Here is a 72,089-nt window from a genome sequence, read left to right on the forward strand (position 1 = left end):
GCCAAGGACCACCACTGGCATGAACTTCATGAACTTGAGTTCTACCCCACGACTTCGCATCACTAACATCTGGCATGGGAGCACATGGAACTCCATAACGTCCAGTCATCTGCCTCTAACATCTATCGCCACAGTACCAAACCTTACAGTCACATGCGGCAAAAACAACTTTGTGACGTGACAACACACAAGCATGCTGCACAACTAGATTGTCAAAGACAGTAGTCAAACGCCAAGGTCTCCACTCAATAGATAACAATGATCTAATATCAATCTGAGCACGAGCCATACAGACATTATCTCTAATCTGCCCCCTGTTACGAGTCAAGTGAAGCCTTGACCAACTACCAAATCTAGGGCGAGTATCAGCAATCATGTCTATGTTAGGACAAAGAGTTCGAAAGTACTCATAAAACCAAATCTCTAAAAGTCCTGTGAATCCTGCAATCTGAGGACTTCTACTTCTGAATGTTTGTAAAGCTTTATCTAACGCCGCTATCAATGTGGCATATACTAAGCTACCCATGTCATAATCTCTCATAGCATGCTAATCAGATACATAAGCAAAATATCTCAGTCGTGCTGTAGAATGACCATTGGGAAACATAACATGCCCAATAAAAAATATAAAAAATGCCCTAACATTAGGAGTGTAAAAAAAAACCGTTGACCCATCATTCGGTAGGGTACCCAGTTTTCACCCGCTACCCAAACCCACACCGACCTGAAAATAGACCCGCCCCGCCCCACCACCATTTTTACGCGGTCGGGCTATGGGTGTAGGTTCTATGCTCAAACCCGACCCGTCAAGCTGCTCGACCCGCACCGTGTCAAAAGTCATTGACCTAACCCCGTTGACCCACACAATTTCAAGACTCTAACTCTAATATTTTTGTATTTTGTTTATATTTTCTTTTAACTTTTGTAGGAATTTGGGAGATATGAACACAAACTTATGAGTTCAACATTAATTTCAAATATTCAAGTTTGAACATTGGGCAAATATCAAAAGTTCAAATTCATCTTCCGAATTTTGGAGAAGATGAATCATTTATCTTTGTATTAATTTCGAATTCTTTTAGTTTATATTTTATTGTTTTGTACCATAGATCCTCGCTCCCATCTTCATTTTATCATGCTATGAAAAATAATCAATTTACAAATGGTAAATCACGAGAAAGAAGTTTTAAATTTACAAATATGGTTTTGGGTTCAAGTTAAAGTTTTTTTTTATTTTTGTTTATTTTTTATTGATTGATTCAATTTTTTTCTCTATGTTGTGAATTGGAAATATATTACTTGCAGAATTAGAAAGTTTTTTTTGGGTGAAAATGGGTTAAAATGATAATTTCCAACCGATCCGGATGACCCGCCCAAAACCCGCCCCGTAAGCTGACCTAACAGGTCGGGTGATGGTATTAAGACATGACACTTCAACCCACCCCACCCCACCCCACCCCACCCCGCCCCGTCGGGGACCACTAGATTTGTATCCCCTAAACCCGCCCCATCACTATTTGACCCGCGGCTGACCCGCCCTGTATTACACCCCTACCTAACATATACATCAGCACCCTCACTACCAGGTAGAACAGTCAAAGCTAACTCCACTCGTGTATCAGGATCCAAGAGGGGCTCCATATATGCAGTCTTAATATGAGATAGCTTAATACCAAAAGAATCATAAACATCCGTATCCAAGTGAGGAAAACTCATAAGCATACTATCCATATTCTCATAATTTGTATGAAAAGGTATCGGTTGGCCTATACCGATACTCAACCCAGAAATCATAGTGAAGTATAGTGGTGTGAACCCTAACTCCGCACAAGAGAAATGAAATGTATGTGTTCTACTCCACCATCTTTCTACTAAAGCTATGACCACTGTCTAATCAGCCTTCTCATAATCCACATCAACCAAAAGACCCAAAGGTGCATGTATACAAAATACTATCTCTAATATGTACAAACTCATCCAAACTCTTAATAACTTTCCACCACTCTCTAACACAAAGTAAAGCCAATCTAACTCGGTAGTCAATAACATGCTGATATTATGAAAATAAAAATAATGTGTATAAGAAAAATAATTAATTGGTCCAACTCAACTAATTAATGTATAATATTCAAAATATTTAATCAAAACTAATTAATTACCTGAGTATTAGCCACTGCACTCGACACGTGTTTTGTATCACGTGTAGAAGACATCTGATACTCAAGTACATAGGGATGTCTATCACTCGGCGCGACATCCTCGGGTTATTCTCCCCTACTGTCTTCTCCCCCACCGTATTATACTTCCTCGGGTTCTTCTCCCTCATCACCAATGTCGTTTGTGTACTGCCAATCATCACCCTCGAAAGGTTCAAAAGGATCCATATAAAATTTCAAGAGTTAAGGTAGGTTTTTGTTTTTGTTTTTTTTACTAAGGAGAGGGTTTATAATTGAGAGAAGAGTTGAAAGTGATTGAACCGCGCGACTTTGGTCCTGATTATATAGAAGTAGCACGCGGTGTTCTGAACATTGCGCGGTTTTCTCAAAACCGCGTGGGCCTGGGCCTGTCAATTGGGATTTAGTGGCGCGGTTTTGGAAAAACCGCGTGGGCTATATGGCGTGGTTTATCCAAAACCGCGTAGTTTGATGTCGAAAATTTGATGTTGCTCCTAAAGTTGCTTGGTGTTTTTTTGGTTCAAAATTTTGGTGTTTTTTTGGTAGCTCTCCTAAAGATGCTATAAGGTATGAACAATGATTGTTCATACCAAAACGACAGAAAGGGTAAAATCAGAAAATATTTATTTTAAATCCGGGATATGTCTTTACGGGTTATTTTCACTCGAAAATTGGTTTTCCGGGTTATTTTCACCCGAAAATTGTCTTGAGAGTGATTAAAAAAAAATGTTGGTTGTGAGAGTGATTTTCACCTGAAAATGGGTATTGGGACCAATTTCTTGAATAAAAAATGACCAAAACAAATGCCCGAACTTTGAGGAAATGTTCCGAAAGAGGCAGTGATCAAATAATTGCAAGAATTGTGCGGAAACACAAGTTCAATAGAGTTGCATAGATTGAGTTGATGGAAGTTTTAACCTCCCAAGTTGTAGGAAGGTTCAAAATGTTGTAACAAAGGCACATCACAAGCTTTTGAGAAGTTTACATCCATATATTTTGTTGGGATTTTTTTAGTACAAAATCTTAAAGGGTTAATTAGTATTACCCCCCCTCCCCCCGAGAGATGAGCCAATTAGGTTCAAAATGTTGTAACAAAGGCACATCACAAGCTTTTGAAGTTTACATCCATATATTTTGTTGGGATTTTTTTAGTACAAAATCTTAAAGGGTTAATTAGTATTACCCCTAAAATAAAGGTTACTAGATGGGAAATTAGGATCTCCCCTAAAATAAAGGTTGATTGTGTTCTTTTTTGTATTTGAGAAGAGGGGGGACCCTAATTTCCCATCTACTGGGGAAATCCTAACTAACTCATCTAGGCGGGGAGTAGTTAACCTAGACTTAAATCCTAACTAGAAAATAGAAAACCATAATAACATTATCGATATCTATGAATTTTAGAGAATTAATTGTGTTTAGTTAATGGTTGATACTTGCGTCCATTTGGCAGAAAATTTACTTAGATGTGTGGGTGTGATACTCAAATTAGGAAAAGAAAAAGAGATGATTTTAACTCAAGACTCAGATTTAAGCTATTTAATAAGGCAGTGGAAGTAGACATTTCGTGCTTCTTTTTTAGCATTGCTAGTAGAGGAAGCAATGTTAAAAAAATCAGGGCAGATTCCTTGAGTGGCTTAATCCAGTTCCTTTCACAAAGAACTAGAATTGGCTATACGCGTTATACGTCCATATATATATATATTGAAACCAAGAAATGGGGCCTCACCCTGTTGTTTGTTTTTTTTTTTTTTTTTTAAGAAGAAGAAGTTGTGAATTTTGGTATTTAATTTTTTTTTGCCGCGATATATATTTATTGATATGAAAAATAAATCAAACAAATGAATTAGAGGTCAAGCGCGCTACAAATTGCGCCGCTAGCCCCTTCTGAATGGCAAAACCAATCCTCCTAAGCACATATTTGTGAGAACCAGCTATCATCACATTGTTGTCTAACACTTTCTGCATCCTCCTAAGCAACTCAACCGCATCTGGAGCTAAAAAACCAAATGTATCAAACGCAAACAGGATGAAAGAGTGTTGGTTAGCCATGCACGCTCTTTCATGTTTCTCCACCTTCTCTGTAGTTGCACTACTAGCTGCTTGCCCTACTCCAAAAACTCCATTACATAAACCAACAAAAGGGGATACCCCTGTGACATCCACACATGCATGTTTTCCATCAGACCAGCTATATATCAAGATATCTGTAGGGCGAAGCATCGATCTACCTTTTCTAGGATCAGTGAGGAAATTGACAGGAGCCTCTTTCTTCACTTGTATACCAGCACGCCTATAACCCCTCGTTTTTTTTTTAATATTTTTCTAGTACAGTAAATAATAATAAAGATAATAATAATAAGAATATATCAAATAAAAAAGGATAAAGATTAGTGGAGATAGGAAAGGTAAAGAGATAAACCTTCATCCCTATTTTCGGGGGGTTTTTTTAAAAAAAAAGACACATAGAGGAGTTCACACGGAGAGTTTTTTTTTTTTTTTTAACACAGAAGGAGTTTTACACAGAGAAGAAAAAAGAGAGTTTTACGCATAGAGGAAAAAGGAGGCTTCTTGCTGGAGATCTACTGATAACAGGAGCGTATCACAAGTGAGTAGATATTTTTATCTTTCACTGAACCTAGATTTTTATGTTTAAAAACTTTACTGTCAAATATATAAGGTTTCTGTTCATTCTCTTCAATGCTTATTCTATGTGCTGTCGAATTGGAATACATACTGTCGAGATTATCCAATCGAATATCATCCTATCGAATTGTTAAAAATTGTTTACTATTGAGAAATTTATTTGTTGAAATGTTGAATTGTTTAAATATCATATGGGTTGTTAATTTGTGTCGGTTGGTTGTTGATTGAGCTGGATATGTTGAATTTTGTTTTGGTTGAACTGTTGAAGCTCTGTAAAATTTATTAATGGAGTTGAACTCGATTTTGGGCAAGTGAGGAGAATCGAGTTTTGAGTATATCAAAGTGTTAGGTTTTGTTGGTGATCAAAACCCAACTGTTTTGGTGGTTTGTATGGGTGCTGTTGAAGCTCCCAAGGGTGTTAATGGCGTCGAGATCGAATTTTTGAGGAGTAAGAAAATTGGGTTTTGATTATACAAAAAGGTTGGGCTTTTTATGGGGATCAAAACCGAACCGTTTGGTGGTGTTTGGTGGTCATGTTGTGGTGGTTGATTCGGTGGTGGTGTGAGCTGTTTGAGGAAGAAGAAGGAGACTACGGTAGTGCTCCGGTGATTTCTTTTAGTTGGGGTTGGGTTGAAATAGAATTTGTGGGCTTTACTTTGTTTTTAAGATATAACCTTTTGGGATTGGGCCTATTTTAAGTTAAAAGACTTTTGGGCTTAAATTTTGTTAAGTTAGCTTGGGCCAGGTTATAAAGACTTTTGGACTTAAGTCTTGTTTAGTGGATTAGATCTGTCAAATTTTAGTGGGCCGGTTCTGATCTTGTTTAGTGGGCCGGTTTTGGTTTGTTTGGCCGATTCCTATTTTTTTGTGGGCTGGCTCCTTAATATTTTAAAGTGGGCCGGTTCTAATCTTGTTTAGTGGGCCAGTTCTATTGTTAAGATTTGGATATGTTGGTGTTTGAATGACTTGCCATGATTTAGATGTCTTAGTGCTGGTCTGATTTCGAGCTAAATTTTGATTTAGTTAGAGTTTGAACTAGATTTTTATGAAAACATGAAAAAGTAAGATCTGTAAGTCTTCTTTCTATTCCAATTGGCCTCATTACATTCCGAGGCCTATGGAATTAATTATGGTGTCTGGAAGTTTTACTAGCAGAAAACAGTGCGTCAGAAATCAGTTTCTGCATACTGTGTTCGAACCTAGTTTTCGTACATTTAGAATGATATTGAGTATTTTTGTAAAACATAAAAAAGTAATTTCTGTGTGTTAGCTTTTCAATACAAAAAGACTTGATGTATTTGGATACCTGTGGAAAGGGTTGTGCCATTCGGAAGATAGTCCGTTAGAAATCTAATTTGGTGAAATTAGGATTTTTACCGTTTTCAACCTAATTTTTCTTCTAGATGGGTTGAGGTTGGGACTTCGGGTTCTACATGAAAAAATATGTCTACATACCCTAGTTTCTAAATAATTAAGTTACATGTCATTTGGATGAATGTAGGAAAAACTATAGGATTGACAAGTTGGCTAGAAAACCTACGGTGTTATCATTTATGTGCATGAACCTATTTTGGGAAATATGTCTAGTAATGAACTAAGAGTCTCTTAAACTCTTCTTGGGTGTTTTATATAGTGTTTGTAGCATACTTTTAGACTGTAGTTATATTTGGAACCGACATAGTTCATAAGATCGTTTTTTTTTAGAATCAAAAGTAAAGAAATATCCATTTGTGAGTTTTCGGATTTAAAGGTTCATAGTGTATCTCTAGGTATGAAACTTTACGTATATGATTGTTGGAGTATTTGAAACTTATTATATGTGATTCTATATAGTATAAATTGTTGTTGTTTTTTAAATGTACATACAAGGATGTTGATATTTATTGGTTAAGAGCTACGTAAGGCTTGATTCTAATCTTGAAAGATTGGATTCGTAGACAGCCTTATATACAGGTGCAGCCACTATATTATATATTATATATTAGTTTTGTAATAACTATATGTGTATAATGCTATTATTTAATTGTGTACGTGATTCAACTTCCGTGGTTATCAAAGAGTTATTGATCTCATTTAAAACAGGTTTGCTAATCAAAAAAAAAAAAGTTGTTTGACTAAGAAGATTCAACTTCCGTGGTTATTAAGTCAGTCCGTATTATTGTTTGGATATTTTGTTGAAAATCTAACCAGTTTGAGACTATAAAAGCCGGAGAATGGTTACTTTTTACCAATCCATCACTTCAGCAATTTTTTGTTTTTGTATTCTACGTGTTCACTAGATTAAAATTGGTGAACTAGACAAATTTTGTTTTTGTATTCTGAAATTTGAAAATTTCAATTAGAGGTTTTAATTGGTGAAATACTGAAATTAATAACGATGGGTTTATTTCTCTTCTTCACTTCTTCCCCACAACGAATCTCCACCACTCCAAACCCTTTTTCATTATTTAAGGAAAAAAATTAAAAAATCCCAACAAGCAAATAAAATAATTCTATAGGCAGCAAGTTTAACATATATAGCAAACCAAGGCGAACGAAAATATAAGTTATTTCTATGTGCATTTATCTTTTTCCCATATTCCTTCAAACCCTTTTATCTTTGTATTTTCTCATTTGAATCTATTTTAAATGACTGAAATATAATTGTAAGTCAATAACTTTTTTCTTCTTCTTTTTTCGACATAAGAATTGGAAATTTTGTTTATATCTTTGTCAATTAAGAGATAGATTAGTGGAAGAAAATAAAACCATACATACTTCGCTTACTTAGCTCATCTAATCTGTTTTTAGGTACTTTTTGTTTTCTTTTTGACTTAGTTCGCCTATTTTGGAACAAAATATTTACCTTTAATGATTATCTTTTATACGTTGGAATCAAGAAAATGTATAATATTCTACTAATTTTGAAAACAAGGCAAATGCAAAGTGCGAGCTTAGCTTTGCTCATTCTACTAATTTTCATAGGTTAATTATTTTGCACCTTGAAATCGTTTTTTAAATTGAATCCAATCTAAATGATATTTTTTTTTCTACATCGATTTTTATTTTTATTGAGCTTTGGGTGCTATTTTAAATTGTTAATTTGGCACCATAAGCGTCATCGAATTATTTATCTGTATCTCTAGGGATTAATAGTCTTGAGGCGTGTTGGTGTAGGTTTTTTAAATTAATGAGAGATTCTGGGTAACAGAAATCTAGCTAAGAAATTTGTCATAAATCATTTTGAATTGTTTTAAAAATATATATATAAATTACTTGGGATTTTTCATAGTGTTAGCGTGTTCCAAATATCTTTTAATGAAATTGTACGTTGCCACTTGCCATCAAAATCAAAATATTATGTTGCGTACTTGCGTTAAAGAGTGTAATGAAGTTGGATATTCTCATTGTATATTTGCGTTAAACAGTTGCATAATGTTTCTTACATAAATATATATAGTAGCAGATGAGGTTAGATAGACTAAAGTTTTATGTATATCCGGCTTTTTAATGTAGCATGTTTTGTTTTTATTGTGCTGCACAAAACCATTTTTATAATATTCTTCTTGATGTGCCGAACGCATGACTGTTTCCTCAAAAGTGATGAGCTCTTATAGTTGATTTCCTTTAGTCAATGAAGTTTTCATTTGTTACTGTGCTTCGATAAGCATTATATAATTGTATGATATTAGAGAAACCTAACAGGTCTTAATTCTTTTTATTCTCATTTTCATTTGAATGTAGTCTGGCATGAATGCAAGAGACGAAGGACAAACAACTTGAAGTTATAAGGATCATATTCAAAATCTCATTATGTAAACTTAATAGTCACATTTTGTTGTAAGGTGTATCCCTCAGGTTTTATTTTAATAGTTTTTTTCGGGGTTTTTTTCGGTTTTAGACTAGCTTAAAACTTACTGATTACTTTCGCTGATTTTTGTATGTACAAGCCATTTAGTCAGTTGATTGCAATGGTGCAATTCTACAAGGAACTAATGAGTCAATTGTTAAGGTAACTACGTGAAATTTATCTTTTCAAACACCATGATTAGCACATTAGCTGAAGTATATTAGATTATAAGGCCGCATTTGCATAGCATATTAAAGATTTTTAATCTCTGTATACCACTACCAATGTTTTAACTAAAGTTGGTAGTTTGTTCATTGGTTATTTGGTACGGGTTTTCATATACATATCTTACATGGAATTGAGCACCTTACATCGTTGAATGTTTTGCTTCCTCTCAAAATTTGTTTTCTCTAATTGTTTTATTTGATAATGTTCTAAATTTTTTCTTTTCACTTTTAACTTCATTCCCATCTTATGAAGTTGCAATAGATTGGTTTTAGGTGGCACTACCACATGATTACTTTTGTTGCGTGCATCATGACTAAACATGTTTGGTTAGGTTGCCAAATATTCTTGGAACTAGATATATATTAGCACACGAACTGACAGCTTCGGGTGCTACGAGATACTTATATTCCTTGATATAATCACTTTTGAGCTGGTAGTTTGTAGTATTTATATAAGCTATAATCATAGGTAATACTTTCCATAGAGTATAGATGAAATGGGCAATGTAGAAGTTGATGGGTATGGAGAATGAAAATAGATCAGCCTATCATCACTTGGCTCCACTGAACAAGTGGCTTGTTGCAAGACAACAATCTCATTGATTAATGATTATTGGCATAATCTAAGGCAATACCTCTCTGATGCAACTGTAATTCAATTCATTGATTAAAAGGAATATTTGGAAGTTGAAGTTAAATGAGTAGGTTCGTATAGTCATAGTTCATGAACAGTTTGCAAATGAGGTTTGATTGAGCGTAATGTGTTATGACCCTTGATGACTTTTTGCTCGATTGGTTTAGTTAGTTAGTGCCTTTTTAAAAAAACATTTGGTTATTACTGACGTTGAATTCATTAAATATTAGGCTTGAAGAGCCAAAATTTTATTGCATCGCCTCTCTATATTACAAGTTAATGAACCTCAACTTCTACTATCTTTCTTTATTTACAAAAGTATTTGATATACTGCATGTATATAAAATTATGAGAAAAGAGCATGTTGATGGAAAACCAAGTGATTCCCGATTTAATAATCCTAAAGGTGTTCAACATTGATGATAAAGAGAATGATAGAGTCGCAGACACAACGCTCAACATTGATGATAAAGAGAATGATAGAGTCGCAGACACAACGCTTGATTTTAATATGTCATATATTTCACGAGACAAGTTATTGTTACCTTAGACAATTAGCAAGGATTGAGATTTTAGAATTTATGATTTTTGATATGTTGCTTGCAAGTGTGACAACAAAACTGGAGGGAAATATAATGGTGTTACTGATCTGTTGGGGTTTGTATAATTTCTAAAAGAATTCACTAGAAGGAGGGGATCCAAGCATTCCATTAACTAGGTGATGAATGTAATAAATTATGTTTTTTTTCAATCATGGTTTATGTTATGCTCTATTTTGGTTGGGTTGGCTTTAATTTATTAAGATTTTATGCATTTGAATTGAGTGAATATATATGCTACGAGATGGGCGTATTAGCTTAACCAGACATAATTTGTTTTTACCAATACACATAATAAATTTAATTTGAGTTCTACTGAAGTAGGAGTGAGTTACAAAAAAAAATGTTCTGAACATGTCAATTTCATTAGTTTTCCTATACTGGGTATCGTAAAGTATTAGAGTTTCATATATTGAAATTTTATGGCATTGCTGACATCAGTTATTTGGATAATCAACCTACATAGTGTCTAACTCAACCTACAGTAGTACTACACCGATATTAACTTGACCTATTCGTACATTGTTCAAACACTTTGATCCAAGCTCTATAGGTTTCTTGCTAAGCTAGCTAAGAATTTTGATAGACAAGGAATTTTGATCATGCATTGTTCATGATGGGACTTTCAATAAATTACACAAGGAATAACGTATTTTCCTAAAGGTATTTTTAGTTTCCAAGAGTTCTAAAACTTTTCAATTGAGGTAATTTTTTTTCTCCTTATTGAAGAGTAGTAGTATTTATGTTGTTATGCCGATCGTCACGTAAATTCTAACTTTCCATGCCATTTCCATCATAAAGGTAAATGATTATAATAATTTAGTTTATTCTTCAATTTTCTTTAACCTGCTAAATGCATTTTGTTTCTCGAAGTAATTGTTAAAAAATAAGCTACATATAGAATTTCATACATAGACAATATAATAGACCATGCATAGCATGCCCTATGATGAAGGAAAGCCCGTGGTAATTAAGTTCACTAGCTACAAGACTGCACTGTTGAAATCTCCTTTGGGTGAAAACTTCAAAAGTGTTCCAAAAGTAAACTCCTATGCAAAACCTAAGGATTCGGGCTAAGACAACTTCAAGGGACGTGGTAATTTATGTATAGTGAATCATTAGATATGAAAGGTACAATAGTCGACTTTGGAAAGTAATAAGAAGACTTGGTCTGATTTCATTTCATTCCTTATCCTTAGCTCATTATACAAGTTTGGATTGTAAACATGATTGAAACTCATAGGTCATGGGCAGACAGACTTCCAAGATGAGGCTCTTAGTAACTATTTGTCTTTATGAGTTTTTTGTTTCTTTCTTCGTTCTAAATATTCAATCACTTGATTTTGCTTTCATTCTCATTAGATTCCTCACTACATAGGTTCTGTTGTATCTACTACATGCTTCCATTTGCCATGTACTCCTCTCTCTGGTCATTCACTTGGTTATTTAACATTAATTTTCAGATGAAAGAGGCTTCACTTTACATATTTGAGGAGATTATTATAGTGCCAACCCAGACGTCGTTTTGGCCGCGACACTTTCTACTAATTTATTGAGGTATTTTTTTTTTAATCTTTCATTAAACTTATTCTCTCTCTCTCTCTCTATGCGTGCCTTTGTTTAGTAAGATGTGATAGTTAATGATTTGGACTAATGGTAGCAGTTAATACTAACTCAAACTATAGTTTAAACTATTCCTCTTGCAACGTCAAACATGTGTGGTCAATATATTCAATTCAAGTGATTTCGGAATTTTTGGACAATTTTTGTTTTTGTTCTATTGGCCATGTCATGCCCATATTACAAAATATGTATTCGTTCATTCGGGCTTTTGGTTTCTCTTTTACTCAAAACCCAAAAACTCTACTTCTCTAATTCAGACGACAGATTACCTGATCATATCAAGTATGACTCCTTTACTTTATTTATATTCTTCTTCTTTTGTTCATTTTTACCAATTTTAATAGTGTTATGAACTTTTGTCCGTATGAATAATTTTAGAGTTTTGTTAAATTTTTAAATTTTGTAAAAGTGGATAACTTTCACATAAACTCTTTTGTTGAAACTTCCCAGTTTCAAGTTGATTACCCTGAACACTACCCTATCTTTTGTGTTTCGTTTTTGACTTCTTCCCCTTTTAGCTATGGGTTATGGTTTTCCTAATGATATTTTCGCCTGAAAACAGGCTTCAATCCCACCTGTTACTCCGCATTCATTATGTCAATGATCATATGTGTTTTGAACTTTTGGTAAGCTTTTATGGTTTGTGCACTAATAATTTCGTGTAATTTGATTTTCTCCTAACAACCAGATGCAATGTATTAAGCATTCTATAAAAATTTGGGAAGTTTTCAGTTTAATTTTCAAGTGTTGATTAAGCTAATTGGAAAGGAAGCTATGTAGAATTGTGGGTATATTGATTTAACAGGTAACTTCTCATTACGGAAAACTTGCAGCAGGTTACTTAGTGCTTAGTGTTCATTGCAGTTTGATAATATGTTACTGTTATGAATATATGTATTTGTATTGCTTATGTTAAGAAGACAACACGTGTCAAGAAATTGAGTGAATGACTCAATCTATAAAACAGGTGTGTTGTGCGATCCATATTACCGGGGAAGGTATCGAAAAGGGAGGTGGAAACCACCGCGCCAGTCGTGTATCAGAACCACAGTGAGAGATGCTCAACAGATGGTTAGTTGAATTGGACATTGTTGATACTCAAGTGACATAAAATAAGATCTGTTCCAACTACGCTGATTTATTTATGTTTGGGAAACCTTGAGATGCTTCTTTTCAAACTTCATTTTATGACTCTGAACTGCATTGCGTCTCAAATATGAGACTCTCCAATTGTTCTTCTGTGAAGAAATCTTAAATAGTTATTTATACAAATATGACTCTAAAGGCAACCAGATTTTGCATATATGTACCACATTTACATCCAATATTCTTTGAATTGCCAGCAGGAACCATACACCGAAAGAATAGAACCAGTACACCATAATACAATGTCGCCTCAAACCCAAAAGATGAGAGACTTACCTACCTAGACTTCTTTAGGTATAATCCACTATTTTGCTTCTTACCTATGCGCTATGACACTTAATTATTGTGTTGTCTGAATAATGTATCGCTCTAAGAGAATAACATACGTACAATTTTTTATATGATTACACATTTGGACAAGATAAATGGTATTAGAGCATGGCGAGCGGTACTTTAATTTACAGTTGATTAGCTTGCATGATGACTTTATTCATATATATTCCATGCAAATAATATAATGCGTGTCTTGGAAATTTTAGTATGCAAACTTGAGATTCTTGACTATATTCTTCAATTGTGTGTGTGAAAAATTGGGAAAGAGTTCAATTGGAAGTTGACGTCTTGGTATGCAAATATTGTTGCCTTTCTTTTGCAGGTGTAGAAAATTATTATTGAGTAGTATAGTAACATTGTGAAAATATAAAGTGAAATAATCTGGCCTGGCAATTAGATGCATCATCCATGTGCGGAAGCTTTTGTTAATATTTCCCACCATTTCTTAGGCACACCATGTTGTTACTTTCCGATCACCTCACCTCAAATTTTATACAATCCAGTGTAGTGGGAAGAAGCAAACAAGTGGGTCTAAACTTCTTGGAATTGCAGTTTCTTTTTTCAGGTCCACGCCTCAAATGTTGAAGCCTAGGATAGAGTGCTTGAGCTGGATGGAGATAGGTCTTACGTAGTTGATCATGCCCAATTCATGGAAAACAGGAAGGAGGACTTCGAAGTTTGAACGATCTTATTTCTTTACAGGTTTGATAGCTCTCAGTTGTGTCCATAAATTTGTCTTACAGTTTATTCAGTTACATGCAGTATTAGTTTCGCTACTGCACCTTAACATAAGTATGGAGTTGCCTCACCATGTTGGAATTTGGGAAGTTACTCATATGATTGAAACTCTTTTGATTTCCTCTCAAATCAATACTAGCAAACCGCTTTAAGAACACTTTTGAAATTTGTAAACATGATTTGACTTCATTTAATGAGCCTTTGGGAAGATGATCTCCAAAGTGTTGTTCAAATGGGTTTCTTTCTCTTTTTTTAATAGAAATTTAGTGGTAGCAAACAATAATCGAGGCAGGTTTTATAATGAAGTTGCTTGCCTACCAAATCATTGTGAAAACTATAGTGATTTAATTGGTAAGCAATGCTTCACCTTTACCACATCGATAATTTGTAATTTTTAGCATTAACTAAGATCAATTACTGTAGCATCAAAAGTTCAATCTTGAGTTCTTTGATAGCATCTTCTATGGACATGATACATTTTTAGTGGGCTACCATGACACATAAATGGAAAAAATACTTAACATTATGAAGCTATAGCTACATGCTTCAAAGCCGTAACCAATATTACACATAGGTTTAATTTAATGTACGTAGCCATTGAAGAATCGAAACGTCATTATATCCTCTTACGCCATGGCTGGCAAACCTTTCGAAGCATGTCCTATTTTACCTTTTGTTTGAAGGAATTGTTCTTTTCTATTTTTTGAAGCATCATTTTTCCTGATAATCTTTTCAGCAAGTTTGAAAAAGACTCAAACAGTGCTCAATCTGCTAACCAAAAGGCTAAATGCCTGAATATAGAGGCTTGGAGGTTGTAATCAGATGGCTCCAACTAGTGTGATGACCAAATTCATACTTATCATTATGTGACAGAAGCTCACTGGAAGTCACAACGACACAATTACGGAAGCTGACAAATATCATTGGTCCTTCATAGTATAGGCATTGGTCACTTACAAGTTTTTACAAGAATCCTTCACAATACTACAATATATCTTTGGTGTTGTACTTTTGGTTTTTAGTATTTGTTTGTTTCAATTACTAATTCCTACACTCTTAGAAGTAGGAGATCTACTAATATTCATTGGATTTCATTCTTTTTTTTCGTGTAGTGAAATGTTTGTTGGATCCACTTGTATATTACCTATAGAAAATCCTTACAAACATTCTGTATGAGTATGATCATGAGAGAGGGGATGCGCACTAAGACTAGAAATTTAACAGCTTTATGTATAACCCAAAAACTATTCAGTTATAAAAAAATTTAAATCTTTTACTGCCTAATTTATTTTTCAATTTTCTAAACTGCATAAACGTCACCTGTTTAGAACCAATTAAGCTACTAAGGTATAAAGCTCAGAGGCGGTTCAATATATGGAGCAGTAATGATAAAAAGAATGTGTGAACCAATTAAGCTACTAAGGTATAAAGCTCGGAGGTTCAATATATGGAGCAGTAATGCTAAAAAGAATGTGCAACTTTGGATCGTAATGACCAAAAAGAAAACTATGCAAGGTGACTAGGTATATGTTTGTGTAACACTTTTCACTTGCAGTAAGCATGAAACTGAAATTGATGCTGGTAGCAAATGAGAGCAACATTTATTGAGTCACACTATAAGTTGTCATTGTTCGTTTGTTTGACTTTCAAGTTTTGGTTGCAAGTCTTTCAAGCAAACATCACAACAAATAGAAACAACACATGTTGTTGGTTCGCTTAGGCTTCTCAATTAGCCAGCGCATCAATGTTTTCATAACTAACTTAGCACTATCAAAAAAAGAAAAAAAAAATGATTAGATGGTATTATTATTAAGCAAAAATTTAACATAAATCAAATATTTTATTAAGCCAAATAATGATCAAACAAGCTATCTTAGTTTATATATACACTTTGATTTATATTTTATACACTTTTAAAATTATTTGTAGAGAAGGTGATTTAACCGCTTAGGTAATATTAAAAGGCGCCTATATAAATGTTAGTTATACACGAAAATTTGATTAGTTATTACTACCAATATTCACCCTTCCATGTATGAGGATGGGTGTACCTAATTCACAATACTATTCCTTTTTTTTGTAGGTTACATGATAAATCCTCCTAGTTGTGTATAAAAAAAACATACTCATTCAATTGGATTCTCATACTTAGAACCAACTTTTTAGTTTCACTATTTATATATCGATTATTGTCACCATGGTGTCTACAACACCTCTTCTGTTTGACTTTTTTAATAAGATATTCAAAAAAATCAAACACGGAAAATCTTTCTCTATTATCAAAAGCATACTCATTTGCCAACCAGATATCATTCGAAGAATTAAAAAACATCAGAAATTTACAAGCACAATGCCTACAAAACAAAAAAATTGAGACAAAAATATTAGTAAAAAATAAAACTTGACTTTAGTATAAACTTTGATAAAAATAAACAGAAAAAAGAATAAAAAAAAAATCAACTTACTCTTCCATTGAGAAAAATGTTCCAAGAGAACCAATAAAACAATAAATATATATATAAGACATGGGAAAAAACTTTACTAAAATTTGACAAGAAAACCTTCAAACAAAACATTCTTCAAATTTAAAGAAATCTCTAATAACTAGAAACAATCAGTATATCAAAAGCACTAATAATATGATATGATTTAAAAATCCAAATACAACTACAGTTATATGGTACACAAACTTTTATTCAATGAAGAAAGCATAGAAAGCTTAAGTAGTGGTTTACTATATAGAAAGCATAGCATGCTTAAGTATGCTTAACTAACAATAGCAAATTAGGAAACTATAAATAACGAGAGCGAGATCAAGGGATATTGGGAAAATTAAAAGTTACCTTTGAGAGCGGGTGAATTCACTTCTCACTGAAGTCAACTGAAGATCCTCAAGAGTCAAGAGATATGTTGCTTGGATAAGAGTGAGAAAACACGTCGGTAAATTAGAGATACAAGTGGTGAAAGTGACACCACGTGTTAAGTAAAGTAATGGGCCCAAAATTTGGACATCTTAATACGGCCCATTCATACAAAAACACACCATTTTAGTCCACAGCTAAAAAGTTGGACATCTTAATACACTATAAGGCCCATTGATACAAAAAAACAGTCTAACAAATTATTGGCGCTGGGAACTTTGATAAATTAATTTATTGTATGAGTTTCAATATAGTTTGGAAGTAAGAGTTTTGAAACATAATAATAAAATGAAAAAAATATATATATAATTTGGTGAACAGGTTCCGTTTAAATGAGTAATTTACATAATTATTTTTGTCATTAATTGAATGCCCATTGATTTTGTTAAATAAACGGGTTCTGTTATATATATGAATTTACATAATTATTCTTTTTGGCACTATAATTATGATAAGATTCACTGTTTGTGTGGGCTAATATAGAGGCTGGATTAGAAAATTTAATTTTTTGAATGTTGTATTGTTGTTATCTTGAGAGGGCAACTGGCATGTTAACATATCATCATATTGGTACTTGGTAGAAGCTACAACATGGCTACTCCCACTCTATGTTAGGCATCTTTTGATGGGTTATTCAATCTACTCATGGACTCACCGAGTATTGAGTGGGAAAGTACGATATTTAAATCATTACAATATTCTAAAGCTGTCGCACCCAATTACCGCGACCTCTAAATTTACTCGTACTCCCGCTTTATTTTGGATCGGCTGCACCAATTAGGTTGCCTACGTACCCATTTCGGGATCAAGCCGCCGTAGTTCACCTCTCCTTCCTCACCCCTCTGCCTCCATTATGAGCTCCCTCTTTCTCTCATCTCTTCTCTTTCTTTTTATATCCCTCTCTTAGGTTCACTTCATGGGGCATAGTATGGTATTGGGCCTATTCTCTGGGCCCAATACATGTTATGTTCCATCTATGAAAACGGCTACTACATTTGCCCCCTCTCGGGTTCGGCGGCGATGACGACGGCGAACCCGAGAAGTCTCTGAACTTCCTTGTCTCCCTCTCTGAACTCTAAATATCCGCAACATCCTGAGACTGTACACAATCTTCTTCTCCTCGGAATGTTTCATATCCATGTACTCTTCTACTGGATCATATGTTTGTAAAGTACTCAGTCCCTATATATTCTCTTTGTCCGTGTACTCTTGAACTTTGCACTCTTATCTTTCTTGACTCTGTGACTTTGTTGGCCGCGAATTATATTATAATCCTTCACTCATCTCGCTCTTCCTTCATCACTACCCGAGCTCTCCAACCTCAGCAGATAAACTATGTGTATATCAGATCTCCGTAAGTTTCTGTTATATGTAGGTGCATTACATCTCTTTTGGCCCCTTTCCTTGATTACGCTTTATCTATCTTTCTAGCCTCTTTTATATGGTTCTTTCTGCAAATCTCTAATAGTTCTGCGAGCGTCAGCCGTAAATAAACTCTACTCCGCGATCCCTCTTTCGATAGTCTGGGATTGAAGGAGTCTTACTTTCGCAATGTTTTCTTTGCTAAACATCCTTGATCGCGTGACCCGAAATCCTCATTCTCTTTCTGCTATTAGCTCTCCTTACATAATTCACTATCAGTCCTCGAAGGGTCTCATTCCCTTGGCACTCACTCTTCCACATCAATCATCATGTCCGCGACGTATCTCAATCCATCGGTTCTCGTTCATATAACTCATTAGCGTATCCACGAAGGGTCTCATCCCCTTCGCTCTCACTCTTCAAACTCAATCTTCATGCCTGCGAAGTGTCTCAACCTAGCTATCCATTTCCCTCTACAAAATTCACTACCATGTCCGCGGAGTGTCTCACCTCAGCCACTTTCTATCTTTCATAAATCTTGCTACCATGTCCGTGGAGTGTCTTGTCCCCTTCATTTCTCTTTCGTAGAACTCAGCAATGTATCTGCGAAGGGTCTCATCCCCTTCGCTCTCAGTCAGAAAGCACGAAGCATATCCAGGGATAGCTCAGCTTGCCCCCATGTCCGCAGGGTGTCTAACCTCAGCCATCATCTCTCTTTCATAGAACTCACTACCACGTCCGCGGTGTGTCTCGTCCCCTTTGTTTCTCTTTCTTGGAACTCACTACCCTATCCGCAGAGTGTCTCAGCCCAGCCATAAGCTCTCCTTCATAGAACTCACTGCTATGTCCGCAGAGTGTCTCAGCCTAGCCATAAGCTCTCCTTCATAGAAATCACTACCATGTCCGCGGAGTGGCTCACTCTTTCATTTACCTTTCATAGAACTCAACATTGTATCCGCCAAGGGTCTCATCCCCTTTGCACTTACTCATGGAACTCGATATCCTGTCTGCAAAGGGCATCATCCCCTCTATTTCTCTTTTGTAGAACTCAATAGTATTGTTCCTTCTGGATATGTTGCTTGCTCCCAATTGCAATTTGGAACTCCGGCTTGCGGAGGGCTCATCCACCCCCACACTATCTCTACTCGGGGTGGAGTGCGTTAAGCAACAACTCGGTTTGCCCCAAGCTTGATTCGGATCTCATGTCCGGGGAGGGATCATCCCCCCCCGTTGTCTATGCTCTGGGTCGAGGCTGATGAGGGGCAACTCAGCTTGCCCCCACGTTTGAATCAAATCTCATGTCCGCGGAGGGCTCATCCCCCCCGTTATCTATGCTCTGGAATATAGTATGATGAGGGGCAACTCAGCTTGCCCCCACGTTTGATTCAGATCTCAAGTCCGCGGAGAGCTCATCCCCCCGTTGTCTATGCCCTGGAGTGGAGGTGGATGAGGGGCAACTCAGCTTGCCCCCATGTTTGATTCGGACACGAGGGCCGTCCCCCACTCATTCAGATAACCCCGTGACGACATATCCGCGAAGGGTCTTCTCGAATAACTCCGCTCTCCTTCGGCATGCACATCCGGGGACAACTCAGCCTGCCTGTAACGCCCGTATTTTTAAAATACGTTTTTTTCTATTTAATTAATTAATTTAAATTATTTATTTTAAAAATTCGTCGGATTGGACTCGGGATACGTGGGCCTGGTTTTGGGCCCGAGTCGGTGTTGGGCTTGGGTTTCGGACCCAAGTATATAAACATATTTTTCTAGAAAATAGGGTTAAGAGAAAAATAATATATTAAAAATGGAGGCAGAGAGAAGCTGGTTTGCTGGAGGGTGGAGCGCGACGAATCGGGCTAGGAGGATTCGTCGAGCTGTTCATACAGGTGAGTAGCTATTTTGCTATTTCACCGGATTCGTAGTTTACATACATCGGCGTATACTGTTTCGTTTTTTATACTGTTCATTATCCCGTTGTATTGGAATTCGTGCTATTTGTGTTATTAAATTTTATTAAATTTCGGATTTGTATTAAGAGTTTAAACTGTCGAAACTTTGGAAAAATTGGTTTTTTGGAACTGTTAAAGCTTCGGAAGCTTGAAACTCCGACAGACGCTAATGGCGTCGACGGTCGTTTTGTTTGTTTATAGATTTCGTCGGCTTGAATGGTTTGTTTGGGTGTGTGTGGGGATGTCGAGTGAGGGCAGTGGAGCTTGAAGAACTGTTAATGGCGACCAGAAATCGCCCAGTTTAGATTAAACTTTGTTGGTTGGATTTTGTTTGGGTATTTGAATGGGTTGTTGGTAATGGGGTTAGGAGGTTTGATTGAGGTTGGAAGGAGACGTTAATGGCGTCGACTGTTGGAGCTTTGTGGAGACGTTAATGGCGTCTACAGTAAATCGTCCACTTATATTCAAACTTTGTTGTTGGGTTTGGTTGTGTATTTAAATTGATGGTTGGTGATGGGGTAGGGTAGAGCGTGTGTATGGGCTGTTTATGGTGCTACTGAAGCTCCGGAGGTGCGTTAATGGAGGTCGCGATTTTAGATCTAGATTTGGAGGAGATGGTGGAGTTAAGGGTTGGGATTTTTGGCTTTGTTAATGTTGTTGGGTTTTCTGCAGGGATTAAAACCGCCTAGTCAAAATTGGTGGTTGTGTGGAGGTGGTGGTGGCCGGATTTGGGCTGCTGTTGGTGGAAGAGATGATGAACAGTGATTTCATTTTGGGCCTTGGGCCGAAATGTTTTAATTTTTGTTTGGGCTTTAGTTCTATTTTGTTAGTTGGGCCGAAATTTCAAGGTTTGGTTTGGGCCAAAATTCTATTAGTGGCTTGGCCGAAATTTCGATGGTGGTTGGCCGAAATTTCAGTTTTAGTTTTATGTGGGCCGAAATCTAATTTAAGTGGTTGGGCCCTTTTCTTTTTGTTTTGAAATTTTTGGACCGAACCACTTAACCGTTTTTTGGCGATTCGATTATATAAGTTTTGGGCCCGTTTCTAGTATTGCTTGGGACCAGTCCATAGGACTTAAAATATATCCAATTGGGTCTTCCAATGTTTAGACTTTCGGGTTCTAAGGTTTGGGCTTGGCCAGTTGGATCCGAACCATGACCTTGGTTATGAGCTCATAAGCCATGCACCTTTGCCTTTAGCCATGAACCATGGCTATGACCCTGAACCTGTCGAACACAGAAACGACAGTTTGACTTTGACCATGACAGTTTGACTTTGACTATCGACCGTTGACTTTGACGGTTGACTTTGACCTTTGACCATGGCATGTTGACTTTGACTTTGACCATGACATGTTGAGTTTGACCGTTGACTTTGACCATGACATGTTGACTTTGACCTTTGACCGTTGACTTTGACTGTTGACCTTTGACCGTTGACTTTGACTGTGGAATGTTGACTTTTCTAGTTTTTCACATATTTGATTATATAAAATATTGTCGATATTATATAACTTGGTTGGTCATTATCTAATTTAGATTTGACGTGAGTAGTGTGTAAAACATATATATATTGGGCTTTGATTGTGGGATGGACTCGCTTTTATTTGTCTACGTTTTATGTGTATATTATATGGACACATATAGTAATAAAATGCTGTGGAAGCTTGTATAATTTGGTGGTCATTATCTAAGAAAGATTTGACCTTGATGTTGTGTATTTTTGACACGTGACGATATTGAGATGTTAGGAGACATTATATTCCTAATACGTTATAATAAAAATGTATGTGATACGTTGAAGCATTGGGACATGAGATAATATGCTGGGATATTTATATTAATGCAATATTTTGGAGAAATGTATATACACTCCATTATTTTATATGTGAGATGCTAATAGAGTATTTGTGAATATTTGCCCACGGGAGTGTGGTGTAGTGCAATAATATATTGGCACGTGAAAGAATGAAAGTGACTATGAGATATAATTGAGATATTTCTATATATTGTGGCTTAGTGCAATAAGGCAATTGACCTACACGTGATATAGTGGAATTATTATGAGTCATTAATGTATGACACCTGAATAAATTACGTAACGAAAATCCTAGAACCTGACTACCACAACTCATGTGATCTGCCTTGTGTGGGCGTACTTGATATATAAGATGTTGATATATAAGATGTTGATATATATGAGATGTTGATTGACCCATGTGTTGGGCAATCGTAGCCGAATAGTGGCTTGATATATAAGATGTTGATATATAAGATGTTGATATATATGAGATGTTGATTGACCCATGTGTTGGGCAATCGTAGCCGAATAGTGGCTTGATATATGAGATGTTGATTGACCCATGTGTTGGGCAATCGTAGCCAAATAGTGGCTTGATATATAAGATGTTGAGATATAAGATGTTGATATATTCCGTTCGCAAAATAGAACGAGATGCGCGATATTTTATGCCGAATAGTGACATTACTTACATAATTGCTTCCGTGTGAGGATTTACCTGGTGTGCGGCATCCCGCTCAGGGTAGTTACGCACGGAGTAGTTCATTATGTAAGGGGAGGCATGTGGATGTACATGTTCGGCGTTGGGTTGCGATTGTGGTAGCCAGGGAAACTAGGTAAGACATAGATACGACGTGATTTTAGGGACACGCAAAGAAAGCCTGAAATTAATATAGTTATGGTAATATGCTTGGTTGGTTATTTGTTTAGTTAGAATCTAAGGCGCCTCGATGGAGGAACTACATGCCTTATTTATTATGTGTATAGTTTGTTGTGTGGTTAGTGGGAAGTTAAAAGTTCAAATTGGAGGAACTACCTGCCTAAATTATTGTGTTTCAGGATGTTGTATTAGTCGTTGAAAGTTAAGGCGCCTCGGTGGAGGAACTAACTGCCTTATAGATTGTGTATATATTTGTATAATTATATGTTGTATTTTAGGGCTACTCACACCAGCATTGTTTATAATGCTGACCCGATTTGCATGTTTGCTTATCGGGTGTGTTCATTCAATGAACATAGTTGATAAGTTTTGACAGGTTTAGTGTTGAAGAAGAGTGGTTGCTGCTTGTGGTTTGCGTTAGCGTTGCATCTCAGGATTTGTTTGTTTTCCCTTGAGGTGATATAGAATTTCAGTCTATACAATGTTTTTTGTATTTTCATTTGTAAATTTTATTAAAGAGTTATTGAAAGGAGAGTTGTAACCTAATCTTATTTGTGAATCTTTGTCATGAAGAAGACTTTTGTTTAAGTTAAAAATTTTATTGGTTTTTATTATCCGCATATTTAAATTGTTTATGGGTTTTTGGGAGTTGAGAGTGCGTCACACCTCGGAGATCGAAGAGTCGGGAACAAATAATGTTTTTCCGAATTCTGTCGAAATTCGGGGTGTGACACTGTCCCATGTTTGATTCGGACATGAGGGTCCGCGGAGGGCTCATCGCCCCTGCACTCATTTGGATAGCCCCACGACATATCCGCGAAGGATCTTCTCCCCTCCGCTCTGCTTCGGAATGCACGTCCGGGAACAGCTCAGCCTGCCCCATGTTTGATTCGGACACGAGGGTCCGCGGAGGGCTTATCCCCCCCGCGGTCTCTGCTCTGGAGTCGAGGCTAATGAGGGGCAATTCAGCTTGCCCCCATGTTTGATTCGGGTCTCATGTCCGCGGAGGGCTCATCCCCCCTGTTGTCTATGCTCTGGAGTGTAGTCTGATGGGGGGCAACTCAGCTTGCCCCCACGTTTGAATCAGATCTCATGTCCGTGGAGGGCTCATCCCCCCCGTTCTCTAGCTTAGAGGCAACTCATCTCTATCTTTTCCCACATACGAGTAAAGCCAACATCCTCTAGTAAATATGTGCGGACAAATTCTCAAGGCATTAAGATATAATAGTGTACATATATGTAATTTAGTGCAAAGATATCACGCCCTTAATGTGAACTGTAACTTACCACAGCAGATTTCGAGGTTCCCTGTATTACTGTATAGTTAGTACAAGGCTCGACCCCGGTCTTACTTAATGTTATATCATGCAATAAACCTTTAATGCATAAAGTAAACTCTTTGATGACAATATTGTGTATGCAAATAAAGTAGTAAATGAGGTGAGATGGATCCATCTCTCAATACCTGCTCAATCTCAACTCTGTTCCGTGGTACCGCGGATCTTTCTCTGTCTCTGTAACCTGAAACTTTCACATTTGAGATTGCACAAATAACACATGAGTTTTAGCGAAGAACATTAATTCAGCATAAGTATTTGCATACAAATATAATGGCGATCATATGCTCCAAACAGTGTACCATCCGTCTTACCCTGAGGTATACAACCACGTTTCTCATTCATGGTTTGCGGAATACCACGAGGTCTGGGGACAATCCCAATCTGTCCCCACATGCATTTATGCCTAGGACGGGGACAAGGATTGTTTGCCCCCTGTGTAACTATGGTTGACGGCCGAGTAGCTACTCGTCTGTCTATTATGTACAGGACGGTAAAAGTAATGAGTTACATGCCGCGGTGTATGCCTCTCTATGTTTGTTGTAATCATCTTACCACACGTATTCAGACGCTCCAAGCCGTTGATCTCAGCCTCAATCTATTGATCTCATTGTTCCCTTGTCTCCCACTTCCTCGCCGTCGATGTGGTTACGTTGAATACTCTACAAAAACTAAAATCACCAATAACCCAAAGGAGGGGACTATGCTACCCCTTGTTATACCCGTCACCATTTTGGCTACTCGGCATGATTGTCAAACCCCTTTTTAACATCCCCACACAAACCTGAGGTGGTACACCTATCCTGCTACCTCTGTCCACCCCCTACTAGTCCACCAATGCCCACACTTTACCCCTAGTTCCCACACTACGCCATCACTCACGCTCCATAAGCCCACACACTACTCTACAGCCCAAATAGCTAGAGGCCCAACAACATCCAAATAAGCCCATTTTGCCAATATCTGAAATGGGTTCAAGCCGACCCATTTCCCCATCTTCTCCACCCATCTCTCTACTCACCGCCAGATTTGACCAATTCACCACCACCAACAACCAATAGAATCCTTCCAATGCTTTTAATTCCCAACCACAAGAAAGATACGTTAAATTTGTACAACCGTTCTTCTAGATAGTCCCTCCTACGAATTGGAGGAAACCTTGGTGGGGATTCATCACTGCAGCAACTCTTCAAACAATCGACCACACAATCAATATTTGGATCCATAAAGAACACAACCAAATACCGTTCTTGTTCTGTTGACATGACTTTGTGCAATGTCGACCGGAACAAACAATTAGTCCAACTCTATATCATGTCCCCAATGTTAACAACGAAATCCCCATTGACATGATGCACATCCTCCCAAGTCCGTGGCTCTTTTTCCTTTTCTCTACAGATCTGAAGTCCACGGACGCCGTCAGTTGCTAGAAGAGTAATCATTCCATAATCTGAATTAGGCAGAAGCGCCATATGCTTCTTCATGCAGAGCAGCTAGCTCACCTTCTCTCAGCAAATACAGCTTTTTCATGATAAGAAATCATTGTTGGTCTCCAGCATCAACTTCTGATTATGTAATTATGGCAAGTGCTGGCCTTTTGGAGATTCGGTGATGAATCTTGGACCAGAATAAACTGCCTAGAAGCATTTGATGATATTATATACTACAAACACCAGTTTTACGCTGTCGACAACTCAGGACAAGTGCTGCTCTGTGACATACTGACATATCCTCCCCTCATCCGATTGTGAGACTTGTTGCAGAGTCTATGGTCCCCATAGACGGCGCCATTTGTCGCATCCAATTACCGCGACCTCTAAATTTACTCGTACTCCCGCTTTATTTTAGATCGGCTGCACCAATTAGGTTGCCTACGTACCCATTTCGGGATCAAGCCGCCATAGTTCACCTCTCTTTCCTCACCCCTCTCTGCCTCCATTATGAGCTCCCTCTTTCTCTCCTCTTTTCTCTTTCTTTTTATATCCCTCTCTTAGGTTCACTTCATGGGGCATAGTATGGTATTGGGCCTATTCTCTGGGCCCAATACATGTTATGTTCCATCTATGAAAACGGCTACTACAAAAGCTAAAACTTTTTGGTACATAATAATTCGATAAAAAAAAATCAATTATATGATAACAATCTCCGTTCTGGAAAGGTGCCAATTTATGCAATTTAAGTAAATAATTTAAAAATAAAAATAATTCTTTTTTCACAAAATGTGAACTGAACATGTTCCGCTTATGAATTAAAGTGTAAATTAGGGAAAAAATGATTGGTTGTCAAAATATAATCAATTAAAAAGTGTCGTCGACAGTTAAATTTTAAGAGTTCAATGACTTTTCCAATTTGAATTTGTGCATGAAAGAAAGATAGATTATACTTTTAAATTTTAAGATTTGTCAATGGTTTGGTCATAAATCAAATTAATTATGTTTGTTTAGCTATGTTTTCCTTTTATTAATATTATATTATTATGCCTCAACGCCCTTTTTACAAATCATTAAAGTATTCTATAGTTAAATTTTTTTAATACATAATAATTCAAAAAATATTAAAAATAATCAAAACAATTTTATGAATATAGTCCCCCTGTTCAACGAACGGGCTCAAACACTAGTCTTTATATATATATTATAGCTCTACCCTCTTCAATTGAGAAAGCGTTTCTAGAGTGTCTACGTGTCATGACTAATTAAGAAAAAGTAGGAGATAAAATAGGATTTATATGTTTCTAGAGTGTCCACGTGTCATGGCTAATTAAGAAAAAGTATGAGATAAAATAGGATTTATATATATATATATATATATATATATATATATATATATATATATATATATATATATATATATATATATATATTATTAGCTCTACCATCTTCAATTGAGAAAGCGTTTCTAGAGTGTCCATGTGTCATGGCTAATTAAGAAAAAGTGGGAGATAAAATAGGAAACAAATATTTATCTTTATCCTTAAATATATATTATAGCTATACCCTCATAGAGACTCCAGTTTTTCCTAAACTTTATTACTAAATATAAAAAAGTGGGATATAAATAAGGAAACAATCCCATCTAGAGTTCCACAGACTCTCTAACTTTTCCTAAACACTATAGCTAATTACGACAAAAACAATCTTATCTAGAGTTTCACAGAATCTCCAACTTTTCCTAAACAATATAGCTAATTACGAAAAAAAAAATAGGAAACAAAAAACTAAATTGCTAAAAACAATAATTTCCACCGAAAACGATTTTCCTAAAACCCTTTCGATTTAATGTGTCATCCACTATGTGATTTAGACATTTATTCAGTTAAGGATTCAAAAAATCACAATTACGGCCACAATAATTATGACATATTCCAATTCCTTAGATATATATTATAGTTATACCCTCACCAATCTATTTTTTTGGAACACTCGCAGGAACTCCAGTTTTTTCTAAACTCTATTACTATTTATAAAAAAGTAGAATATAAATAAGAAAACAATCTCATATAAAGTTTTAGAGAGTCTCTAACTTTTCCTAAACACTATAACTAATTATGAAAAAATAATCTCATCTAGAGTGTCACACAGTCTCCAACTTTTCCTAAACAATATAGCTAATTATTAAAAAAAAATATATGAGACAAAAAACTAAATTGCTAAAAACAATAGTTTCCACCGAAAACGATTTTCCTAAAACCCTTTCGATTTGATGCGTCATCCACAATGGGATTTAAACATTTATTCATAATTAAGGATTCCAAAAATCACAATTCTAGCCACAATAATTATGACACACACACACACACACACACACACACACACACACACACACATATATATATATACATTTTTGCTCTAGTCAGGACTTTCCGAATAAAAAATCTTCCGGACTAAACAAATTCACGTGATTTTTTTTCTCTCTCTTTTCTCTCCACTTTTTTCTCCAACCCGACTCTTTCTCTCTCTCCTCTCTCTCCACTTTATCAAACAATTTTACGTACTTTTTTTCTCTCCTTTCTCTCCACTTTTTTCTCTAACCCCACATTTTCTCTCTCCTCTCTCTTTACATTATTGATTTTTTTTTACCCCACACACTCTCTTTCTCTCTCCTCTCTCTCTCTCTCTCTCCACTTTATCAAACAATTTCACGTGCCTTTTTCATTCTCCTCAATTTTTTCTCTCACGCCTCTCTCCTCTCTATCTTTTAATTTCTTTTTCTACACTTCCCAACTTCCGACTCTACCTTCACACTCACCTCAATATCACCACCACACTTTTTTTTTTTTTTTTTTTTTTTTTTTTAAAGTGGAAATTTTATCAATAAAGATAACGAGTTTTACAAATAGTTAGGACAAGCGTGCAACAAGCTGCGCCGCAAGTCCTTTCTGGATGGCAAATCCTATTCTCCTAAATACAAACTCGTTGGAACCAGCTGTCATTACATTGCAGTCCATAACTTTCTGCAATCTCTTAAGGAGCTCAACAGACTGTTGGGCCAAGAAACCAAAAGTGTCAAAACTGAAAGGAATGAAACAATGCTGGTTAGCTCTACAAGCCTCCTCGTGTTTCTCAATTTTCCCTGCCGCTGCTCTATTAGCGGCTTCTCCCACCTCAAAGACTCCATTCCCAAGCCCTACCAACGGAGAGGCTCCAGTTACATCAACACACGCATGCCTTCCCTCAGACCAACTGTAGACCAATACATCTGCAGGCCGAAGTGTCGATCTTCCCTCATTGGGATCAGTGAGGAAATTTACAGGAGCTTCCTTCTTCACTTGTACCCCAGCCCTCCAAAATGCATCACATAAAATATCTCGACATGATCATGTCGGTATTTGAAACCAGGAAATACCTACAATGTCTTTGCATGGTCCCCGAAAGCATCTAGTCTACTCTTTTTGCAAACAGGGCATAGACCACCATCAGAGTACAAAGGAATCATGAGACGGTATCGAAGAATAGAACGATACTCTACCGGCGACATACGCTGTCCAAGTCCCTCCATCGGAATAGCCAGTAGAAAATCCTTTGCATGTTCTGACTGCAAGCATCCAATAACTGCTTTCCGACGAGTAGATAACACAAACTCCCTCTCAAGACCGAAGAACCATCTTACTTCAGAAAAACGCCTTCCGCCAAAACTTTTTGTGGTTTTGAGGGGACGGTAGCATTCACAGCAAGAGAGTTAACATTAAAATCGGGTAGAGAGAGACTCAATGCACTGCTAGCAACATCAAGAATCTCATCCACAAGCACTGTGTCACAACTCCTAAGAATGTGGTTCTGAAGCTCAGAAGTCTGACAACGAGAGGCCACAAAAGCAAAAGTAGAGACATCAGTGGCACAATAAATACCTAACCCACCCGTGACGTAATGGGAGTGTCGATAGATGCCACCGCAAATCACCGGCCGGGGCGGTGAAACCACATACCACGGAGAACAACTGCGGAGATGTCGATCAAAAGTCTTAGCCGCCTCTCGAAAAGAGCTGGTGGACAAGTACGAATCGCAAAGACCAGCTTAGAAAGCCCAGCACAAGCTCGTAAAAGCGCTAACTCACACTGTGGATCTTCCAAAATAGCTAAACGGTCCATCAAACTCATAGCCTTTTCAACACGCTTGCGAGCAAGGCCCATGACAAAGGATGAATCGATCTTGACCGCCGCACTCCAAGCAACTTAACCCTGGAGGCCGAGACAAATCTGAAGGAAAGAGACCGGGAGTGAAGCGGCGTGGATCCGTGATGGCCAAAATATCTCGGTTTTTAGCCACATTAAGAACCAACCCGTAAGAAGGTCCTTCTTCCTGAATAATACCCAAAGCCGCCGCCACTGCTACAGATCTCCGATCGAGTCCCGCCATCTAGGTACCAAGCCTCAGTAGTAATAACCCGACAACCGGATCGGATCCGTAGAATCGGGGATGCAACACTAGTGCAAAGAGAAGGGGACCCAAAGGATCGCCTTTGTTGGACCCGATGCGCACCATATGTAGCCGTCCCCTAAATATAACCTCGCGGGTTGACAATACAAATACTTCGACCCAAGGGGCAATAGTCGGGCAATGGATCACGAACCTCTTTAACATGGTAGTCCGATCAACCATGTTAAAAGCATTCTGAAAATCTACAAGTAGCATCGAAAGAGAAGTATCATCCCTGTTAGCATAAACTATACGGTTGACAAATAAGCAAAATCGCCTACGCTCCACCGTAAACACCAACCCCATGCTGAAAATCCCGTAAGTACCCTACCACATCTTTGGAAACTCCTTTCATTGCAATCTTGGAGACCAAGCGGCGCCAAACCATCCCCACGGCCTATAGGGCCGAATCTTTTATCCGGCGAGAAGTGGAGTAAAGCGGAGCACTAGCAATGAATTCGCTAACGGCCGTGGACATCGTCCCCTCAGAACCAAAGATTCACCACGGGGTCAATGCATCTAGCGGATCGGGACGATATAGGCTGCTGCGGCACCACTCATGGCATCCAACAAATGTTGAGCTCGAAGACCATCACGACCACAAGAAGTACCTTTCGAAATGACGATACATGACATTATTAGGGTGTCTCTCTCTACCACACTAAAGGAGGCTCAAAGAAAAGGAGTAGATGGTCTTACAGGTGGTTGTCGATCGGTGCTTCTCCTCTAATGCACATATAGTCTCCGCGAGATTGGAGGCAACTCCCCGATGATGACAACACTTTTACCGCTGCAGACAAAATGTCCATCGAAACTTTCGCAAGCATCGGTGCACATTCGGTAGGGACGGATCTCTCGTGGTGGCTGGATTGAAGGAGGCTCTATTACGCACAAGAGACGGAACATCCCACCGTGCTCATTCCATGTCGTCAAAGCATGGAGAACCTTTTTTCTGGCGAAGGTTTTTCTAGTACCAGAACGACGTTCCTGACGATTCTGTGGTTGAAAAACTTGCAGAGTACAGCGTGGCAGAAGAAGGAGACGAACCCAAGGCATAATTGAACCAGGATCAGCCGAAATATCCCAAAGAGCAGATTTCAGTGCACCAGAGAAAGCCAAACGACAAGCACGTGGTATACTTTTCACAGTACGAAAAGGTATACTGAATGCCCTATCAAGTAACGTCTCATCAAGAGAGGACGCAGCAACAAACGGATTAGGGGTATTATCGTCACCCCTCTCTATTGTGGGTGTAAGATCTGTAGTGTTGGGCTTAGGGTGTGGTTGTGGTATACCCACAATGATACATTTGGGTTCCCCATTCTCCATCAAAACAGGTGGTGGTATGGTATCATCTGGATGACGACATGGTATACCAAATGCGTGGATGCAAAGACAAATGCCACAAATCCATTTGTCTAATGACTTTAAGGAATCCTCTAGTGACAAAAAAAGTTCACGATCCTCCTTAAGTTCATCCTTACCACTCGCCGATACTCAACTGACAATCCATGTGTTGTTTATCGAAATGCGTGAAAATATAGGGAACCGTAAATCCATTACTGTTTACTCCATTGGTGCATCCATGACGACCCTGGAAAGGACAGTGAACACGCTTCTTAGGTGTTGGGTCATTAAACCCAGAAGAAGCAACCGAGAGGGCAAAACTTTTCTTCCCTCTCATAGCCAAATCCCGTCAAAAACTCAAAAAATCCAGTCGAACAAAACCCAAATCCCGAAATCAACAAATCCCAACTCCCTTAGAACAAACCCCAAAACGGCAAAACCGAATCCCATCATACAAATCCCATCATACAAACGGCACAACCAAATCCCCAAACGGCACAACCAAATCCCGTCGACAGTTCAACAAATCCCAAAACTCATACCCCAAAATTCAAAGGTCCTGTGTAAGATATGTAATCTAATGTTCCTAGTCACCAGAGGCATGTCATGTGAAAGCTTCATACGTCTACAGACGCCAAGGGGATCATTTGCCAAATCGATAAGATTAAGATCAACTTTTGTTTTGAGTAGGAGATCATGAGCAGCACTATAGAACTAGAACAGTACACGTTCATGTATATTATGTCAGTAAAGGAACCAAGAAACTGTAAGACAAGATAAAATGTTCAGCCACTTAGATGAGGTACATCCACAAACAGAAAAGGGGGCGGTGAAGGTAGATCGGTGCTTAGCAACTGAAATAAGTATCTCAAAATAAGAACTTTATTGATAGTTAAAAGGAAGCAATAACCTTCCCGGAAGAGAGTTGAAATCCCCACAAACCAATACAGGAATACGTAAACAATCAATCTTCTCTAATTCACCAACAAGAGTTGCAACCGTTATGGATTCAACAAGATGTATAGAACTAGTGCTGAAGGTAGAATCTCAGCAAGCATGTAATATATGAGGTTCAAAACTGGATGATCCAAAACATCTAGAGATGCATCCATGTCGAATGCAGATGTATAGAATTTTTTTTTTTTTTTTTTTTTTTTTTTTTTTTTTAAAGAGTGTTCCAACGTGGAACAAAATAGTCAACACTATACTATTGCTTTTCAGCATCAATACACAAGTAAGCTCAATTTTTTCCCTGTTTTTTTTTCTCAAATTTTTATTATTAAATGTTAATTAATTATATTCCATTTTTAACATATTGGGTGGTATGCTCAATTTATATACATTTAATTTCTTAAGAATTATTATTAAATACCAACTAATTATAATGCTGCTCATATTTTGAAATTGATATGTGTAGCATCTATTGAATGGATATGGAGTTTGAACATTTGGACTCAGATGAAGAAGAAAACGATCGATATGGTTTATATGCCCGAAGTAAAAGAAGATTGCAAACCTAAAAATAGGACAAGAATTTCACTCTTTGGATGAAGCTTATGAATTTTACAACACTTATGCAAAAGTGGGTTTGGATTTAGTATCTGAAAATGTAATTCTACTAAGAATGATAAAGAAGGCAATGAAATAACTAGGAAGGAGTCTTCATTGTTTCAAAGAAGGGAAACCCTAAACAGAAAAATAAGAGAGAAAAGAAAAGGCGACGGGGGATTGTTCGTGAGGGTTGCAAGGCAAAATTGTCAGTTTTGAAGAATAAATTGAAGTCAGGTTACAGCGTCAACCAATTTATCGAGGTCCACAACCACTCACTTTCAACCCCTCATAAAGTACATCTGTTGAGATCTCACCATGGCGTATCTGATACAAAAAAGTCATTGTCTAATCTTTTATCATCTGCTAATATACCTATAAACCAGCAAATTAGTATTCTTTCAATGGAAGCGGGTGGAATAGAAAATATTGGTTGTACAGAAAAAGACTTTAGAAATTTTGTTAGAGATTCATAGAGCTTAGTAGATGGGCATGATGCAGAGATATTGATAGAATATTTTTTGTCAGAGCAAGAAAAAAATTCTTTATTTTCTTTTAAAACTGAGATCGACGAAGAAAATAGGTTAACTCATTGTTTCTGGGCTGATGCAAAGGCAATAAGGGCGTACAAGCTTTACGGTGATGTAGTAGTGTTTGATACAACTTACAAAACCAATAAATATGGTATGATATTTGCACCATTTGTAGGGGTGAATAAACATAGTCAGACTGTAATATTTGGTTGTGCATTCCTGTGTGACGAGACGACAGAATCATTCATTTGGCTACTCCAAAAATGGATGGAAGTAATGTCAGTTGGCCCTCCCAAAATGATTATCACCGATCAAGACCCTGCTATGTCAAAAGCTATTGCTCAAGCTCATCCAAATACATATCACCGATACTGCATTTGGCATATTCTGAACAAGTTTTCTGAAAAATTAGATGCAATCATTTATAGAGATCACTATACTGCGTTTCAAAAATGCATTTGGAATACAGAGTCTGGGGAGAGTTTGAGGCAATGTGGCAAGAAACAATAGGGAAGAGCGAACTAAAAGATAACACTTGGTTAGCTGCATTGTATGGTATGCGGTCCAAGTGGGTTCCGTCATTTGTGAAACACATTTTCGCTGCCGGCATGTCAAGTAGTCAACGGGCGGAAAGTTCACATGCATTTTTCAAGAGGTATGTCTCTAAAGAAAATTCTTTAAATGAATTTGTTACGCGATTTAATAGGGCACTTGAATACCAGCGTCATAAAGAATTGCAAGCTGATCATGTTGATAGCAATGAGCGACCCGTGATGAAAACCCCAATTTCTATGGAGAAGCAGATGGCAGCTATTTATACATTGTCTATTTTTCTTAGATTTCAGAATGAGTTGTGGGAGAGTTTGGAGTATTTTATTGAAAGTTCGGTAGAAAATGAAAAGCAGGTTGTCTACATGGTGAAAAGGCCAAGTGCAAGAGATTCTAGACCGCGGAAAATTGTATATGATATGGCTCTAAATTTTGCTACATGTAACTGCAAGAAATTTGAATTTGAAGGAATTCCTTGTAGACACATTTTGGCTTACTTGAAAGTTAGACAAATTGTTTACTTGCCGGATGCTTATATACTGAGTAGATGGAGGAAAGACACAAAATTGGAAGAAATAATATCAAATAGTGGGAAAGAGGTGAAAGAAAATAGTAACAATGACTTTATGTTGTTGAGGCACACAAAATTATCTCATCTTACTTCAAGGGTACTTGATGACGCTGTAGCTTGTGAAGAGGCAAGTGAAGTATATGAAGAGCATTTGAAAGTGGTACATGAAAAGATTAAGGAAGTGCTGGCTATTAAAGGAGTTGGAATTTCTCCAATAGAAAAAACGCATCGACATGTGACTTTGAATGAGCCAAATCCTGTTAAAGCAAAAGGCAGTGGAAAACATAGATTACAAGGGGGAAAAGAGAAGGCACGGGTTCAAGCAAGTCAACTAAGGCGTTGTAACGGATGTGGACTTACTGGGCAATCACATGACAAAAGAAACTGTCCGAAGTTGATTGGTAATTTTCGATTGCTTACTATTTTTATTTAATACGTACTCTTTTATTTTTATTTGTACTGAGCTTAATATTGGATGTTATAGGTTCAACTGGCACTCAAAGTCCGGCTGATGGTGGTGGTAACTCGTCAGCCTCTACAGAAGTTGAACGCTTGCCTTGAGTGGACTATATAGTGAACTGGTGGCGCTATCCATTTGTGAAATGTAGTTAGTAGTTTTTTTTCTTCAGTAAATTAAATGGGGTTCGTAACTAGAATTAGCACTGTTCTTTAGTATATGAATTGAGGTGTTTCTATTTTATTTTTTAAAGCTAATGAATTTTTAAACTTCTAACTTTTAATGACCTTCAGCTAGTTCTCGGTACAAGTTTGTTAAAGAATTTGATTGGAAGTTTCCAACCAAAGGACTATTCACTGTTTCCTTGAATTGCTCCACTGTTTCTGACATAAGTTTCTGACAGCACAAATTGGTGTCACAAAAAGTTCCACACCAAGAGTACAGTTGTAGTCCCACACCTTTTCCCCCTCCAATCTGAAATCCATACAATACGCCTAGCTTAGCAACCTGCAAAACCAGAGGAGACAACTCAAGCAACATAACTTATAAAGTTATAAGGAGTTTGTCCGGATCATAAATCGGTTGGTACAATATCTGATCCCAAATCCTAAAAATCTGCCCTTTGAAGTACATTGAGATAAAACCCATCAATATGAAACAAGAAGCCATACCTTAGGCAAAAGCGAAAACATAGACAAGCAAAGCAAAAACGGACAAACTCTTCTAAATTGAGTGAATATTGTAATCTTGAACCGGGTTCTATACTAATCTAATGAAGAGGCTATCCCAGTTAGACAAGAAGTGGGTGAGAATTGTTGGAGAAATTGGGTTTGAAACACCATAATAAACAAATGTGCTTGATGTTTTCGTCATATATCGGATGTTGAGCGTAACTTCAATACTAAACTTCGAGTTACTTGGAACTTATATCGGATGCCTTATAATTTTGTTGTATTACACGGATCTAATATCCGAATCGACAATATGGACATTTCGATTAATTTTCGGATGTGCCTTCAGTAATGGCATGCATTTTTCATGTCAATTTTCATTTTCCTACGTAACTTTCAAGCCTTCAGGTCACACCAATGCACTTATGGAATAAATGATCATTTCTCCCAAAGTACATTCATAGTTCTCAAAATTACCGTAGTCACATTTCATAATCCTATTATCTGTACCAAAACATACAAAAGCAACTTAACCAAATCCCTTCTAGTGCTCTTGTCTCCAAATGTCCGTGCACATACCGCCAAACATAAAATATCCGAGGATCGAAGTTCGAGGTCCGAAGAAGTTGCCAATACACATTTTCGAGAATTCAAAGGCGAATTCATTGACCCCCAATCGCTTGTGTGCCCTTTGTAACAAGTCCTTTTCCAAAGATTCCCGAAAAGACATAGTTCATAAAAAGGAATTCTGAATAAACAAATAGCAAAAGTATCCAAAACAAGAAGGTAGGTTTCAACATTCAAAGAATAAAAATGCCAACATAAAATAAGAGCAACATTGGGTGGAGAATTTGTGGAAAGTACTTATATAAATTATTATTAAATGCTTGAGCTAATTTTCATTGAAGAGGGATCCATATATCAAAAAGATCCGAAATATAAGATTTTACAAAATTGATTTCAAAGATGTCCCGAGGATTTTGCTTCACTGAAAGGTCCTTCAAAATCAAATACTTCTACGTCCATCACAGATGGAGGGTCGTCCATGGCGTCAAACTCAAATACTAAAGTATCAGTGAGTAGAACGGTATGCAAAATATTTCACTGAGAGATATGTGAGAGAGTGTGCCTACTGCCTGGTGAGAAGTGATACAAGGTTGGAAGTGATAAACTCATAAAAGTAGGAGAAATAGTGTGTAGGGTCGGAAGGGAGAAAAAAGTAGAGAGAAAGGAGAGAGAAAAAAAGTCACGTGATATGTTTGATAAAGTGGAGAGAAAGGAGAAAGAAAATGTGGGGTTGAAGAAAAAAATTGAGAGAAAGGAGAGAGAAAAAAAAGTAACGTGAAATTGTTTGATAAAGTGGAGAGAGAAAGAGAGTGTGTGGGGTCAAAGAAAATCAATAAAGTAAAGAGAGAGGAGAGAGAAAAGGTGGGGTTGGAGAAAAAAGTGGAGAGAAAGGAGAGAAAAAGAATACGTGAAATTGTTTGATAAAGTGGAGAGAGAGGAGAGAGAGAAAGAGAGTGTGTGGGGTCAAAGAAAATCAATAAAGTAGAGAGTGAGGAGAGAGAAAGAGTGGGGTTGGAGAAAAAAGTGGAGAGAAAAGAGAGAAAAAAAATCACGTGAATTTGTTTAGTCCGGAAGATTTTTTATCCGGGAAGTCCTTACTAGAGCAAAACTATATATATATATATATTTGATGTAACTGCATTGAACTAACCTCAAAAAATAATTAACGGAAAATCGGAAACTGGATGCAAATGCAAGCATTAAACTAATCTTAAAAAGTAATTAATAGAAAATCGAAATATGGATACAACTGCATTAAACTAACCTCAAAGAATAATTAACGAAAAATCAAAACTTGAATGCAAATACATCAAACTAATATAAAAAAAATAATTGTCGGGAAATCGGATCTGGATGCAAATGCATTGAACTAACCCTCAAAGATTAAATTAATGGAAAATCAAAAACTGGATGCAACTACATTGAACTAACCTCAAAGAAAAATTAATTCTAAATTGGAAACATGATGCAAATGCGTGGAACTAATCTTAAAGAATAATTAACGGGAAATTGAAAACCTACGCCGAACCGCGACCGAACTAATCTTAAAAATAAACCTGGATACAAATGCATTGAACTAACCTCAAGAAATAATTAATAGGAAATTGGAAACTGGATGCAAATTCATTAAATTAATATCAAACAATAATTAACGAAAAATCGGAAACTAAATGCAAATGCAACCTTATCAAATAATAAACGAGAAATCAAAAACTGTATACAAATGCATTAAACTAATCTCACAGAATAATTAACTGGAAATCAGAAACTGGATGCAAATACATTGAGCTGACCTCAAATAACAATTAACAGAGAATTGAAAATTGGATGCAAATGTATTGAACTAACTGTAAATAATAATTAACGAGAAATCAGAAACTAGATGCAACCGCATTGAACTAACCTAAAAAAATAAATAACGGGAATCAAAAATTAGATTCAACTGCATTGAACTAACCTCAAAATCAAAATATAAATAAAGGATAATCAGAAACTGTATGCAAATGTATTGAACTAACCTCAAAACATAGTTGGATTATATGTTGTGAGAATGTCTCGATAAGTATAGTTTTGCATTTAAAATTGTGTTTATCTTATCTCTTTCTGTATGATTGGTAACTTCTTGCTATTCAAGTAGCTTCAATATTTATGAACTTCGCCTTATTAGGCAATCTCACAAAACTTCAATTAAACTTTTATTATTAAACAACAAAATGAAATTGAAGGATTTTATCAAATGTAAGTTTTTTTTTTAATGAAGAGTAAGGTTTTCACGTTATAAGAAATTTAGATAAATGACAAATATAATATTAATATATAATAGTTCTGCATATTTGCAAATATTTTTTAGAATAATTAATATAACAGCCGTTCGTAGATAATCTTTGCAGATTCCACATAGTGAGTCATGCATAATTTAAAAAATAATTAACGGAAAATTGGGAACTAGATAGTCTTTGATGATCCAACATAGTAAATCAAACATAATTTATTTTTTATGTCATGTTTGGAAAGACACTATAGATAGATCAGTAGAAGTTGGTATTACACACCACATTGGATAATTAAAAGAAAATCAAAAACTGGATTTAAATACATAACTAAGCTCAAAGAGTAATTAACGGAAAATCAAAAACTTTATGCAAATGCAATAAACTAAACTCAAAAAGCAATTAACTAGAAATCGAAAACTGAATGCAATTGCATTAAACTAACGCCAGAGAACAACTAACGAAAAATTAGAAAATGGATGCAAATCCTTGAAAAATATTTAATGGAAAATCGTAAACGGTATGTATTAAACATTAAACAAAACCTCAAATAATAATTAATGGGAAACCAGAAACTGGATGCAAATGCATTGAACTAAACTCAAAAAATAATTAACATAAAATCAAAAACCAAATGCAACTATATTGAACTAACCTCATAGAATAATTGGTGGGAAATCAGAAACTAAATGCAAATATACACTGAAATAACCTCAAAGAATAGTTAACGAGAAATCAGAAACCGGATGTAATTGCATCGAACTAACCTTAAAGCATAAATAATAAATTGGATGCAAATGCATTGAACTAACCTCAAGAAATAATTAACGAAAAATCGAAAATTGGATGCAAATTCATTGAACTAACTTCAAACAATAATTAACTGAAAATCGAGAACTAGATGCAAATGCAATCTTATCAAATAATAAACGAGAAATCGAAAACTGGATGCAAATACATTAAACTAATCTCATAGAATAATTAACCGAAAATCAAAAACTTGATGCAAATGCATTGAACTGACTTCAGAGAACAATTAATATGAAATTGAAAATTGGATGCAGATGTATTGAACTAACCACAAATAATAATTAATGAGAAATCGGAAACTGAATGCAACTGCATTGAACTAACCTCAAAAAATAAATAACGGGAATCGAAAATTGGATGCAACTGCATTCAACTAACCTCAAAATATAAATAACGAACAATAAGAAACTGGATGCAGATATATTGAACTAATCTCAAAGAGTAATTAACGAAAAATTGGATCCTTGATACAAATGCATTGAACTAATCTCAAAGACTAATTAATTAAACATAAAAAATTAGATGCAACTAACTAAATTAACCTTAATGAATAACTAACGGGAAATTATAAAATGGATGCAATTGCACTGAACTGACCTCAAATAATAATTAACAAGAAATCGAAAACTTGATGCAACTGCATTGAACTAACCTCAAAGAATAATTAATGATAAATTGGAAACTGAATGCAATGTACTACATTGAACTAACTTCAAAGAATAATTAATGAAAAATCATAAACTTAATACAAATGCATTGAACTAATAACCCTAAAACATATTTATATTATAAATAGAGAGAATAAATATCTCGACAAATATAGTTTTTCATTTTAAGTAGTGTTTATCATAATTTTTTTATTATGATTAAGAATGTCATGCTATTCAAATAGCTTCAATATTATCTTCGTCACATTAGACATTCTCACAAAATTTCAATCAAACTTCTATTATTAAACCTAACAACAACAAAAAATCGATAAGTTTTATCAAGATTTGATGCTTCATTTTTATAGAGAATGGTACAAGAAATCTGAATGACTGATTAATATAATTTTCATATCTCATAGCTATGCATAGTTACTAAGATTTTTTACAATAATTTAATATAACGACACCCATTCGTAGGACATGTTCAAAAGCTAGTATATACTTAATAGTTAATACACCCAGGGTCTCTCAATTGAGAGACGAAAAAACCACCACTACACCAGATATTTAGGTCTTATATTTGAACAGGGACTACAAGCGTCACAAACTTTTTTGTTTTCACACCAGAAGTCTCTTTCTGATGCCAAAGAATATTAGGTCCACCATTTGGGTCACTGGACTAATTGATCCATTCTTTACTTATAGATCGATATGATACCAGAAGGCACTGGGTATCAAACGTTTACCCTTACATAGGGCAATTAGTACCTTCGAATTGGTGTATCTTTTCAACCTACGCTAGACTCAATAGCTGATTACAGACGAAATTTGAGATTTTCAATTGAACTACATGGGGGTGTTTTGCAACTCTGCCTTACATATGTAATTTAGATACAATCTTGATACTTAGATAAATTTAGCAACTTTGCAAGGCATCAATCATGCTTACAACGCGAAGACGGGGCTTGTAGTAGATCCATTTTCAGAAACACCGTTTGACTTGAGTTCTGTGAGATCGCGACCCTCGAAGAAGGCATCCTGCAGTGCCCTAACACATGGTTCTGCCTCAGAGTCATTCACTATCATGGAAATGTTCACCTGTTGGTACAAAAACAATATATGGCATTATGCCCTGATGCAGATTTAATTATATAATTATGTAACAGGTCGGATTATATGGGAAATACTTTTGATGCTCCTTGAGAGATCATCTGCACATTTACTCCAATGGTGCGTAGAACATGAAATACCTGTCAAAAGGGCGCTTCTTTAGAATAAATATGGAACCCAAAAAGAAACTGTTACACACCATTGCAGCGCCTACACAATTGCTTAATTCAAGTGAAAGAATGGCAACACAGTTGGTCCTTACGTAGCACTACTTAATCACAAATATACCCAGAGCATATGCAAGGGTTATAAGAGAAATGGTCCTAAATTATACCCATTAGTTTGGATACTTCTACAATTTAGGTTGGTCTGGTTTACCGGATAGAAATTCCTGGAAGACAGAGTAAGCCACAATCACCATGTTTTCAGGAAGGAGAGTTATGATTTGGGAGTTTTACATAACGCAACTTCCTTCTTAAATGAGGGAAAGTTGCTTTTCTAAAATTTCAAAAAACATGACGATGAAGTTCTCCCACCTAAAACAAGGCTATTATATCTTAATTTCTCTCAAGTCTGCCGGAATCTTTAGTAAGATTCAGAAAGATGGAAAAACAAAAGTAAGAAACAATAGGATGCAAACTGTGAAGATCAAGTGGGGATATCTAAGTAGATGAAGCTGATCAGTTTACACAACTTTTAGAACAGCAGCCTGAATCAGATTTGACGATTAATTTATCTTCAAGTCAAGTCTATTAGTTCAAGTCATGAAAGTTTTTAGATGGTTCTCAATTATTTTTCTACTACTTTCAACACCCCTCCTCCACTCAATCTAAGGAGCATTTTATTTTTCACCATATCATCAATTCTCAATTGACCTGCTCTCAAGATTGAGAGTTGACAATTCGAGTGCAGATAGCCTCGATATATTGAGTATACAATTGTGAGCTTAAACTGTTGACAGTCCTACTTCTGTCTTCTGAAAGAGAAACCATCCTTCTTGGGCTGTATTTTTTGTTTTAGTGAGCTAGGTTGGAGGACAAGTGAATAAGAAGAGTCCGATGTGGGGAACACTCGAGATGATCCCCTGCTTCTCCATCAGCCCACCTAAATCTGTGGTACCCATGCGAAAAGCCAGAAACCACCTCAATCAAGGTCTTTCAAAGTATATCCCTACTGCTTGACAGAAGCAGTACTTTGAGATGTTTATTTTAATTACCAGGCATGCATGTAGGATACCAACCATACTGAGGCCATGAATGTGGGGAACACTCGAGATGATCCCCTGCTTCTCCATCAGCCCACCTAAATCTGTGTTACCCATGCGAAAAGCCAGAAACCACCTCAATCAAGGTCTTTCAAAGTATATCCCTACTGCTTGACAGAAGCAGTACTTTGAGATGTTTATTTTAATTACCAGGCATGCATGTAGGATACCAACCATACTGAGGCCATGAATCTTAAATATCCATCCCAGCACAGACATGCAATGCATAACATTCGACCTAAATCATCCAATCAGTAGAAAAAATGAGAGTTGAGAATGGACAGAGGAGAGGATTGCTCTATTCCTGACCTTTTCTAATATCAATGAAGACCGTTGAACATTTCCAATTAAGGAGATGATTGATCTAGGCTGAAGAAGAGTTACCACTGCAATTTTCTCAAGTTCCTCAACAACATGGTCAAGTTCCTGCAAAGAAGATAAGACCCAGATTAACTTACAAGGTAAAAGTTGCAACACGACAAAGCTAGGTAAAACTGACAAAGAAAGCATCAGCTTCTAAACGGGTACAAAGTGTGAAACAAAATGGCCAAGTTAATCTTGAAAAGCATCCTACTTAAGTGTGACGTTATTTTTTGAGGGGCATAAGTCTTGAGGTGAGTGCCAATACCTGATAGACATAGTGTTCCACAAGCGCTAGGCGGTAATCGGAAGGCAGAAAAGTGCCTAGCACCGGTGCTTAAGCGTTCAATTTCTTTTTCTGTTGTAATATATATAATATTACGAGAAATGAAATCAAAGAATACTTCCTAAAAATGCACGAGTTCTCCAACCAAACGACTCCCATAATTCAATCTTCCAAGTACAAACTTAGGAAGGCATACAGTTCTCCAACCAAGCTTTACTAAAATTCAAACACAGAGGGAACTAGCAACTAGGTTTCTATGTGTTTTCTATTGATTAATTAGTTTTAACGATATGGCAGGGATTCTGTTCTGTGTCCGCCAATCCGCCAGAACAATATTACAATATTGTTGCAAATATCTTTGAATTCACCAATAAACTCAGACCGAGGACCTTGAAGGTTCGAGTAAAATGGCGTTCAATTGACTCGTATTTTTTCATCTGATAATGTCATTTGCCTTTTACTAAGAAAACAAAAAAGGAAGTGAACTGACAGGAGGAAGTGACTATCAGAGTTCTTGTTCTTCACAAATTGGAGAAAAGGTTTTTAGTCCGAGGAAAACCAAGTGAATTAGGCATTCGGTTACACACTTTTATGTTTGGAATCGGGTTTTCCAGATATTCCTTTTTGGGGGCATTGTTTTGTCCTTGTTGTGTCGAACAAGACCCTCTTGTTAGAGTCCGTGCTTCCTAGCCAGTTGGTTGTATGCCACTAAATATGGGCATAACCTCCAACCAGACTTCCTATGGAAATTGAACCACTTTTCCCAAGAAAAAACACACACAACTAAAACAATACAAAATATCTTTTTATTTTCGATTGGCAAGCCTGTTTTAAAGGAGATCAGTAACTCTTTGATGCTGGCGGGGTTCGAGCCCCAGACCTCTGGTATCATCGCCCAAAGAATATCACAATACAAAATATCACTGCTAAGAATCCTCATCTTCAGAACACAGATAGAACAATCCAAGTATTCACCACTAAGAAGCCTTTACCCATGCTGCGCAACTACATAATTGGAACTTTGGAGCCTTTAATCCAAGTCCATGGGAAATAGGGATACAGACATCACTAGTGGGATGGAACACGGACAGGAGAGAAGTGAAACGACCTACTAGAGAAGATTCCTATCTTACCAGGGTACAATACTATCATATCACGATTCCGATAGTTCAAAACTTCAGATCCACATCATCTAGCCTAGCCAAACTGGTAATCTTGACATTAATGAGAACTTGCACGGTCAGCTGACAGACAACATGATCAACTGAAAGAAGTGGGACTAAAACCTAACTTTTTTTTTCTATTATTAATATGGAACAAGAATTTACAATGAGATATCCTATTACAAGGCAAGAAGAAGAAACAGATAAAGAAAAAACAACAAACAAAAATACGAAATACAAGAAAATTGGACTAATTACAACATTCGAAGCAAAGACTCCCAGTGGAACACAAATCTAAGTGCGCATTAAAAATAACCCAAAGCCTAAATGTGCATCATGTGGGAGGACGAAAACCTTAAAGACCCAACTTTTAGATATCAAATATACTTTAAGATCAATAAAAAAAACAATTATGCATTCAACAGTCAAAACAGAAAGTGTGTTATGATGGAAAGATAAACATAATCAACACAGAATCTGAGATCTTATGCTTGCCTGCTGAATGAGCTCTCTGCTCCAAAGTTTGGAGGGATCCAATGTCAGAGAAATACTGACTTCGCTAGTAGCTACAACATCAACAGAGATACCCAACTCTTCAAAGATGGAGAAAACCTGCACATCGAATGGGATCCAAATTAAATTTTTGTACGGAAACTAAGCATCAAGAGGTTGACAAGAATGGAATCTTAAATACTTATTAATTATTTAATTTTGACTATAATAATACTAAACTTTCTGACCTTTGCAAGAAAGCCAAATTGACCAAGCATCCGTGTGCTCTCTATATCCAACATGGTGACATTCCGCTTCGAAACTATGCTAGTAAGAACAGCCTGGAATTTATTTAGAGAGAAATTATAAACACTGCAGACATCCTTTGGATATTTCTATTCGCACAAGTACACTGACACATACCTTACTCATATCTCTAGATTGAGTGATTAGGGTACCAGGAGCTCGAGGATTATAAGAATTTTTAACTCTAACAGGAATATCACCTTCTCTAGCCGGTCTCATGGATTGTGGATGCAAAACCTTCAAAAACGCAAAGATCAGTAATGTAGGTTAAGAATTTTTTACTCGGTAAATATTAAGATCTCCATCTCTTTCTTAAATTGTGCAGACCTGTTCAGAAGGGAAAAAGAACAGCAAGTGTCTCTAAATGGATGTCCTAGTTTCTTAGTGATGTAGAACATTAGTTGTTGTTGTCAGTGTCATGGGCATGTGCCCTTAGTTGAGTCCAAGCCCATGGTTTGAGTCCATTAGTTAGTTGTGACACATATCGTGTTCCTATTGGTTTATGCTTTCTAGGGTTAGTATAAATAAGGGCTTATAGTTAGGGTTTCAGGGAGTTGTTTTAATTGTGTTTATGTGTGTTATGAATTATTGAGTGATTATCAATAAATGTAAGACTTTTAGGGTTTTATAAAGTGTAGATTTTGATTAAGTGTTGCTTCCGCCACTTCAATCTATATTATTTGGTGTCAGAGCCAGATTGATTTTTGGGAGATTGGTGCAAAAACACTGTTCACCGTGTTATTGTTCACGATACTGTTTACCGAACAATGTTCATCCTGTTATTGTTAACCGCGAATCCAATTTTATTCTTGTAAATCAAGATATGCCTACAACGTCAGAGATGAAGAATTCATGAATAACTCATAGATTCATATTAACCCCTAGAGTACGGGTTGCTCGATTAGAAGAGTGGAGAGAAACCTTGATGCAAAACAGGTTTGATCGATTAGAAGAAGCAACTAGTCGACTTAGGGAGGCTATGGTAGAGCTTTTGCAGCCCAAACCCCCCAGCGTTGGTGGAGCTTCTATAGCCCAACACCGGTTGTTGTTGATGACAACAAAGAGAAAGAAGGAATTTATGAAGTCGTTATGTCATATTTTGAGCGTGATAACAAACGAAATCAGTAGGTTTATCACCTTCCTTTGCAACAAAGACGTCTTGCTGACCAGATCTATGAAGGTCTTGTTCATCCAATTCAGGCAAGCACAAAGTGGTGGTTATATTGATCATTTTCTAACCAATTTTGAGAAGGTTTTTGTTCGCAGCCACAAAACACTTCAACGCATATTTTGTGACTTCCAGTATCCGTTGCGTTTCAAGAAAGGAGTACTAACAGCATTGTGGTATCATGTTATTCGTTTGAGCCGATATTTGGGCAAGACTCGAAGTCAAATTCCTCAGAACCTCGGGAGGGTGACGTATACAAGTTTGAAGTTTGAAGAGTTTTTGCATATCGGTGGGTTTTCATGTCAACAAGCTTGTGGACAAGCTTCTTCAACATGGAGAGAGTGATGCAGAACATTAGTTGTTGTTGTCAATGTCATGGGCATACGCCCTTAGTTGAGTCCAAACCCATGGTTTGAGTCCATTAGTTAGTTGTGACACATGTCGTATTCCTATTGGTTTATGCTTTCTAGGGTTAATATAAATAAGGTCTTATAGTTAGGGTTTCAAGGAGTTGTTTTAATTGTGTTTATGTTTGTTATGAATTAGAGTGATTATCAATAAATGTGAGACTTTTAGAGTTTTATAAAATGTAGATTTTGATTAAGTATTGCTTCCGCCACTTCAATCTACATTACTTAGTACACAGTTTATGTAGATTCACAAACCTAGCTTGAAATGCATCAAAAGTTTGACGTCGTTGCCGTCTTGAAGTCTACACCCAAGAAAAAGGATGCAAAAAGAGTTGATTTCCAACAAATTCTTTATATATATATATATATACAATAATTCTCTAAAACGTAGCTACTTAAGTTAACTTAAAATAAGTACGTAAGTAAAACTTCACCTACAAAATGAATTCAAACCTAATTTTTTGTGGTTATGAAGCACTCACCATAATGATTATCTTCCCAAAATTTCAACTCATTTGAAAACCTCTAACATAGATAAAAATTGTTGTCATCTTTAAAAAGAAATCTAACGGTCCAGAAATGTTGAATTTTTGTAATCGTTTTTTGCCAATGTTAGAGGTTTCCAAATGAGTTGAAATTTTGTAGAGATGATCTTAATATTGAGTGTATCATATCCACAAAAAAATAGATTTAAATTTATGTTGTAGATGAAGTTTTACTTACGTACTTATTTTAAAGTTAACTTAAGTAGCTACTTTTTAGAGAAGAACTGTATATATATATATATATAATAAAAAACAAAAACGAAACTAAAAAATAGGGAAGGAAAGCATAGGGAAACTGGGCAAAAGAGAGATAAGTACTAGGATTAAAATCTCTATTCTAAGCCAATAGCATTCCTATCGGGGAGGAGCTGCAAAGCGACTAGGTGCTTTAGCAAGGGTTGAAGACGGTGGGGGTGGATTAAGGATGCAACTGTGAGGTTATATTTTGGGCGTCTAAATGTTAGGACTTAACCTTAGCTTCTATTATTTTTAGTTAGCTTGTATTCTGTCTTCTCTTTGTTTTCATTGTTTTGTCAGGTTGTATTAGGAGGATGGGGGGTTTTTGGGCTTGAGATATCCGTTTCTGCCTAGCCCTTCGAAGCTCAGTAAGATGTATGATGGGTGTTTTATTAAGAATGGTGGGTGTTTAAATTTCGCATTGTCTTTACATTCCTAAAGAACAATTAAAGTCTAACCCCGAACACCAAGGAGTTGGGATTTCATCACCCACTAATCACATCCTTGTGTGCAATCCTAAGCTTCAAATAATAAAACCAATCCACTAGCCAGGACCTTAATGGTAAACGGTGTTCATAGGATCTTTTTTTTTTTTTTTTTTAGGTATTCATAGTGTGTTTGAAAGTGCCCGCTAGAGTTTTCCACCAGTCGTCCCTTTGCCAGAGGTTCGATGAACAACATTTACCACTAAGGTTCTTGCTAGTGGTCTGATTTTATTAATTGAAGCTTAGGATTGCACGCAAAGATGTGATGAGCGGGTGATGAAATCCCAACTCCTTGGCGGTCAGGCTTAGACCATAATTGCTTTTTAGCAACGTAAAACTGCAATACTTAAACACTCAACATTCCAAAAAAAACAAAAAAAAAATACACTTCTTACATGTAGTCAATGTTGTCAATTCCTGAATCGAAACGGGAATTGTTTTCCATTTTTACCAAATCGTAAATCGTATCGAGTCATAAATCGTAAGATTCAAGCCATAATATATATAGGGGTTGTAAATTTTTTATATATATGAAAAATATTATATATATGTGTACCAACAAGAAAGATGCTTACAAATCTCCATTCCACACTTATAATACTCTAAAAAATATTATATATATATATATATATATATGGAATGGAGACATAATGGTCGAAATTTATGAAAAAATACTGAAATTTCGTTGAAAATGAGTGAAATGAAATTGGTCTAAAGAATAGAATATGGGCTTAAATTACATGGACCTAACCTACCCAGGTCTAACCCAGGTCCATATAAACCCTTCGCAAGAAAAAAAAAATCGAGAAGGAGACCACACCGGAAAAAAAAGAAAAGAAAGGAGAATAGAAGAAGTAGAAGAAGAAGAAGTGTATGAAAACGTACCTGGTAAGTTCTCTGATTTCTTTCTATCTTCTATTTTCTTCTTTCTTCTTTCTATCTTCTTTTTTCTTCTTTTCTTGTTCTGTACTGTTGCTATTTTTTTTAATCGAAAGAATCGTTATTATTTCCGATTCCTACGATTTTGCGATTCGAATCCCGATTTTTTACCGATTCCTATCATTAACGATTTACTGGTACGATTCTAATCTATTGAATTACGACTCGACTCAAGTCGTACGATTCAAGTCGAGAATCATACGACTTTGATAACACTGCATGTAGTGTTGTTAAAATCGTACGATTCCTAACTTGAATCGTACGAGTTGGAGGCAGGTAGATCAAAATTGCACCTACGTATCGTACTTCACAGGTATGGCTGGTAAATTAAGATCCGAGTTGCATGAGCCACTGGAACCGGACAAGAATCACGATTTTCCCGACATAAATTTCAGCAAAAAGAAAAAGAAATTTGAAGAAAGTGAAGAAAGAACAGGTGCTATCGAGGACTTAGAGTACGCCTCAAAGTGTTTGCTCTCTCTTCTAATTCTTCTTCTTCTTCTTCAAATTTTCCTCTTTTGCTTTGGTCTCAATGAACAATTTCCATTGGAGGCGGTGCGGCAAAATCAGGTCTAGGGTTTGTCTTTGAAAGAAGATAAGACCTGGAACTTGATTTCACACGACTAATTTAATGAGATTGATTTGGGTTTCCTGTCATATGGGCCCTATTTAAAATGATCTAACTTACAAATTTACAATTGCAAAGGGCTCATTTAAACACATACCAATATAATAGGTGGTCCATCTCTATTCATGGACCTTGAAATTAACTATAAATTGCAATTTATATTAATATTAACTATATATAAAAGAAAAACGATTAATTATGTACTTAATTATTTATTTATTTTGTGAATCTTACAATTTTCGAGTTGATGCGATTCTCGATTCATAAGAAAAACGATTCACGGTCAACTATGCTTACAGGGATTCGAAGTGTAATAAAAAAAATTATCTCCCGCATAGTCTTCACCAACATAGGGATGCCAAAATGTTGTCATCGGCCGGGGAGATTCCAATTGACTTTCAGCTGTCCCCAGGAGTTTACAAGATCAAAACAGATCCTGCCACTTCTCTCTGTTTTGCCCAGTTTCCCAATGCTCTCCGTCCCTGATCTTTTTGTTTTTTGTTCCTTTTTTTCTTGTTTTTTTTATTTTCATTGTACCTGTTCCTTTTTCTTTCTCTTTTTCACATGTTTTTTTTAAAACAAAACCTAATAAGCTACAGGATCAGCAACTCTTTTTGCCTCCTTTTTCTTTAAAACTTCAAGACAGTAGCGACGTCAACGATACACTTTTTTGGATTATATGTGGATTAACATACCTCGTCATGATGTGCTAAGCAAAGAGGGTACACTTTTTTGGAAGGCGAAGCTTCCCCATTTTTTCTTCTCTTCTCTCCTCCCCTCCCCTCCCCCTCCTCAATTGTCTTATTATCTACGTTATTCTTTTCTTTTCTCTGTATATATTAATATTACTATCATTTTTATTTGTGTGGGAGGGAATTACCATTTCTATGTAATACTACTCAAACCTAGAGCAATTGTATCCCTAAAGCATAAACTTATCACCATAGAGAATAATACGACAATAATACTAACGATAGTAACAAGATTTAATATTTAAAGCCTCTTTTTGGTTAATTATGAAACATCTCAATTATGTAAGAAGCAATAGAAATTCGAATTAGCAAGATACACGAAATTCCAAAATACATGAGCTCAGATGCCTCATCAAATGTCAAATGTGGTACAGGCAATGCATTTTCATATATATTAGGATCACAAGTTAAAACCCCATCCACATCCTTCCAAACCTGTCAGGAATTGAAAAGTATTTCATCAAACATAATTTGCGTCTATTAATCTATTAATAGGAAACTCAAATGATAATAGACCCTCACATCTAGGACTAACATACTATATTCTTTTTGGAGATTGGTGCAAAGCAAGATGAAGTCTGATCAGTTCAATCTAAATTGTGAAATGCATCAATACTTTTGAAGTGAAAAGGTATGAGCCGAGGTGTTTAACTTGCCTTGGAGGTATTAGGGCTTGTCAAAACCTAATATAATTAAAATCAAATGATATTTGAACCACATCTGTAGTTACTACACCACTGAATTTCAAGTTTACGGTTAACGAATACATGTTGAGGCAGAACAATGTAATACCAGTTATAGAATTAATTAAGTACTTTTTCTTTTTCTCCATTTTTTTCTTCTCAACAGTGGGTTTTGGACCCAAGTATGTGGTAAAAACTACCACAAACTTTACCAACAAACTACTAGAAAGATTAGATATGTCAAAGAACTAAGAACACAGAGTGGAAGACTTTTCGAGATTGTTTGAGGTGTAGATGATCAAGGAATTTAGATATGTTCAAAACATGAGCATACATTTCCAGCAAAACAAAAAAGACATTACCAAAAAATTTGTGGATGAATTTAAACTTTACCTGAATCTCTCGCACTCGCAAGGCTTTACCAATTGTTGTGGCGGTTAAATCACTACCACCTCTACCCAAGGTAGTAACTGCACAAGATTTCCAACCCTACAAATGAGACAGCAGAACATACAGCACAATAGTCAAAAAATGACAAAAATCTCCATTGATGAAACAACCATCTCAAAGAAAAGATTCTGATAATTGGCAAAAGAAAATAAAATTTCATTTATTAGGAAGACCTTTCCAAGGAAGCCAGTAACAACAGGAATGGCGGGATCAGTAATCCAATCACCATGCAACCTCTTTGCAACAGCAGGATAAGTTGCTTCTAAGATGTCCGCATTTGTAAAGTCATCCGTGGTTCTAAAACCAATTTCAAATGCATCATACTGCACATGGGAGTGAAAGAATTAGCAAAACAGAAAAGGAATCAGCATGCAATGTAAACAAAGAGTAAGCAAGATTTTCAAAGAGAGCTAGTCAGAATCAACATTCAAAGCAAACAGCAAAAGAGAAAGGATACAGCAGGCAATACAAACAAAGAGTAGGCAGGATGAAGAAAGCAAGTCGATGCTCAACAAAGCCTTTTCTGATGTTAAAAACAAACCTCTTTTTTTTTTTTCTAAATCAGGATTTTTATTAAAAAAGAAAAAAGAAAAAACTATTACACGAATGATGAGATATCCTACAAATACAAGAAACAAAAAGAAAGACTAAAAGGATTGTTCCATGAAAGACATGCGTCCAACTCCTACTATACCCGACAAAGAATAAACTAAAAAGACACCAAAACGAGAGGTCTCTCCACAAAACATCTCCAACTCGAACATGAATGATTCCCATCTACACCCAAAATGCAGTTGAATCTTGTTAGAAACAAACCTAGGTCATTGCAGTTGAATCTTGTTTTGATCCAATGGGAATTTAAGATGGTTCCATTGGGAGAGGCTCTGTCATAGAGAACATATAAACAACGAATGATGTCCAACCAGCACAGCACAAGATCTACATGATTTTTTTTGCCCACGAAACACCTCGAAAGTGTAGGCTGTGCAATTTTACCTGAAAACTTCTCCAGATTATTCTGAGCTAGAACAAAGGACGATTTAGGTAAACAGAACTGTTTCCACCAGTATAGATTCACAAAAAATAATGCAAATCCAGTGAGAACGTTTCTGTCAATTCTCAACTGTATAAGTTACCTGGATTTCCATCTTTTCAGAAAGGGTTTTGGGGGTTTTGTAATTATACTTCAACTAGAAACATCCTTATTTATGATCATAATTCATAAACACCCCCTATGTAACTTTACTTTACCTGGAAAAGAAACATTTTTGTTTATCTATTAAAATTTCTCGAAATAAAAGGAATAAGAGCCTGTTGCTCCGCCAGCACGGATTGGCAGAATTTTAACCCAAAGGAATGCTATAATCTATTTCCAGAAGTATATGTCAAAGATAATCTCCTTATCTAGGGAATGGTTATAAGAACTCTACCTTATAGTGACTCCAAAGTTACTCCACTCCGAAAAGTGGACTTACAAGATGAATTGAGGGCTAATTTTTTGTGAAGTGATACACCACATGATGGAGTACATCCCTACAAAAAATCAGCTCAATTGAATATTTTTAACCTTGTCAAAAGTTGTTATGAAATTAAAAAAATCTTGGCCGTTGGATAATTTTATAACATTCTAATCGATTTTTGACGAGGTTGTACATCTTCAAATGAATCAATTTTTTGTGAGGATGATCTCTATTGTGTGGAGATCGTCTCTATCAAAAATCAGCTTCTAATTCATTGTATTTAGTGGTAGAGTAACTTTAAGTAGAGTTCATATAACCGTCCCCCCTTATCTATTAGTAAATTTTGAATTTCAAATGTTGGTCGTCATAACATAGGCTTAACCACCGTTACTGTCTCTGACAAGTGAGTAACCCACAAGGGGGTTTTATAGTTTTTACTGCTTTAAGTGATCTGATATAAAAAGAAAGTTAGAGATGCACATTTCAGTATTTCCCTCACTTTAATAATCATATGGTTCCATAGTTTTATGCCCTAGCAAGAAAACAACTTCAGGTTGTCTGTATTATACTTTTTAACATATGCTAATACTATAGTACTATCAACTACCCAGGTAAAAAAGCCTTTCACCGACTAACATAAACTATTAGCCAGTTAGTTGCAGTGAAGAACAACATCACATGATAATCATCATACAACTTGCTAAATTCAAGTGTGTACTTGATAAAACAACGAACCCAGTAAACAAACGAATCTCAACAGAGTGAATGTGGAGACTTACTTGGCGGGCTTTAGCACCAATCTTATTCAAATAAGCTGCAAATATTCTTGTTGACATGCATTCCCCAAATGAAACTAAATGGTCTCTTGTGCGAAGTGTCATTTCTTTAAAGCTAGATATTGCATCCAAAAGTTTCTCCAACTTTTCTATGTGACCTGCGGAATATTTTGTACACAAAAGCAAAACAAAAATAAATCATGATCCTAAAAGTTATTATTCAATCGACACAAATTTAGGAAAAACAATCTTCTCTCAAATTAAGCTTAAGATTACAGATTCTACAATGTGACCAAGTATGCAAGCAAATGATACTAACCAGATATAACAGATCTATCAAGTCCAAGCTCATCAACCGTTCTAAACAAAGAAACACAAAACATAAAATGTAAACCACAAAAACATAAAATGTAAATTCAAAAAGAAGACAAATGTCATAAACTTCTTCTTACTTGAGATGCAAGTCTTTAACAATGCTAAACTCATCAATCTCCGAAACACGAGAAACTTTACAACTCACCGCCTTCTCTCCAGCCTTATAAATCACAAAAAATTCAGTCATAACTCCCTCAAACAATAATTAATCAAACAAATGTATACCTGTAAGAGGTTGTTGGTAGTTTTGCCCATAGCAGAAAGAACAATAACAGGTCTTTCCTCCTTAAAACCAAGAATCAAACCAGCAATTTTTTTAATCCTCTCCGCATTCGCAACCGATGAGCCACCAAATTTCATGACAACTGTAAATTTCTTCTCCTCCTCCTCATTATTATTATTTCCTAGCTCAGCTACAATTCTCCCTCCTTTATTATTACAACAGCTCGCTCTCAAAACTCTCCTTTTATTATTAATAATGCTAGTGTCAATTCTGGTAAATAATAATAAATTCGAAAATCGTAGCCGGCTTGATTTGAATGACAACGAGGGAGAATAATAGTTAGGAGTTTTGGCGGCAGCTATGTAATGTAGTGAAGCCGCCATGTTGTTTCGACGAATAAATGTTCGGAAAATGTTTTTCGAAGAATCTCTTTCTCTCTCCTCTGTTTTGGATTTGAGCGTGTTTTTCGGAGGAGGGTTTTTGGAGAGGGCTTTGGATCGTTGGTTTGTATTTTATATATGAAGTTTCACTACAAAATGAAGGGTCTAGATTCAACTTGATGTTCCACGTTTTTAGAACCAGATCAGCCTCCATTTTGGAATGCTTTGTTGTGTAGACACGCATATGTTTAATGTGGTTCAAGTGTTCAACCATACTAGCCTACATAGATAGCTAATGACTCAAAAGCCTAAAGTTTACTTGAATAAATAATATATGTATATTAATAGCTAATGATTCATTGCTTATAATATATGTGTAGTTTGTTTGAAGGATTTATGTTTTTCTAATTTTTTTTGAAGGGGTTTTAGTATGGGACCAAGCAGCACTTTTTGGCGAATGCTTATGTCGCGGGTTTTCTCTAGACCTAAAGATTGGGAGTTGTACTGATCCCATCAATTATTGTTCAAATGTTGCTAGTTCTAGCAACATGACATTCTACCCAGAGTCTATTCCAGAGGATTCAACGATAGATACATTTACCGAGTCCACAGATTTACCCAGGTTTAAAGCATTAAACTCAAAATCAAATGACCATCAAACAATATGCAACATTAGCTAAAAGGTTGAGCTTCAACAACCAAGTTAAGCAAGCTACTCAATAATCAGTAAATCATACTGAAAGAAAGCATGTAGCAGAATATGAGACAATGAGTTGAACACAATCAATTCAAATAATATAGGTAAAACAACACCACTGTAAGAATGTTTCTATAACCACCATGGAAATATAGCCAACATAGAATATGATATGTCCGTTGAACAGCCGACTAAAAGACTCCAGTGAAATTGACTACCAACATATGTTGTATATTAGAAAGACAATTAACAAAGTGTGTTTGTTGCAGTAAGCTTCATCACAAATAGTTTAAATGAAAAACAATGACTGAAGAGTGAGTTTAATGTAGGTATATTATCCCTTGGAATAACAAAAATATTTAATAAAAGTAACTTTCAACATATAACTTGAGCATTTTTTTTGTATGTCTGTAACGTAAATTTTTTGGCGCTTCGTTATTTATGTCAGGAGTCCATTGATGAGCCAATCGCAATCTGTCCTGCAATAAGAATAATTTTAAGCGTTAGTTATTTATTATTTCAATATTTTATTTATGACCATTATTGAATGAGTAAATTACTTGAATTCCTAAACATTATTTCTTGGCATTTGGTTCTTCATTCTCTTGTTTGATTTTAATGCGTTGTTTTTCAAGATAGTAATAGAATATGTGAAATGTATACCAAAACGTAGCAAAAATATTTTACAGGCAAAACTAAGATAAACCTATACAAATGTTCCCTGATAGATACATATATTAATATAAAAGAATAATACTACAACCTTAACACAACAATATCAAGAGGCGAGTACCAATTTAAACTAACTAATATAAGAATGTTTTCTACTATGTATTTTATTTTTTCCAAGCAATGTGTTTATTCCACTTCTTTCTTTATAGTTGAATGTGTTCCAGAGTTGTTGGCTTGTTGGCTTCAGTACTACCAAAGAAACTTGAAGTTTCCTTCAATGTCATGTCTTGCAGCAATCAGTGGTCAATACCACCCGTATTAGGATTCAACTTCTCTCCATTTTGAAGGGAAATCGATCAATTACAGATTATCTCTAACATGCCAAGTCCTTGGCTGATTCCCACTTCGAAACAACCAACCAAAGCAATTGACTTTGATAAAAGACAACTACGATGAAATCCCCCACATTCAAATTTTCTTCAAATAGACCTAATAGAAAAACAAAGCAATTAAAAAAAATCATTGTAGATCTATATACCATTGAGTCACTACCAACAATGCACATCAATCTTCACATCTCTTTTATAAAGAAGCAAGTTCAACACTACCACACAACATGTACATATAACCGTAAAAATCCATGTGAGAAAACTACAAGTTGAAGAGATTGCCTATACCATGTTAGAATATAATATAACATAAAAACGTGAATAATCTAGGAACAATGCTAAGCAAGTGCACACACCTGCTCGATATATTATCATCCTCATGCATCATCAGTAGCCAACATACTTCATCACCAAAACATATAGGAACTTTGGACGTTAAATGTACCAAAATATAGGTAGAGAGGAACACCTTGTCAACTGCATTCAATGACTTGTATCATAAATACGCCAGAGAGTTTTTTCCACTATACATTCAGTGGAGGGGCAAAGTTCAAAATAGCATCATCAACCAGACCCAAAAACATTGCTAGCAAGTCTAGCTACTGCTTGATTCGTTACCCCCTAACCCATGATGAATCATGTAACTCCTAGCTTCCTACTTATATATTTTACCATATTAAGCCAATACCAAAGTGCATGTCATCTGCCATCAACTATGTCACGCCCCAAATTTTATAATGACTAATTACCAAAGACACGTGGCATCTCCAATCATTATGAAACTCGGGACGTGATCGGACCAACTAAACAAAACCCAAACTAAACAAAGATAATATAATCTTACAAAAATTTCGACAGAATCTCCTCTGTATTTTCAATATTTCATAAACTTAAATCCTGACATAACCTGAAAATCATAACAATATAGATATCTCATTGTTTAATCCAGTTACTTAACCGTCTCGATGAATGCCAGAACAGTTAAATAACTCTTACGCCTCGAGACAATTTTATTCCTTCCCTAAGAAGGCATTAGTTTCTCTAGCGCGTCTAAAATGTACTAAAAAAATTGTATAATTTACATCATGACTGTTAGTTCCTCTATACATTGTGAGGCGTCCTTTTATCAAAGTTATTTAACAAATAAAATAGATTTATCTTGTCCAAAAATCTTCAATTGAATTTCCACTATATCGTACCTCTCTGACAATGAATTCATTTCAAGTTCACCACATTTCAAGGCATTGGATCTCTTCAAATGGCCAAGGCATAGAGGTAATTCTCGTTTTATTGAGTTGAGAATTCTCACTGAACTTTCAGATACAATGGAGTTGGTTGTATATTAAACCCATATGTTCAGATACAATGGAGTTGGTTGTATATTAAACCCATATGCTACTTTAAAACACATGTATTTGACAAAGAGATCCAATGACAGAAAACTTTAGGATAAGAAAATGTTTCAATATCACATTGAAAATATTCCAAACTCTTAATATGTACCTCCCAGGGTGAAAGTTCTCGACTCCCAGATCTTCATCCCATATAAATATGTAATCATAGATGGAGACTACATCAGGGTGAAGAAACCGCTTTGCGAATCACCTGGTAAAGAAACATAGTATGCAAGATCAGGGTTTATTGTTCTGTTAAGTTGACCATTAATCAAAATGGTTTGGGCATAACGCTAATTGCATAATGCCGTGAACCTTTCATATTCATCTCCCCAAGGAGTACTACAGATGAGTTGGAGTTTTACCATTTTGTTTGGTTATGAGCAACGATATGTATGGCCTTGTTACTCCACTCAAGATCTTTCCACCCGACCACATTGCAATCATAGTGGAATAGAATAAAAGTGAAATTTTCTAAAAAGAACTGAAATTTCTTAGATTAGATGAAAAATCTTTTGCTTTAAATATCCATCACGCTGATTAAAGAAATACCTTCTGAACAATGGTGTCAACATTTTCATTTTGTTTAATACCAGTTGAAATTGCTAGTAGATTTCGATGACTTTGATGTTCAACCTGAAACGCGAAGGTTGCACACAGCATCAACAAACATAACATAACCACCAGTGACCAGACTGGCATATCTCAAAGAAAATTGAATGTAGAAACAATATGGAAAATATAAGACTAATAAGAGCGCCAACTGTAGACTGTAAAAATATCTACCCCTGGTTACCAATACATAACTAAATAGTCCAGAGACTTCGAGGTGTCATTTGATGATTTCCATATATAGCTCAAACTTTTGGCCAATGTCGGAACCCAGAAAAAAAAAAATAATAAAAACAGAAAACCTTGAACTTGCATTATTCAGTGTGAGAAGACGGTGAAATCTAGAAGGCTTAAAATTGTTTTCACAATCATCAAATAGGATCCCAGTATCTCTGGTCACTACTTACTCTTTATCTTCTCTATATTTAGGACTTCATTCTCAAATCCCTGTCTTCCACTTTTTCCCCGGTGAAGGTGGGAACCGAACCCAAGACCTTGGGTCCAACCTTCCAAAATCGACCAGTAGGTTACTACATAATATCTTAACATGCTATAGTCAAGTATCCATTAAACTTAAGGTACTTAGGGAGAGAGATCGAGAGAAAGCGAGAGAGATCCCTCAAAATGAAAAAAAGACAATCCAGTCCAAAAGATAGTTTGAAACTATAGTTTTCACGATTATCAAAACAGGTCCAAATATCTCCAGCCAATACATAATAGATAAACAGGGTTTGATATGGTTTAATAAAAATCCCAAGTTTACAATAAAAAAATCTTGGATCTCGTAATGAAATGTAGATGAATCCTTAACAAAATCTTGGCTGCATGACTGCTTTGTCTTTCTTTTCTTTTTTTTTTGAAACTCAGCCATTATTCCTGGCATTGCTTCTATCAAAATTTTTTAAAACTATAAATTTCGGTATCTGTAACCAATGTATTAGCTTGTAACATTCAAATTAGCTTGAGTTAATCTATACCGAGACAACAAAAAACTCGGTTAAAAAAGAAGGTACTAATGCTTCTTAGCTTAGTGAACTTGACGTGTAACCGGGGTTAAATCAATTGTCCTGAATAAAAGGACGGCACCAAATTGGTAAACTATTTGAGTGAGCAAAAAATTAATATCAATCATAAATATGATAGGTTTACACTTTAGAAAGTCTTAGATTAGTGAGTTATGGCCTAACTTAGGCCAGAGAAAGGAAGATCTCTAACAATGAATAAGCTGCCTTTCTATCACTCCTAAGATAATATCTCTAATTAGAACTTCAACAATATAACTATAACTATAAGTTCATAAAAATTCATATGCACTAATAGTTTAATAACTAATAGTTATATTCTTGTCATAAGGACTCTCGGGAAGCACGTTTATGTTAGTAAAACTATTCACGTCATTCAATTATTCTAGGAAATGACATTGCAACCATTAGCACATCTCACCCTCCACAATCTGCAAGGGGTTAAGTGCAAACTGAGGAAGCCAAAACCTCAAGGCATGATCCAAGCACATATTTAGCTTAGAAACCTAACTTAGGAAGCAATTAAAGTGAGCAAAGGTTTGCATTGAGGGTCGTGTACGTTCTTGAATCTTGACTGATCGAGTGATTCAGTACTGTGCATTTGTCGTTCATATATATTATGTCTCTTTTTTTCCTTTTTCTTAAGATTGATCGATCAGTACTAATGTCATTTAGATAGGGTGCATATTACCATTCCAAATTCTAAGCCATATATTGATGATCGTTATAATAAAATGAACCACATACAAACTCACCTGGTGAGGAACTCAGAGATAGGGTGAGAGGAGAGGATAGGAGATCGATCGCCATTAGCAATTCGTAGGATATCTGGCTGAAGATCCTCATAAGTGATCATAGGGATCTTTGACTTAAAGGTATTGCGGTCAATTCCTCCTCCCAATTTGTATCTTCCGAGAAACTCAGTGTGAGTGTTCTGGGTCAAAATTTGGGCCAACACCTTCTCTTGAACGGAATCAGTATTTTTGGTAATTTCTTGAATGAATTGAAGAGCCTTGGCGTCTTTTTCAGTAGTAGCAGCAGCGGGGTCGATAGGTCGGTTTAGCAAAAGTTGTGTTTGCAATTGCAGGAAACATCATAACTCCCACCCACAAACTCCACCGCATTGTCACAATCCGGAGATGGGCACCACTTAATTCTTTTTTTAACTTCAACATATGATCGAAGCAGGAAACGCAAGTACTTCCACTGCTCTTCATTAGAAACTAATTTATTCACCAACTCGTCACCCACAGCAGCAACACACTTAATCTTAGGGCATCTCATTGTTAAACATGCAGGGCCATCATTAATTGAAGTAGTAATGTATCCATTCCAACACAACTTACAAAACAAATGACCACATGCAACACTAACCATATCTCTACGAAGAAAGTCATCAAAACAAATTCTACAATTATTAGAATTAGAGTCACCAAAGTTGGAGATAGCTTTGAACTCACGTTTATAACCCAAGAACACCATCGTCACCACCGACGATATGGCTAAAACTTGCCCGATGACAGAAAACCAACCACTCATTCTCAAAGAATAGATAAATCTCTTCCCATTAGTGAAGAAGCTGATGGCAAATGAACTTCAATCTGATAAACGAAGCTATTCCGGTAAAACGGACGATCCGAAATCTGAAATTTTAAGATTCTCATTCTCATCTAATAGTAAATTCTCCTGCAAGTTTTCTGATCAAAACTAGGTAATAACTTTCAGGTCTAGTAATGTTAAATCAAACAGCAACGGGGGCAGTAATACGTCGAGACTAAAATCAGTATCAACTTGGGGATCACACATAGTTAAAGGATTTTCAGCTGAGAAAAAAACAAAACAGCAACAATCAACAGCTCTATCAAAAAAACCACCACTTTGCAGCTCTAGTATTTCCAACATTAAAAAAAACCATCCCATTGTTCTCAACCCATCTCGCGTTAAAAGAACGATTCTTGGTGACTTGCCATGTTCGGGTAATCCAGCCCAAGTTTATCCCCACGTGCTAGATTCTCAAAAGACTAATAAGTCTTCTACAGCTTCTCGTGATTTGTTTATTGAGTTGGATCATTTAAGAGACCTGTTAAAGGAATCTAAAGAGAGGGAACAGAAGTTACGTGATGAGGTACATGAATTAAAAAGTAGTCCAAGGGTTTCTGATTTAGAACTGGTCAAACTGATAGTAGTAAATGGAGAACAGTTAATTGAAGGATATTATATAATTTACAAAAATTGACTGCACTAATAAACTGCTGGAAATACTTTAATTTGAAATCAAGGGTTTCTGAGTTACTAATTTGGAGAGCTCTCACTTTTCAAGTTTCCTTTTGTTTAAGAATGGAGATAAGAGGAGAGAGGTTTTTATTTTGGACTTTATGTTTTTTGGGTTTTTTTTTACTAACAATTGAAAAGAGCGTGGATTTGCCTTTTTTTTTTTTCTGTGGAGGGTGACGTGTTTCTTTTAGAGTAAAAAGGGGGCGGACGTGTTTCACTGAGAGCATTCTCAACTACTCAGTATTAATGGTCTTTGATTATACAGTGGAGTATGGGCTTAAGTTGGAAATTGCAAACCCAATTGATGGGCTGATTGGCGGAAGTGCATGGAAGAAGGCCTAGAGCGGCGGATATGCGTCACAGATCTAGGCTTGGATGTGTAATAATTTTAAACATTAAAAAAAAAGGATATAGAGAATTAACAATTACTCTAATAAATCATTGGGAAATTATCTATGGGTTGACCTTTCGAATTTCTATGACCAAAAACCAAGTGGTCTAACTTTTAGGACTAATCTGCAATTTTTGTTACCGAAAAGTCGAAAACCAAAATAACTAGCAAAAGTCATGTAAGACTAACTCGAGGAGACGTAAATTCACTATGTTTTCCATAAATATTTTTCTCCAATCTTTTTTCCAATTTTATTTTGGTAACAACTAACAACCTTACCCTTTACATAATTACATGTATCTAGAAACTAGAAACAATGTTAAGCAGGTATGTGTAAATTTAAAGAATTGTATTAAAATAAATGGAAAATTAGTAGGAGAGAGATCACTTTATTTTTTTTTAAGAAAGAGACCACTTTGAATGGTATTCTAAGGTTCGGCAAAGACAGAGAAGAAAAGGGAGAGAATCATGCACCGTTTTAAAATTTGAAATTGAAAAAGGGTAATAAAACACTTTATTGAGCTACTTGGTTAGTCTAGTTTATGGCAAGGAATAAATTATTATTTGACCAGAGACTACCTGGTTTTTAGTCATAGAAATTCGAAAATTGAGCTAATAGGTAATTTTCATATTACAAACTCAAATTTGCTCAAGTAATATAACAACCATTTTAGACAGTCTAATGCTAGCCCCAAGTGATTATAAAAGAAATCAGTATTGTCACTTGTCATCTGACAAATTATGGAGGACAATATATTTGCTGCAGCTAGAATTTTCAGATACCATCCATTTCCATTTGTGACAGAGTTTGTCATCTTCAAGATTTTGCAACTCAAATGAGTCACATATAATAACATCCAAGATTCTGAACGTTGTAACTTATGTTCATATATGCAAACCCTGAAGCTATGAAACTAATTGTTCTGCAATGATGAATATAAAGAACAAAGTCACAGACATTGCAGAAATGAAAGTCATGCTGGCAACATGTAGAAGAATCGTTAGTTTAAATCATTTTAAAATCGTGCGACTACATGGTAACTACATTGCTATTGAAACTGTTTAACGATTAACAATTCATATCATAACAAACCTTCACTTGCGGCACTCTTAACAAATCTTCATTTGGTGGTTATAGCATTCCCCAATGTTACTGTATCCACGACAAATTCTCATTGTTAAGAGTACCCCACGACAAAGTCTCATTGTTAAGAGTAATTACCTTCTCAACCATTGACCATCTTCGTGGAGAATACTCAGTTATTAGATGACTAACATATAACATCCATAGGTAAGTTGAATAAATTGATCTTTTTCTATAAAAAAATTTCGGAATAAATTAATGGGGAATAACATGGACATGAATAGCCCACTCTTTGACAGTTATTACAGGCATCCATATATATCTGAAATCTATAAGTTATAACTTTGAATTAAACACTAGTTTTTGAACCCGTCCTACGAACGGGTACCATTTAATAATATTATTTTAAAATATAAATTAGAAGTCTTTCATCCTTCAAGATTAAGTTGAACTGCTACACACGACAGCTCGCATTTACAATATTTGCATACTTATGGCGCATTAATCCTGCTTATTGTCATAATCGTTTATCTATCAGTACTTTCAGACTTTTTAAAGAGAGAGAGAGAGAGTGAGTTTGGATTATTTGTTCTCTTTAGTAAGTAAGACTATCTATGTCGGACTTTTGGTAATGAATCCCGTTTGAAATTCCATCTTTATATTTTTTTTAGAGAGATCTGTCATTAGAAGAAAATCGTGATACAATTGGAATTTGTGCTAACTATAATTAGCACCTCATGGGTGTACAATTCAAACAATAATGTTCTTCAAGAAACATGATAAAATCATGATAAAACAAATGCATTAGTGGTTTAGTTTGCTCCAAAACTTCATACGAACAATGTGTATGAAAAAGACTTGATATTTTGTTGCATTAGGCCTTCTTGGTTGGTTGGATAGAATAAGCTTGAACCTTAGACATTGTAAGTAGTATTCAAGCTTCTGATTTTCCGTTTGGTGGGTGTTTTGAGATTGATTCAATTCTTTTGCATCAAGCTTCTATTTTCCTGTCTCGTGGGTGCTTTGGGATTTATCCATTTTTTCCGTCTCGTGAGTGTTTTGCATCAAGCTTCTGATTTTCCGTCTAGTGGTTCTTTGAAATTGATCCAATTCTTTTTCATTAAACTTCTAATTTCACGTCTTGTGGGTGTTTTGAAATTGATTCAATTCTTTAACATCAAGCTTCTGATTTCACGTTGATTAATCAAGCTCCTAATTTCCCGTTGATTAATCAAGGTGTTCTATAATAGCAAACTGTGTACGTAGTAGATCCTCCCGTAGTGTCTTTGCAAAAAATAGCAATAAAAATTAAATTCACAAATGCTTCTATTAGTTATCAAATGATAATATTGTAGTTATATATGATTTTAACTATTTGGGATCATCGAAAACTTATAAAAATACCTTGAAATGACATGTGATGATTCATTTCAATAGTCTGATCTAATCCACTAAAACCATCACATAAACCAAAAAAAAAAAAAAACTAATCAAGAACAAAATAAAACTATAGATATTAAGTGGTGAAATCCATATAGCTATTTTTTTACATATGAATAAAGAAAACTTAAAAATAGCATGGAAAAGAGCAACTAAGCAAGATAGATATAATAATAAAGTAAATCCAACGAAAAAACATTTCAAAAGGAGTCAAGACTCCACAAATTTGCCTTTATTCTCATAACTTTACGTAACCTTCCAAAATACTTGGATTAGAACATACACTGATTAAGAGAATTCATAGTTGACAAATCTTAGACTGCATAGGAGCAAATGTGTACTTGTTACATTTTTTTCTTTTTCACTTTTTGTAATATTATAACTAAGGTGAATAAGATAAAACATTAATTAACCTATTTATTCTTGCATAAATTAAAATATTATTTGGCATCACACACTCACACCTACCACAAATTACCACCGTGTGCAACACATCCTTTAGCTCTTAATCATAAAATATCGTTATAAGTGGCGGTTGAGTCGAAACCAGTGTCAATGAAATTACTTTGCTAATTATTTCCAAGAAAGGTCGTCTATACCAACCTTGGCTTAAAATAGTAAAAATGATAGAGAATAGAAGTTGTTATAAGTGTAATTGGAATGCTATTGCGAAATGCAGTGTCACTAAAACTTAAAAACTAAAATAATATAAATGTCTTTTGAAAAAAGTGAACTGATAAGAATAGTGTACCATTTAAATCTATAAAAAAAAAATAGAAGATCAAACTCGACTAATAAAACAGGTACCTTACTGAAATGCTATTTTTTACTACATTGTTCTTTCTTCAAACTCTAATCGCGGGTGCAAGTTTGCTCAGTCGTGTACCCCATAAAAAATGAAAAATCCATGGAAAGAAAATTGCACCTGCAATTAGCTACAACATGCTCTGATTGAGCAAGCAATAAGAAGGCCATCATGTTTTATAGTTGTCGCATCAGGCATGTGAAACTCAGCATTGATGTGTCTTCCCTGGGCAACTTGAGTTTGGTGGTGGCAATACAAAAAATGAAACCAAACAAACCAATACTAAAACCATAATATCATTATAAGAAAAAACAATCAGAGATTTCATTCCTTGTCTCCCCAACAAAAACTAAGAAAGTTAATTTTGTGCTTGATTAAACAAATATGAAATATGTAAGTAATTTATATCTAACTACTCCATAGTTTTTCTATTGCATCAGTCGCTAGTTGCTACACCCTCCTCCAAATCCACCATCATCGCTAAAACTCTTGTTGAAACCCCTGCAACACAGAGAAAGCAACATCAACAACCCTAAAAGCAACACCAATGGAAAGAAAACTTGCACCTACAATATTGTAAAAATATAAGATTTACAGTGGTATTCTCAACTGGTTTTGATTGCTTGAGAAAAAGAATTTTCATACCAGGAGCCCAAAGTTGATTAAATGGTTTATGAATTTGCAATCTAGGCGAAAAGCCGAAAAATTGAGAAAGAACAAAAATCAAAGCAATACGGAATTAATCAGAACAATAAACATAAGATTCATGAGATAACTCAAGAGAGTAAATTCTTATTCCAGAGAGTAATTGTGGTGGAAGTTGGCGGGGTTCACGGTTCACCTAAATACGGAAGTATAAATCCTAAGAATAATGGAGGTGGATTGAAGTTAGCAGGAGAAATACTACTAACTATATGAGAAAATATAGCATGTCTTGCAAATGCAACGCTTACAAAACTCAAAAAACAACAAACCTATTGTTCTTCTTCAGAGTAGTCTTAACTCATAAAGTTTTAAGCACTAAAAAGTTGTGGCAACTCACCTAGATGCACAAAAAAAACCATCAAAGCAAGGAATATATGGAGAGTAATCAAACTGGTATGATATGTCTCAAGTTTATCGCAACAAAACCTAGCAATTTAATATTGAAATATGATTTAGCCAAAAAATCTTTAAAAAGATTGACGATGAGAGAAAAACTTGTTTTGATTGCCAAACTCACGTTGGAGATCGAAGAAGACGATAGCAGAAGATGTGCTAGTTGCGCATAGTGTTAGTGAGAGATAGAAATAAATTATTCAGTTTTTCAGCCTTGGTTTTTTTGTTGGGGGTTTAGAGAAAGCAAAAGGAACATCTTTTTTTAACTGTGGGTTTTTATTGGGGACTCGGGGTTTAGCTCTTCTCGTTATAAATATATCCTAAATTATCGTGAGTAAAAAACTGGCGTGGACACCCTGAGAGAGCTCCAAAGGGGACTGCTACTTCTATGGTTCAAGCAGTTCTACCTGTAAAAAATACTTTTGAAATCATTGAGCAAAGATAACAACTGAACCTTTGACATGGTCCGACAATCTAGCCCTTTAATAAATTATATAAGGGAGACTCATAATGTTTAAAACTAATAGGGGTATGTGCCTTCTATTTCATATTAATCACAACTTCAAGCAAGATATATAATTGGATTCATCAATCAGTCTACCTCATTGTCTATGACACCAATTGAGTACACGGGGTGTGTTCTCCACATATAAAATGATAGGTTCTCAACAAATAAAAGGCTAACATGCTCCTAAGGCTACATAATTGAAACAAAATGAAGTAATAATTTAAGTTATACCAAACGTGAAACTGGAATTAGGTGAGTCACACAATCTAATGTGCTACAAATAATGGAATACAAAACACTATATCTTGGCTATCATATAGCTATCTTCCTATCATACACCAAACATGGACCATTGTAAAAGCAGTCACTAACAACAAATCAAACCAATCGACTTTTGACCCTAAAGCAGGAAAAAAGAGATTGCAGATAGATGGTACTGAACAAAATAAAGAAATAAAAGGATCCTTGTAGTCGTGAATTTGATCATGCATCCTTGCCCATGAACTAACTTTATATTGTTGTTTCAATAGGGAAAAAAAGTGCTAGCATCAAAATGCGTAAAATTATTTTTCACCAAAACAAACAAAAAATACAATGATAAACAAAATTCTTAAAAAGCAAGTCATGCACCATATTTGCATCTTTGCATCTAGAAAGGGCATAACGGACTAAATAATTTCATAAATTCAGGAGCAGTTAACCAACTCGATGTCATGGAAAAGTTCATAAGTAGTTCAATGGCCAAAAGAGAGTCCTATTGGCAGATTCTGATGCTCACTAAGAATCATGGTTTGTGTCTAAATTTGAGATCAAGTGTGTTGAGAGAAGCTAGTAGACCGGTGTCTTAATTCATGGGTGGTTGAAAAAACTCACACAGGCTACTGGATATATATAACAATCAGCATGTTGAACATCCTTTCTTATCTAATAAACCCTAATAATACAGATAAATCAATCAATGAAGCTTATAATGTCAAATTGACAATTTAATCTAATATTTTAATACGAAAAGCTCAATCAAAATAGATGTAGAAAACATGTCATTTATCATAGCAATGGTGCACTTAAAACAAAACCTAAGCATTCCAATACGCTTTTGACCTCCAATGCTTTAACAAAACCATCACCATCTTTATAAAACAAATAGCAAAAATAGTTTGTAGCAACTTGGCACGCCTCAGTTCAGCGTCATCCACTTCACCTGTGAGCTCCTCCTTTTCTTAGAATTACCAAGAAACTCCAAGCCATTTTTCCATTGTTGCCACCAATTCTATGATTTAGAAATACTTGAAGTTAGAAATTGCAACAAATAGTTTAAATAAAAAAAATAAAAAACTTCAAAGCTATCTCTTGTGCAACATGTTATGCATAATTGACATAATCTCATTATGTAAAATCTGCAGCTTTGAGACATTCTAAAAGTATTTACTTCAGTTTCAATATTTCATATATTTTTGTGTCCAAATTTAAGAAGTTAGAATATTCCATATCATTGGTCATAAATTGTATGGAAAATTGATATATATCATTCTTTGGCAGAGAAGGCTAGCTGCCTAAAGAATAAAGTTAGGTTAGGCAGGCCCAATTGAATTAAATGAAAAAAATTTAAGCATAATCCTATAATCTAACCATCTACAATGCAAAATCATAAAAGTTGAAAATGCAACACCATACCAAGAACGTACTTGAGATTAACACTGTATAAAATTTTCGGATAAGATAACCTTGTGCTAACAGTTAATATTCAATAAGATTTAAAGTTTAAAGCGTATCTCACAAAGAACAATACACGTGATGAACCAACATATCAACACGTTATCATGTCCAAAGACTTACTTGCTGTGGTGCTTGGTTCAGGACTTCTTCACCACTTCATCCTTTTAGACTTCTTATAAGCACAATCATTATTTAGATGCAGAACAAAAAATTGCCACTGAAAAAATATCATCCAAAGAAAGAAGAAAATTATATTAATAAATGACAATGATTATAAATATCTGCATTATATCAAAATTATTTTGATATTAAGGTTTTACTATACATTAATTTTCGGTAATAACGTAACAGTCATAAAATTGTAGACCCACCAACCAAATCATAAGCCTTTTGGCCAATGCAATAGTACATTCAAACCACTAAAGTACAGTCATAGTTGGCAGAATAGCTAACGCCATTTGTTGTTGGCTTAAAGACTATCAGAGCTTATCTCTAATTTGCCAAGCCCGTATGTCGAGTGGAACCCAAACTTTGACAGAGAACCATCCATTAGAGAAGCATATAGCACAAAGGTAAGAACCCAATATCAACCTATCAAGTGTATACTAATCTAGTTATGCCCCTAAAGAAGAAAAGTTGAACAGCTCAAAAGCCATTGTGCCATATTTTTTTTTTCGTTCTTTGTGCATGTACGTATTGATAAAATCCTTGAGGTGCCTTTAACTATTAGGGCCTGAGGCAACCTTGCCTAGTCTAAAGTGACTTGAAGAGCAAGGTATACGTCTATATGAGATAAGACACACAGAGTATTAAAGAGACGAAGATGCTTCCATTAATTTTGCAATCACAAAGAAAATGAGTGTGTATAGATTGATGTCAAGCACTTAATAATAATAGAAAAATACCTCGAGATGTTGAGCAGCTTCCGTAGTTAAACCAACAATTGCAGCAGCTAGTCCTGTTAATCGTCCCTGTAAATAAAATGAGGAGGTGGAGAGTAATAATAATAAGTCTAAGTTGTACGTAATATATTATTCATCAAAATTGCGATAGAGAAAAACCTTAATAGTCGGAATTCAAAGAGAGAAAACATAGCAAAGAGAGAGAACCACAAATCAAATTAGATTAATCTTCATGGAGGGGTGGGGAGGGGAAGGGAAGGAAAATGACGGGTCTTGGAAAGAGGTACGGTGGTTTATTAGATAGTGTTTTGTTTGTGTAAATTAGTAATATTCCTTTTTCTCATGATTTTTTAGTCAAAATGGGCATCTTTTTTTCCTACATTGTCGTGGTAAAATTTGACATGGATGCTCGAGAGAGCTTGAAAGGGGCATGCTATTATATATATTAAAAAGACTACATGTTTTAGGTTCAAGAGATGAAGCCTATTTGAAAACAATTACACATTAAAAAGATTTCACAATTAAGTTGCCCAATGCAAACTATTACAAACCTAAACGATATTTATCATCCCGAAATAATGGTCAGGAGGACATTTTTTGTTTTGTGAACAAAACATCAAAAATGCAAAACTAAAACAACATTTTCTCATAGAGTGCTGGTTCATTTCCTCAGTCTTAGCAACCCAACCATTAGCAACAATCTAGGTCAACAACAACAAAAACTAAAGAAAATATAAAATTTTCTTGTGCACACCATTCAACTAATATGTACACCCTTGTCAGTGTATATAATCCTTGTTTCGACCAAATATGATCAAAACACTAAGTGGTAATGAAATAGATGAATTATGTAGAAAAGTAATGAGAAAAGTGATGGTGATTGAGAGAATGATGAAAATGTACCTTTCGGTTGCCTACGTACCCAAATTATCAATGTGATCAAGTCTCAAGAACGTAGTTCTTTATGAAAAAAGTAGTTTTGTATTTATATGTGTAGAGTAGAGATTTTTTGTAGCTCATGTAATTGTAATTGAACATGGCTCTTAATTGATAATTATCTCTTTGATACGAAACGAATCTAGACATAAATTAATGTACGTAAGTGGCAAGCCATGTGGCTAGAGTTTAGCCCTAGACACATGAGTTAATAGGTTTGTACATCAATCCATAGTATTGCAAATTGGCCCTTAGCCTTGTCGATTAAACGAAATAGTAAAAACCCCTACCAATGGATGTTTGCCACGTAGGTGGGGGTCGAAACAATCCTTATAATTAAAATTGATAAAAGTTGTCAATCTACAATACACACTTTAAGATTCCCATTTCAGTTTATTAAGTAAAATAATAATGAAATTTGCAACAAATGAACCTACATATTGTACAAAAAAAGAGAGTAAATTATGTGATATCTAATAGAAAATAATCGAAATAATATTATCTCATTCAATTGAAAACAATAGCAGGTGAAGTAACTGACTCTATGAGAAAATATAGCATGTCTTGCAAATACAACGCTTACAAAACTCAAAAAACAACAAACTTGTTGTTCTTCTTTAGAGTAGTCTTAACTCATAAAGCTTTAAGCACTAAAGAGTAGTGGTAACTCACCTGGATGTGCAAAAAAACAACAAATCAAGGAATATATGGAGATTAATCAAACTCACCTTGGATTGCAAAACTCACATTGGATTTTCTGGAATTAATGATTCCAATTGGATATTGAGGAAGAAGAGAACAGAAGATGTGCTACACATAGTATTAGCAAGAGTTCGAGATATAGAAATCACTCATGTGTTAGAGTTTCGATCAACATTTTAAAGAAGTGTTCAAATTTTAGATGTGGGAATAATTGATTTTTCAGTTTTCAGCCGCGAGTTTTTTGTTAGGGGTTTAGAAAAAGCAAAAAAGAATTGGGTTTTTGTTGGGGACTCGGGGTTTAGCGTTTCTCATAATTGTTCTTTTTCTTTTTTTCACTTGATTTATCGGCTCATTAGTCAAAAAGCGCATTTTTTTTCTCCTGATTAATTACTATATGCATTTATATATATACTTACATACATACACAAATCTGTTTGAATATAAATTTAAGAAACTTATTGAATCTTACAAACCCCGAAAGCATAGTCTTTACAATGAAAGAGTTTGGAGAGAGTTTGACTTGTATACAGTGCCCATCTTTAGTCTCAACTTCCAACCCCTTAACTTGATTATGAGACAGTATTGTCATTAAGTTCATGTTCGTGTGAGCCTTCACACCAACCTTAGTTTCATTAGGATGACCAGGTACAAAGTACTTTTGAACACGATACCGGTAGTCGCCAGATTCAATGTGGCCATCATGGTACTTTTCAACACCCAAACTCTCAAAGACCATCTTCCTCAACAGTTGATCCAACTCTACTACTTGCTTTGCATAAGAATGTATTGCTTTGCTGATCAACAAAAAAAAACATATTAGAGTACTGGAAAATTAAATTAGGCTATAATAATGGCCGCCCTACACCCCAATG

General features: G+C 35.6%; 2 protein-coding genes across 2 annotated transcripts; one reads left to right on the forward strand and one right to left on the reverse strand.

The window, feature by feature from the left end:
* The first annotated feature begins 33,990 nt into the window (after nt 1-33,990).
* On the forward strand, nt 33,991-35,219 carry LOC147496377 (protein FAR1-RELATED SEQUENCE 5-like). The gene is made up of 2 exons (XM_086562564.1): nt 33,991-35,059; nt 35,143-35,219. Exons 1-2 carry the CDS (start codon nt 33,991-33,993, stop codon nt 35,217-35,219), a joined length of 1,146 nt encoding a protein of 381 aa, XP_086418690.1.
* A 5,460-nt stretch (nt 35,220-40,679) lies between these two features.
* Nucleotides 40,680-54,687, reverse strand: LOC147496378 (aspartokinase 1, chloroplastic-like). The gene is made up of 13 exons (XM_086562565.1): nt 54,198-54,687; nt 54,050-54,132; nt 53,917-53,957; nt 53,601-53,755; nt 51,535-51,684; nt 51,305-51,400; nt 50,546-50,663; nt 45,182-45,318; nt 45,007-45,099; nt 44,762-44,878; nt 42,767-42,883; nt 41,271-41,333; nt 40,680-41,181 (listed from the first exon to the last, which is right to left on the reverse strand). Exons 1-13 carry the CDS (start codon nt 54,576-54,578, stop codon nt 41,029-41,031), a joined length of 1,704 nt encoding a protein of 567 aa, XP_086418691.1. The 5' UTR covers nt 54,579-54,687; the 3' UTR covers nt 40,680-41,028.
* Nucleotides 54,688-72,089: the final 17,402 nt, after the last annotated feature.

This window comes from Coptis chinensis, chromosome 5 (assembly GCF_015680905.1).
Source record: "Coptis chinensis isolate HL-2020 chromosome 5, ASM1568090v1, whole genome shotgun sequence".
NCBI lineage: Eukaryota > Viridiplantae > Streptophyta > Magnoliopsida > Ranunculales > Ranunculaceae > Coptis > Coptis chinensis.

Excerpts from the sequence above, each read along its gene's own strand:
- LOC147496377 (XM_086562564.1), top strand. The coding sequence starts at position 33,991 with ATGCATTTGGAATACAGAGTCTGGGGAGAGTTTGAGGCAATGTGGCAA. Across the intron at positions 35,060-35,142 it reads AAACTGTCCGAAGTTGATTG|GTTCAACTGGCACTCAAAGT; the intron begins GTAATTTTCGAT and ends TGGATGTTATAG.
- LOC147496378 (XM_086562565.1), bottom strand. The coding sequence starts at position 54,578 with ATGGCGGCTTCACTACATTACATAGCTGCCGCCAAAACTCCTAACTAT. Across the intron at positions 50,664-51,304 it reads TGCGAGTGCGAGAGATTCAG|GTTTGGAAGGATGTGGATGG; the intron begins GTAAAGTTTAAA and ends AATTCCTGACAG. Across the intron at positions 41,334-42,766 it reads CTTCATTGATATTAGAAAAG|GTATTTCATGTTCTACGCAC; the intron begins GTCAGGAATAGA and ends CCCTTTTGACAG.